The sequence below is a fragment of the Lagopus leucura genome, unplaced genomic scaffold (assembly GCF_019238085.1).
Source record: "Lagopus leucura isolate 7727_CA_CO unplaced genomic scaffold, USGS_WTPT01 Super-Scaffold_73, whole genome shotgun sequence".
Lineage (NCBI taxonomy): Eukaryota > Metazoa > Chordata > Aves > Galliformes > Phasianidae > Lagopus > Lagopus leucura.
This window is the reverse complement of record NW_024962252.1, coordinates 58,253,795-58,323,678: the sequence shown is the minus strand read 5'-3', so window position 1 is coordinate 58,323,678 and position 69,884 is coordinate 58,253,795. Positions and strand designations below refer to the sequence as shown.

The 69,884-nt window shown below is 42.5% G+C and overlaps 6 protein-coding genes and 1 non-coding gene across 7 annotated transcripts in view; 2 read left to right on the top strand and 5 right to left on the bottom strand.

Moving 5' to 3' along the window:
* The window catches only part of IGF2R (insulin like growth factor 2 receptor), a 59,536-nt gene extending 52,656 nt beyond the window's left edge, over window positions 1-6,880 (bottom strand). The window contains exons 1-2 of the mRNA XM_042874693.1: window positions 6,858-6,880; window positions 2,476-3,159 (exon numbers count right to left, since the gene is read on the bottom strand). Of these exons, the coding sequence (XP_042730627.1) occupies window positions 2,476-3,159; window positions 6,858-6,880 (707 nt within the window). The remainder of the gene's footprint in view (window positions 1-2,475; window positions 3,160-6,857) is intronic.
* A 7,770-nt stretch (window positions 6,881-14,650) lies between these two features.
* Window positions 14,651-15,640, bottom strand: MAS1 (MAS1 proto-oncogene, G protein-coupled receptor). The gene has a single exon (XM_042895295.1). It carries the CDS (start codon window positions 15,638-15,640, stop codon window positions 14,651-14,653), a length of 990 nt encoding a protein of 329 aa, XP_042751229.1.
* Window positions 15,641-36,754: 21,114 nt separating this feature from the next.
* Window positions 36,755-47,516, bottom strand: PNLDC1 (PARN like ribonuclease domain containing exonuclease 1). Its single transcript, XM_042885672.1, has 19 exons — window positions 47,426-47,516; window positions 46,928-46,985; window positions 46,733-46,806; window positions 46,078-46,111; window positions 45,806-45,929; window positions 45,049-45,137; window positions 44,438-44,538; window positions 43,581-43,660; window positions 42,447-42,584; window positions 41,677-41,746; window positions 41,327-41,412; window positions 41,083-41,138; window positions 39,713-39,780; window positions 39,220-39,273; window positions 38,964-39,006; window positions 38,377-38,476; window positions 37,721-37,896; window positions 37,454-37,552; window positions 36,755-36,929 (listed from the first exon to the last, which is right to left on the bottom strand). The coding sequence occupies exons 1-19, from the start codon at window positions 47,499-47,501 to the stop codon at window positions 36,857-36,859; spliced, it is 1,599 nt and encodes a 532-aa protein (XP_042741606.1). The 5' UTR covers window positions 47,502-47,516; the 3' UTR covers window positions 36,755-36,856.
* A 341-nt stretch (window positions 47,517-47,857) lies between these two features.
* MRPL18 (mitochondrial ribosomal protein L18) lies at window positions 47,858-50,465 on the bottom strand. The gene is made up of 4 exons (XM_042886712.1): window positions 50,292-50,465; window positions 49,492-49,672; window positions 48,276-48,510; window positions 47,858-48,059 (listed from the first exon to the last, which is right to left on the bottom strand). Exons 1-4 carry the CDS (start codon window positions 50,353-50,355, stop codon window positions 47,988-47,990), a joined length of 552 nt encoding a protein of 183 aa, XP_042742646.1. The 5' UTR covers window positions 50,356-50,465; the 3' UTR covers window positions 47,858-47,987.
* Window positions 50,466-51,100: 635 nt separating this feature from the next.
* On the top strand, window positions 51,101-58,865 carry TCP1 (t-complex 1). Its single transcript, XM_042883165.1, has 12 exons — window positions 51,101-51,251; window positions 52,201-52,286; window positions 52,983-53,111; window positions 53,595-53,692; window positions 53,993-54,103; window positions 54,732-54,913; window positions 55,547-55,673; window positions 56,008-56,183; window positions 56,805-56,928; window positions 57,711-57,903; window positions 58,184-58,347; window positions 58,568-58,865. The coding sequence occupies exons 1-12, from the start codon at window positions 51,179-51,181 to the stop codon at window positions 58,779-58,781; spliced, it is 1,677 nt and encodes a 558-aa protein (XP_042739099.1). The 5' UTR covers window positions 51,101-51,178; the 3' UTR covers window positions 58,782-58,865.
* On the top strand, window positions 51,739-51,875 carry LOC122174938. Its single transcript, XR_006177281.1, has one exon. It is a non-coding gene; the product is annotated as a small nucleolar RNA SNORA29 (small nucleolar RNA).
* ACAT2 (acetyl-CoA acetyltransferase 2) lies at window positions 58,774-66,978 on the bottom strand. The gene is made up of 9 exons (XM_042883178.1): window positions 66,915-66,978; window positions 66,661-66,795; window positions 65,624-65,805; window positions 64,561-64,678; window positions 63,239-63,382; window positions 62,134-62,256; window positions 61,689-61,843; window positions 59,738-59,848; window positions 58,774-59,207 (listed from the first exon to the last, which is right to left on the bottom strand). Exons 1-9 carry the CDS (start codon window positions 66,961-66,963, stop codon window positions 59,040-59,042), a joined length of 1,185 nt encoding a protein of 394 aa, XP_042739112.1. The 5' UTR covers window positions 66,964-66,978; the 3' UTR covers window positions 58,774-59,039.
* Between the last annotated feature and the right edge of the window lie 2,906 nt (window positions 66,979-69,884).

Genomic DNA, 69,884 nt, shown 5'->3' with positions numbered 1-69,884 from the left:
CATGTTATAGAATGCATAAAAAAGAGATAGTAATTTGAAGCTCAAATATACAAGCGGCATTGAAGCACATGTGCTGAGAAATCATATTTAAGCCACTACAATGGCAGCTTCCCAGGCTTATGAAGCAATCATGTACATACACAATTAGGTCTGGTAATTAATTACTTATGACATCTCCCACTTAAACATGTCAAAGCACTTAAGAGAGCCAAGTAAGTTCAGCTACAGGTCACCTCTGCCCAGCACATGCTCCTGCACTGAGGCTACACCAACACAAAACCCAAAGCTTCTAGTGCTGCACAAGAGCACATACGTGGTTTCATGACAAATACTGAAAGGAGCATACATACAGTTCTGTTCATGTCAACGGCCAAGCGCGTTATTTCAAAATTCAACATTAGGCTTTCAACTTGAAAGATAGCAGTTCTGCCTAATAACAGACTTGTGACTTACAGCTAGTCTGAGTATTCCTTTCACTCAGGAAATCTAAATTGTACAATCTATGCACTGACTCTCATCCTTGCACAGGAGACAAACATTATCTGTCACTAAATAATCTACACTAGAATATACGCAGAACAGCAGAGGAGCTTGTATACTTTTCCTACTACACCACTACATTCAAAACATACCCTTTGTTTTTTTTCTTTTAAAGAGCATAAGAGAACTGTCAAGCTTCATCTTGTTGATATTGAAGCACACTGATTTAAAGAACAGCTGACTAGTAACTTCCTATATCCAACCAAAAGCTTTGTATCCTTTCCCAGATTTTGACATTGCAGCAATTCCAGATGCACCTTAACACAGAAGATAAACACTACCTCTATTTATAAGTCACATAGCATCACAGTCAGCTTTAGGAGAGCACAAGCTGTGACATTCAACAAAGTTTCAGCAAAGGAAAACTTTTTCCTATTTCCACTTCCTTGCGCTTTCTCTAGGCTGTCCACAAATACCCACAGTAAGGCTACAAGAAACAAGCAATATAAGCTACCCAAGGTTTAGGCAGTCTCACACTACAGTTCCAACAGACAAGATTTGTCTCCTTTTTTTCCCCCACTACTAGAACCCAGATTAGGTTCCTCTCTGCTACTACTTAAAACCTTAATGACCTCTATTCTCAACTCCAAGATTTTCCTTCCTCATGCAGCTTTTGACATTCAGGCACTAGAGAGCCTGCTGCAGCTTCACCAGCCTAACCAAAGGCCACACAGAACCCAGGACACAAGACAACAGTTCTTGTAAAACTAGTCAAAATCTTACCTAAGGCAGCACAGGGACAGATTAGACTAGCCCAAGAGCTGACCTGCAGATCCACATCAGATCTTACAGCTTACAGATGAGACCTCAAGAGAACAGTGTATGTGCTCAAGTCACTTAACCACATCATCCCCCTGTGTTGTAGCAGTTTTCCTGCAGAACAGATCTCCACAGCATCTTCAAGAGCTTGCAGTTTGACAGGTTTGGCTTTTCCTGTGTCCCTTCTACATAACTAGCCAGAAGTTTTGAAGCTTTTCTTCAGGAAAAAAAAAAAAAAAGAGAAAGAAAGAAAGAAAAAAGCCAGACGGGACAGCCAGCACAGGTTTTTAGAGGCAAGCATGTCCCTCAATGGCATTCCTAAAAGTTTCTCTAGTCACAAACAGACATGGAACAAAACCAAGGCAGATGCTGACACAACTTAATACCATTCTCAATATGGAAGCAATCAAATCATTTAGGGCAATTAAAGAAGGAAAGAAGAAAAAAAAAAAAAAAAGAAAATACACTTTAAAGCCAGAGGAATTGAGAATTTGAGAAGCACAATAGCTTCTCACTTCTGTCCCAATTTCACAATTAGGGCAGTTACCCCACAGAAGTGTTTTATGCTCACGTGTTAACCTCATAAGAAAAGCTATCTTCTCCCCTCCTCCCTTTCATCACTTTTTTTTTTTAATCGCTGTGGCCACAGATTCTGCCGTTTGCTCACATGACCCAGACCACCTTCGTGCTGTGCTCAGGGGCTACACTGCTGCTCGCCCGGTAACACTGGTGAAGATAAAATACTCCTGTAAGCACCGCAGCATAGCCCAGCTCATTACTGAAGAAAGGAAGACCAGCAAGACATATTTCCCAAGCCAGATTCCCAGCTGAACGCATTACCGGAACAGGCCAAAACACGAAGAACAGTCATTCCCATGCAGCGGCTCTCGTTATTCAAGGCTTTCGCAACTAAATCAATTACTGGTATGCGGCGGAACCCCCGGCAAGAAGCCGGCTGGGAGGCGACACACGGCGCAGCAGACACGGGCACGCTCCCCAAGGGACAGCCGCACGCCGGAGCCCGGCCCCGGCCGCAGCCCCCGCCTGCAGCTCCCTGCGAGGGGCGCTCACAGCGCCACCCATCCAGGCACCCCGCCGAACGCAGCGCTACGCCTGCGGACAAACGCTCGGCAAGGCGGATTCGAGCCCCTCCCAACCCGCGCCCCTGACGCCCACCTGCACAGATCCTGGAAGAAAGGCTCGTCCAGGGTCGCGGGGGCCACAGCGCCGTCCCCCAGCGGCAGGCAGAGGAGAATGAGAAGCAGCGGGGCGAAGGCGGCGGCGGCGTGGGCCATCGCGACGGCGCGAGCCGAGCCGGGCCGAAGCGGCTGCCCCGGGACGTCAAGGAGCGCCGGCCGCCAGCAGCACGTCATGTGATCACAGCCCGCCCACCGCCCGGTCATGTGACCGCCGTCATGTGCAGGCACGGCGATCACGTGACTTATCCCTCCCCCAGGCTGTGGGTGAGGGGGTTTCGCTTCTCCTCCGCCCCGCGGCGCCCGGCACGTGCTTAACGGTCGTAGGGGAGGGCGGCCTGGCTGCGTAAGGTGAAGCCTGCCCTCCGGTGTGAGCTGGGGGTGGGGCGAGGCATCAGGCGGCCCTGTCTGCGAAGCGTGCTGGGTGCAGCGCGTGGCTGAGTGGGACAGACGCCGCCTGGGAACGTTAGAGGGGGTTTTAAGTGTCGTTCTCAGAACGCTGCAGAGAAAGCATAGAATTATACGTCTCCAAGGATGAGGACGGAGCAGGCGGTAGCAGTCTTGTGGTGACGGGAGTATTGCTACACCAGGAGAGCTGTGTGGCGACGAGCCCTGCCGCAGCCCCCCAGAGGAGAGGCTTGCATAAGGCTGAGAAGAAGCAGCTCTGAGAGTGGGGAGAATGAAAAAATAAATAAATAAATTACACTTCTGAAAGAGAAACAGCTGTCTTAGGAGTGTAAATAAGTTCTGTTTGCTGGTACTGCCCAGGAGTCACTGATACAAAGAAATGCAAAAGGCCTGTAACTGAAATGGCTTCTACTTGTCCCATCTGGTGGCATCCACAGGAATAAGGCAGCAGTAGAGCTCTGCTTCTGCAGTAGTTCACTTCCATTCCAGGCTGCCCTCATGTTTTTCTCCTCTTTACCCTGAAGTTACCCTTTCCACTTCCATCCTTATCAGCTGCACTCAGTGTTGTTACAGAGCACCAGCTGGCTTGAGGTGCTTGTCTAGCTGAAAACAGGCATGCCTTTTGAGCTGCTCTCCATTTACTCACAGCTCTGTCACAGCCTAAGTCAGCTTGCTGCAGATCAGTACAAACACCTGCACAGGTTTCTGTGTGTTCAACAATGGCACCTCCCAATACAAGGGCAAATGAGCTAGAGGGGAAGGACCATGTTGGTGTGCCTGTTCATCAGCAGGAGCAATGTTTAGAGTTTATAATGAACACAGCCTAACCTAACAGTAATGTCCTCAAAAAAAGAATATCAAGTCTATTATTTCTGGGGATATTTTCCTTAAACTTTGCTGCTCTCCTGTCTGTACCAACATCACTCACTAGACAGAGCAAACACGTTGCACTTAACTGTAAATTCTGCCAGTTTCCTAAGTTGGGTTAAAGATGTATTAATCAGGAAGCTCACTGCAGACAGCAGCATAAGCAGACACACTGGGTCTTCTGATCAGATTAGCTACCTATGTTTCTGCAAATAGAACTTTATTGCTGAAGTGATCTTCTTCATTCTTCTGTGCTTTGTATGCACAGGCCCTTATGTTTGCACAAGGCTCTGCAACCAGACCAGTGCCATTCCATACTCAGAAAAATGTGTACAAAGGTACTGAGCAGGGAGGAAAGACATTGAAAAGGCAGAAAAAGATCCCAGTTAGGGGGGAAAAAAAAAACCCAAAAAATAATAATAGTACATATGTATTCATCATCCTAACTAGGAAGGAAAAAAAAAAAAAGCAGAATAGAAATACTACTCTGATTTGAAGTGCTAACACATATGCATTCAACCTAGCAATGAATAAAAGTTGCAACATAACAAGGATAGCTATGGAGCTGCATAAATACTGAAATATAAGATGTGAATACAAATATTAAAAAAAAAAAAATTAAAAAGTAAAAGACTGTCTAGAGGTGAGAAATCTTGCATGCAGACTCTAAGCTTCCAAACTTCAACGTTTATAATCTGGGGAGTCCAGTGGTTCTCTCCTGGTCCATGGGATTTCTCCCATGCTTAAAGCTAAATGCATACATAAGCATTTGCAGAATCTATGTCAGTCATTTATATGTCTCAGAGTATGTTCTGCAAATACAGAAAGGCAGGAATACTGCATTCAGGGTATCTTTTATAAATAACAATTTAAATATTCACCACCCGTGTTAATTGATATCAGCTTCTCAGTTCATCTAATACTGTGAGACAGTATTAAAATATTCTGGAATGTAATTTCTTAATCCTACCTTTTCCTTCGAAGATGCTCAGAGTGATAGCTGATAGTTACACTGCACTGTATCCCAAGGATATGCTGAAGCTTCCTGGCTGTGGATGGTTTTCAGTAGGCAAGGTACGAGATGAATAAACAGGTCCTCTGCCTCTCGGATTCTCTTTTGCATCTTTCCTGGTGTCAAATGTTGGAGTCATTGCATGTTCTTTTTGATGCTCTTCATGTGGCCAGCACTGCATGTGAGGTATAGGCTATCTTAGAGGAAGCTTGTCTCTGCTCTTGCTGTCTCCATTCCTTTTAACACTTGTATCTGATCTCTGTCTTTTCAATAAATAGGAACAAAAACTATTTGGGAATCCAAAGTTGTGTTTATATTTGATTTTGGGAAGTTCTCTCTCCAGTGAGATTTGGACAGTTTATTTCCAGCTGTCTGTATAATAAAATAATTATGTCTATACTTTGTGAAAAGTCTTCATAAGGCCCTTCTGTGGAGCAGTGCTGTTCTTCAGAAAGCATAGCAGCACCTGCGTTCTTCTCCATTCCTTTTTTCTTGCTTCCTACATCTAAAGCCCTAATTTCATGCCTGTTGTCATTATTTCTCATTTCTCCTTGTTCCTTTTTTGCTGCTCTCTCCATCTTTCACCATCTCTCTAATTCTTTCTACTCATTCTCTTTCCTTTTCTGCTTCACTTCTACTCTTAACTGTTCTTCTCTAGCACATTTCTAATGCAAGCATTTGATGAGAGTAACCTCCCGAGTTCTTATGACAAGTTTGCCTACTTTATAGTAATTTGAAGTACACTGTTGAGACAAAAACAGTGTTTGATGACCTTGTTTTGCAGACATAGGTTTAGGCTTCCCTATGTAGCTACAAAGATAATGACATTTCCTAATCTAGCTGATATTGTTCAGTGAAGCTGTGAAAGGATATCAGACATAAACATATTGACTTCTTTCGAAATCTCTGTTTTGCTGGGCAAGTTCTTACACTGTGTACTCAGCATGTGCTCTGAAAAGGGCTCTGTTTTGTGTTGTATCCTAGAAGATAGCTCTTGTCAAGGACATTGAGTCACAGCCTGCTCAAGTCCACGCAGCAGCTTCTCTGTATTCCTCCTTCTCTTTTCTCTTCTTTGATCTAGCTTTCAAGGAACATGGTTCTTGACTGTTTGTGCTTGGGCCAGAACTCCATATTTTATTATGATAAAGGATCTGAATTACCACCTACTTTTGCTGGTACTAAGTGAAATTTTACTCTCACAAATCTTTGTATTCAAAGGAATTATGAGACGATTTCTTTGCTAATCCTCTTCCATCTGAAGCGCCTACTAGACATTTAAAGTAAATGATTTAACCTCAAAGTGCCTTATCAAGGCAATAAATGTAGTGTGAAAGACTGTTCCATGTTTTAAACCTTATTACCCTCTTGTGTTTTAGCTTCAGGGCACTTTGACTTCATTGGGTTTCCTCACACTTTGGTCTGTTCTCCTACAGGCTCTTGTCTCTGTGTTCTGACAGTCATTTCTGAGGTAACCAGAAAACATCTTTTTGTTCTGTGAGCTATGCTGGTACTGAACGGGCTTGCAGCACTAACCTGCTCCTGCCGACCTCGTTCTGCTCTCAGAGCACATCATGTCAAATCTAAGTGTGGTGTGGTAGCAAACAGCCTCCATTTGTGAGGTATGCATGGGAATGAAAAATGCCCAAAAATCTGTTTGTTATTTCTGAATTATTATCCTCTATCCCCCTCCTGACTTACATTACAATTCCTGAGGCTATTCTTCTTATCTATTGTTGTTAACCGTGTATTCCAAATATATCACCAACTCTTTTATCATATTTCATATGATAATTTATCATGTCCTGCTCTCCATTTACATGATTTTTCCCTTTTCTGCTTCTGGAGATATAGCGTTGCTCCTTCCTGTGTGTGAGACCTCCTCCCTAATACAGTTATCTCAGAGTAAGCTGCAGCTCTGCACAGAAGGATGTGATAATGGGAAAAAGTAACCTCTTGCACCAACTACTACAGTACCTAGGAATTACTTCTGAACTGCCCAAAACCTGTTGTGGTTCATCTGCTATGAGTGCAAGGTGTCTGTTGTGAAGCTAACGTAAATAAATGATACTTCTTACATCTGGAAGACATACTGCCCCATGGTTTCATACTTCTATCCTGAGATAGCAGCAGAGATAATGAGCAACTTTCATTTTTCTAATTCAGTAATTATGTCGTCTAATTCATTAGGACTATATTACAATAAGTTGTCATGTGTTCCATCTTGGTTGTCATTAAGTAGCTGATAAATTTGTGTTTTGCTTCATTTTTCTTGGCTCCATGTGTTGTGACTTTTTTCACTTGTAATAGGAGACTAAAATGAAAATGCCGTCTCCATCATAACAGCAAAGAATTTACAGACTTTATACACAGCAGAGGAATAACAAAATTGATTTTCTTTAAGCATCAAAATGCAACCTACATTTTGTTTCTTCATGTTTGTCCCAGAGGAAAGAAGCTATGCAAGACATTTCTGGCATAATGTGCTATTTGTAGAGGTCTAAAATATGCTGTATAATTTGTTCAGTTGATTCTTCTATCACCCTGTCTTGCTAGGTTATATTTATATATTAGGTCTATATATACACATTTGTTTTCATAGCCACATTCATAAATATGCCCATGACTATGATAAATGTCTTGTAGATGTGCATTTTATTTTCATTACATTTGTCAGTATTGTAAAATGTCTGAAAGAGAAGAACAACAAATAAGGCTACATCTAAACTCGTTTAAAAGTAAAGTACCAATCCATTTTTTTAATCATCCGTACCACATTTCCCTGTATGTTTTATATGCACAAGTTGCTGAGGTAAACAGAGTAGAAAAAAGTAAATGCCAAGAGCAGTGTATATATGAAGACACAGTTAAGCCATTGTATGATTAATGTCAAATAACAATATTGTATAAATGATTCAATTAAAGATTCACTTTAGGTTATAACAGTAGATTACACATGTAGATTGCAAGACAAGAAGGCCACATCCAAACTGATGCATTAATCTGAATCTGTAATATCTCTACCTAAGTCAGTGGAATTAATCTGGATTTCCCTTATCTTTTTTCTTCAGTCAGAACCTGCTCCAAGAGTAACAGGGCCGGAACACGTGTCAATATTACAGTAAATATGCTGAGAAATATGCATCACCTCCAGATGGAATGGCAACAAGTGTCTGATATTTTTTTTTCCTTTTCTCAGTTACTGTCATGAGAACTAAAGATATGGTTATGGGGAAGAAATCTTAATGGTCACTTCTACTGAACTGAATAAAAAACTGTATGTGGAAAATTTACCAGTGCTAAATGTTGATATTTCCAATAATTTCCTCAGCAGCTGAAATAAAGTAATATTAGGAAATACTGTGTATGTTCTCTTCCAGAATGGCATAGATGGTTTGTGCCACACAAAAGAGAAAATAGTTTTCTCTGTATATTTTCACTGTTTTTCACTCTGTATATTTTCAATGTTTTGATTTGCACTTGAGCTTTACGACATGTGCTATGAAACAAGCTTTCTGCCACTAAAACTACTCAAAGGAATTTTCCACATCTTTTCTTTTTGTTGCTCCACAAACAGTAAAGAATAAGGAAACTGACACTGTGTTTGACAAAGAACAGCAGTATGGAAAGCTTGTTAAATCCTTCTGGAGGTGTTTTGTTATCCTAATGCTACAGGAAAACACAATCCCAAGAGTGTGGCCAAGATGAGGACAGTAACAGCTGCAGTCTGTCTGAGTCAGTGGGGTGGGATGCATCCAACCTCTGCGGAATTGTAGAGTCTTGTACTAAGCATCAAACTGGGGGAAATCTGAGTGGAGTACACAGTAGGAAACTGAGGATGGATAGAAAGCTGAGAGATGCACTGTACATGTTTTGCTGTAACTACCCACAGACTTAAGGGCACAGTGCTTTAGGCTTCCAGTCGTCTGCTGTAGTGATTTAACTAGGGAAAACCTGCAGGGTAGAATGGTCCTTTGAGAAGGAGTGTCACTTTCAGACTGGGAAAAGTAGAGATAGACATTTCTGAACACTGCAGGCTGCTAAGAAACAGAGGCCAGTGTTGTGCTCGTAAAGATATGTGCTAATGGATAAATTAACCAGAGAGCTCATAATAAATAATATAGTTGGCAGGGCTGTGTTTACAGAGGACCTCAGCCATAGCAAAGTTAGCAATAGAAACATTGTTCATTGCTCAGAAGCTGGTCTGACTGGCTTAGCCTGTCCCATGGCTACAGCACAGTTACATTTCCAACCAAGTACAGGGAAAAAAAATATCAGACAAAAGTTGCTGACTGTACATACTTACTTTCACAAAAATCATTTCCCTTTGCTATGGTATGTAATTGAATGTCTTTAATGAGCTTACAGTTTGTGTTCATTTGGCAGTATTCACTTGTAATAGAGAACTTTTTTTTTTTGCTAAAAGCAATGCAACAAGATAAATTACATCTATCAAGCATATTTTGTAGTTTCAGCCCAAAATAAAAATAGAAATAAAATATCCAGATAGACCAAAGGTTGCATGGAACATAAAACATCCTCCTCTGATTAAAAAATAAATAAATAAATAAATAAATAAAATTACTTTTTTTTCTTCTGAGGTAAAACAGTGACTCCAGGGTGTTCAACCCATCTTCTGCATATCATTTTTAAAAGCTTTTCATCTCTTTATAGACACCTTATACATAAAACTACTTGCTCCTATACATATTTTAATGTATTATTTTTCTCAACAATCTATTACCATATATAATGAATATTTATTTGCTGTAATATACAATTGTGAGGGTCCATATTTGGTGTAAATACTTAATGGGGCAAAGAAACACCTAAATTAAAATAATCTCTGCTCTAGAGTAAATCACTTCTCTCTCTTGACCTGCTGCCACTTTGTGGCAATACAGATAGCTGTCTGTTGGGTGAACAGACTGGGTTCTGTGACTCCTCCAGGTGCGGTGATGAAAGCAGTGACCCATTGATTCTGAGAAGAAAGAATTTAATGAAAAAGTAAGAGAAAAAGAGGGTGTGCACATCTTTTAACCAGTGTCAAAGGAGGTTTTATTAAAGGGTACATGCAGGTTGGCAAGCTAAGGTGATGTGATTTATAAGTGATTTCCTTAAGGTCACACAGTAAGTCAGTGACACAAGTGGAAAGTGAATAAAGTTTCTTGAGCTCTAGTGCAGCAATCCAACCTATTGAATCCAACTTCAGGTAGCTGGAGTTCACTTTGTTACTTCATCTATATTTCAACATTCCCTCTGCTGTAGTCTTTCCAGTACCTTGAGGAAGCCAATTCCTTGTGGTAGACATTACAGCAGTGACAAGGCACTGTGCCATGAGGTTATTTCATAGCACATCACTTCTGAAGTCCATGAACCTCCTGGTTTGTTCTTTCCTTCCTCATTCCAGTGAATTCCAGATCATACCTCCTGCTGACATGAGTGAAGGCAGCATCTTCAGCACTGTTTGTTCCCTACTGGGAAGTGGTTTGTGCCAATTCAGTATGGCAGCATTCTTAAAGTTGCAAACTATCACATTCAAAAGTTAGACCATCCTACACTTGGTGCATAATTACAATTTTTTAAAGATAACCTTGCTTCATCCTGCTTTGCTTTGTTTTGCCTTCTGTGCCTGCTTCAGTGCATAAGCATACAGTCACATAAATCAGCACATTTATTTGTTTTCTGCTGTTGCTTAAGGAGAGATTCAACCCTTGTTTATTGCATGCTACTCTTAATCATTTCAAGGTGATCTCTTCATTGCAACTTATCACTGACAACTGATCTGCCCAAGAAGACCTGTGTCCTGCTCAGGAGGAGGGTACTATTAGCACATTTTTATAGAGAGAAAGTTGCCTCAGAGAAATTAAGTAGAGAAATAACTGCACATCAGTTTGGAATGCATGGGATCTCCTCATTAGGATATTTATCATAATGCAGCACTTCATCCATTCAACACACAACTCTTGTTGATAGTAATCCGAACTATGTGCACTCAAACTAAGGATTTCAATCCGTGAATTCAGAACTCATTTTATCTTAATAAATGAAACAAAAGAAATCAAATGAAATAATGAAATAAGATTTGCTGAGGATGATTTCTTGCTTGGTAGTGTTAGAATAGTACCCAAGTAAAAATGTATTTCTCTTAGCCCTGAGGAAACTCCCATAGTACGAATTGTAGAGGAAAGGTAAGTACTCAGTTAGTGGTGGAATAATTACAGCAAATTGAAGAAAGTTTAGGATAAAAACCATTGTAACAAATTAACACATTAGTTTATGTTTCAAGCCCATAGACTAAAATTCCTATTAGAGTAAGAAAGGAACATTTTTCATCTTTTCTCTATCACCTATTGCCCAGCCACAATGCGGAGGGAAATCAGAGGCTGTGAAGGCAGAGCACCAGCTCACAGCACCAGGCTGGGTCTGCATCTCAGCAGAAGGGTCTAACATTCATCTGAGGGTGGAGCCAAGGCAATTTTTCAGACAGTTGGCAACTGTTCCACGAATGAGATAGCTCAGGAACCCTGAAAGAAAAAATGCATCTTTAAATGTCATTGTTTTGACGACTTGACTAAATAGCATATAGGACTTGGTTCAAAATGCCAAAATGTCAAAACACTGCTGTGTAGTAGCTACTTTAGATCCTCACAGATTTAACAAAACTGGGTATAACTGCATGCAATGTTAAATATGGAGCATCATAAAAATGGAGTTTTTTTTAAAAGGAGGGTGGACTGCTTTTGGTAAGCACACATAAATCTGCTAAATCACAAGTAACATAGGAAGGCTGGTTGGAGTAAATTACTCATGGATTTTTCCAGTGCAAGAACTGTGGACATTAAAAGATCTAGGAAGTGGCAGCTCAAAACAACCAGAAGAAGGATATTTTTTCAGAAAGTGTTAAATTAAACTGCAAAACAGAATGCTGGAAATACCAAAAGCTTGTGTGGACTCCATTGACTTCCTGGCAATATGGGAGTCCTCATGGCTGTAAACATTACAAGAGAGAACAAAGAGATGGCTCGTCTTCTGAAATGTTTGCAGTTTAAATATGAAAGCACATATAAAATGTTATAACCCTCATTTTACTGGTAGGAACATGAGAAACAGAAAGATTAGAAGCTAGGAATGCATTAAAACAGAACCCATATATCTTGACTCCATGAGTACAGCTTCACCCCTAGGACATGTTTTCCTATTTCAGATCAGTGCAAAGTGTTTGTTAACAGTGCCTGACCAACATGGGGTTTTTCACCCTCTCACACAGTTGCAAATCATTTTCAAAAAGTGAGGCTGATGGAGAATTATTTCTTGTGCAACAAATGAAATGGCACATTTTCCTTGATGATTATTTAATGGTGGGATAATGTGCTTATCAGTTCCCCTTGTACTGCAGCCTGTCTGCACAGACAAGTCATCAGTCACCATGATAAAGAAGAAAGAACATCCCTAAGATATTTTTATCCGAGGGCTGGGAAATGTTAATCATTTTTCAACTGCTAGCTGTTCATTCTAATTCATACTTCTGGATGTTCTTCTCATGATGATTGTTAATTTTGTCTGCTCTGTAATATGATCTGTGGACAGTTGTTCAAATTCTGAAATGTTTGAGGGCTTGGGCAGGCAGACAAACAGGTGAAATGGAGTAGTAAGATAAACACCCTAAGGCACCACCATGCAACTCATGAGCACACAAATTGCCCTGCTGTGTATTGTCACCTCGTTGTATATTATTGCCCTTTCAGATCTGCTGAACTAGCTGCATGCATAGTGATCCTTCACACAGATCTGGCAAAAAAAATGGCTACGTTTAAGCACAGTGAGTTACGTGTCACCCGAATTACTTTGAGAGAGCTAAGTTGCATGTGAGGTTACTGCAACTTTGCTCCTCTCTCTGGTTCTCTGATTATTGTAAATGTATTGAGGTAAGGAGAGGAAGCAGCTTTAGAGAGAGTCAGAATTTATTCTTAGCTAAGTCTACCCTAGTATTCCAGTTAAATTTATCCACTTTGACAAATCCCCTAGGAGGCCTCAGCCCCCAGCACATGTGCACACACATGCTACATGTACGTGGACATCACACAACTTGTTCCTTTTGCTCCCCAGGGTGTTCACAGGCCTGCTTGCTGTATCCTGCTCTCACCAGCAGTAGGTGCTCTGCTGATTTGTTATTCCAGCAGTTCAGTAGAGACCCAGACAGAGAAGCAGACTGTGCTCATCTGCTGTCTAAATCAATGCAGACAGCAAGCATGGGACTAACGTCTTAAGAAATAAACTTGGCCAAGCAGAATGGCTGTCAAGAGGGAAGGTCTTGGTGGAGTGAGAGAATTGGGAAGATAACAGAGGTAACCTTTTTATTTTCCCAAGTCCTTCTGCAATATTACAGTGCAATGATTTAACGTAAGGAAGGAGGGGAACATGGGTAGAAAAAATATTTATCCTTCTGAGATCTGTTCTCTATGTTAATTCCCATACAATCCTAGGTCTTAACCTACCATTTTCCTTATTCCAAGGCTGGCAATCTTTCAACAAAGTAAGGGTAGGTTGTATTTTTCTTTCCCCAGTCAGCTATTAAGTGAGCCAATGGAAACTTGGCGGGCAGCTGAAGATGCGCCTCTGCCTGTGGCAGGAGCTCCCAGCTCCTGCTGAATTTGGAGCCCCGTGGGGGCTAGAAGCAAATGCATCTTTCAGACATCTCTTTGGAAGTGCCACAGTTCCCTAACTGTCTAGATCCCACTTCTATGTCTGTGTGATAAAAGTGACGTATCCCCATCCTTTCCTTGCTGTCATCTTCCTCTACTTTCTGCAGGTTGGCTATAGATTAGCAGACACCTCTAAGAATTAAATTCCACAGCATACCATGCCTGACACCCACTATACAGAACAATGCAGTCAGGTGAAATGGTGTTGCTGAGGTATAACCTGAGTCATGCATTGCTAGAGGCACTTTTCTGGATGTTATGAAACACAGACCACAGGGGGAACATATATTCTCCAGAGAATAGCTAATTACTGAAGACATGACTGGGACAGCAAGTGTTGAGATGACTTTCTCATAGACTCCTTGACTAAACAAACAAGAACACTGGTGTCTGTGGGCTAAGCCAGCCCCCTCCTTCACAATTAGGGCAAAAACTCTGTGTGAGTTGACAGCATCTGTTGGTTGCCAGCTACTCCCGTATGTCAGGTATGAACTGTCCAAGGAATGCTGATGTCTCTGGAAGTTATGCAATGTATGTTTTGACAACAAATTCTGAAGTAGCCCCTTGACCAAAGAGGAACTTGATCACTCAGTGTATGCCTACACATTCTGCTAGACCAAGGAAAGCTACACTGTATGTTTGTGGGTATATATGGGGACCACACGTAGGTTTCTTCTTCTGCTCTCCCTGGAGAGCAGCTCTTTTGTGAACTTGTACAAGCTGGAAACAGCTGTAATAAATCCCAGTGTGTAATGTGAATCCCGTGTTTAGTGGGTTTGACTTTTAAAAATGCGAATACACGCAGGCCCTGATGACTTCAATAGCATTTATGGGTGCTCAGTGCTTGTATAAATGTCACACTATTTATAACATATTTCTGTGTCCTTTTTTTATATTCTCTGTTGGCCTGTCTCTTTTCCACTGTGGTATCCTTGACTGACATAATCACATCAGGATGTAGCATGTGTTTGAATAATTAAGAAAATAGAAATAAAAGTTATCTTTATTCTAGTCTTTGTTTTTCCATTACTCAACCACCAAAGATAACAGTACCATTTTTCTTCTATTTTTTTACATTCTATGGAAGACAAATACCTTTCGTTTTGCAATAGTTTATTAAATCTTACAAGTCCAATTATTTGCCCCTGAATTTTCCCCTCTAAGCCTTAGAAAATTGTTTCTGCTATATCCAAGCTCATGCCAACTTCTTGGCTTCTCGGCCGCAATCCATCAGCAAGTGCTCTGCTAAGAACCACTTTGAGACTCTCCTTAAACCTCTTCTTCTTGCTGCTTCCTACAAAGAAGTAAACAAGAGGGTTGATGCTGCTGTTGACGGTGGAGAGAACAATGGTGACATGGTTCTGCTGGCTGAGCAAAGATGACCAGTGGTGATAGTTCAGAAGGTACAGCAGCCTCATGGGCATGGCAAAGATGAGGAAGACGACAACGGTGGCCACAATGATAATGTAGAGCTTTGATGAATGAGGTCTCAGAGAGTTACGGTGAATCCTGATGACCAAGATCAGGCTGGACAGAATCATTAGAGGAATGAAGATCAGGAAAGTCAGGATCCACGTGAAGATGAGCATTGCTTGGCAATGGTTGGCATCATCAAATTGTTCCTTTGTTGAATCATCTTTGCATGTTAAGTATTCGGCTATTGTCATCAGAAAAGACAGAGTCCATAGAATTGCGCACACAATTGCTGATTGGTGCTGTGACCGATGGCAGCGGTACCAGATGGGGTAAACAATAGACAGACACCTCTCAATACTGATGGCTGTCAGGAGATAGAGACCAGTATTATATCCGAGAAGAAAGACAATAGACAGTGTGGTGGTTATATAGTAGTAAAAGCCATACGCGAATCCAAAGCCAGCAATGTACTCAATTGACAGAATAAATATACAAAACAGTAAGGAGATGTCAGCAATGGACAGGTGTGTGATGTACGCAGTGAATGGATTTCTTTTGATCTGGAAGCAGAGGCACCAGAGGACAATTCCATTTTCACAAAAACCCAGGAAGGAGATGATCATAATTACCCAAAGTGGGGTCAATATCTCCCAGACTCTTTCCTGTGTAGAAATGTTTCTGTGCATTGAGATGTTCTCTGTGCCTTCACTGGGATGAAACGTTATGTTTGACTCATCCATGGGGAAAGCTCAAGTTTGGATAGCACAGCTCTTCCTTCTGTAAATATGTATAAAAATATACTGTGAATATTGTGTGTTCCTTCCCTCCCCTTGTTCTTTCCATTTTGCGGACCCTGGTTTTCTGGTCAGATCTGAAAGCCCTATCAACGGAAAACTGTCTCTGATGTACTAATGCTTGCTGAAACCCAGCTGAAACTATTCTAAGCAAGTATTAAAGACTGCTAAACCCATCATACTAGCAAAAATCCAGAGTTTACCTCTCTGTGGGGTTCAGCTTATGGATGCTAAACCACAACTACAGAGATGCGCTCAAAGAGCTCCTGAGCATGCAATCTCTCTGTCACATTGCAAAGTTCCATAATGCAGTTCCATAATCACAGATAGGATTGGTGGTTCTTACTAGAGCATGAGATTGTTCCCAGACAGGTCTGTTCAGCTCCCTTTGAAGCTAGTGATGATAATTTGAAGCCATACATATTTCAGGTGAATCTGGTACAACACAAAATGTTGCATCAAAAACTTGATACCAATACCTTTTCCTGAGGATTTTAATTTATTAAGTAAAATTAATATGTAGTTACTCAGCTCAATATTTCCTCAAAGTGTAAAGTTGCAGGAATGGAAAATGACTTAGCTTTGAGGCAGTCTTATATTTGTCCAACTTTAAGTGTCATTTATCAAAGTATACACTCACAGAATCATAGAATATCCTGAGTTGGAATGAACCTGAAAGGATCATCGAGTCCAACTCCAATTTAGCCATGTTTAAAGACAGTGAACCATTTAACAGAACTGCAAATACCCTGCAAACATTACAAACACAACCCACCACAAGAAGCAATTGTTCAGGTTCCCTGCTATTGTTATAATGGTTAGAACAGTTGCTTTGGAACAAGTTCTCCCTTCAAAAGTCTCTTTTTATCCCACAAGAGAGAATAAGTAGCATTGGCTTCCGTTGATTTTCACTGATATGTAGAAATGTGTCATGCTCCCTTCTCTTTTAACTTCCTACCTGTCTCAGTGATAATGTAAATTAGAGCATTTGCTGATTTACTGCTGTTCCAAGGAAAAACTACTGGCAATAAGCTTGCCCATCTGCCTCAGTTCATCTGTATAGGCTGCCCTGGCTGTTAACATGCCGTAATGAGAATTTGCCTACATCCTCAAGCAGTCAAGAACATCAAATGCAATGGAAAGAAGTTTTACTGGGGATAAGTCTTGCAATGATTACTGAAACAGAGCCACTGACTCCAATCATAAATTTTCCCTCACGAGCCCTGGGTTTCCCATGTTCACAACAGCTTCTTCAGACAGGACATCACAGTCTAAAAAAGAGCATTAGTAAACAACCTGGGAAGCCTCAGGGCTTGCCGGCATTTAAACCTGCACAAAAATGGTAATGATGATCTCACCTGTATGTTGACTGTGCCACCGTCTGAGACTCAGTCGGAAGGAACAAACAACATAGCTGGAAATGTGGAAGACAAGTGAGCGTGAATGAAGCAGGTAAGTGCAGTGACTGGAATGAGTGGCAGAATTCCCAAAAGCAGCATTCTGGAAAAGCTATAGAGGGAAGGTAGCTCAAACACTGTGCTACTGGAAGTGCAGTAAAAATTCATAGGAGAAAAGGAGAGGAGAATCTATCTTCTTCATGAGTTAAAAGAAATAGGAAAGAACAATATGTAAAGACTTGATCCCGTGTTTGATTCATATATCAATACACTATTTCTCTCTGGAGAGTGAAGCGAAGAACAAAAAGTTCTGGACTTACTACAGTCATTCCCACATGAAAACATTCAGAGATGAGAATGGAAAGAATCTTCTCCTTCCAGATTCATCCATGGCCTGTTCAGATTTCCATGAAGCTGTTGAGGAATTTCCTTGAAGAAGCTGAAGTTTACCTTTTCCAACCATTTGTCTTTGGTAAGAGGGAGAGCGGATAATCATTCTGACCACGACTCCCTCAAAAATAAGTTGTGCAGTTATCCCATTGCTCAAAATGACTGAGGCACACCAAGGAAAGATCCCTACATCTGAAGCTGTGCTTCAAATGGCATCACTCAGTAGTTGGCAAGACATCTGTCTGAAAGCCTGGGAGTTAACTATTGTGGGAACTGAATGGCAGTATATGGAAAATTGTCCTGAGCTGTCACAATACCAAGAGACATAGTTTAAACAAACAAACACAAAGTGAGCAGGAAATCTATTTGGGGAAGATAAAATCTGAAGGAAAAATCTCAGTTTAGAACTGTGCCACCAAATGCCATCTAAAAAAATACAAGCTGGTGTGGAAATGTGTCTTAAATTACTTTTTAATGTAAGAAAGCAAGAATAGAATGAAAAGAAAGTGAAAAAAGAGAGGGAGAGGGAGAGAGATCAAGGGGAAAGAATGAAATGAAGAGGGAAGGAAGAGAACATGGAATGAAGGAAGGAAGGAGGGAAGGAAAGAAAGAAGGAAGGGAAAACTAAACCACAGAACAAAGAAAATAGACAGGTCTTTCGAGTTAGTCTCATATATACATTTCTATTGGTAAAAATTCTATCCCAAGATTATTCTAAACAAACAAACAAGCAAGTAAACAAACAACAACACCAAAAAACCCAACAGCACAGAAATACAAAGCAGAAGTCGTTCCTTGAGATTTAAACGCTCTCCCCTGAAAAGTTCAAACAAGCTTAGCAGAAGATGGAAGTCCCCCGAGGATGTCCCCTGCTTTTGCCCCAAGTATTAGATTGTTTTTTTATTCAGATATTAGCAGAACAAACATTCTTCGCCAAAAAAGGAGAGAATTTGCTTGGTCTTCTCCTTTAGATGTTTCACTAAAGCTACCAAATCCCCAAATGGGAAAAGCTACTAACTAACATGAGAAATAAGTGACCCCAAAGGGAGGGTCAGAATAAAGTTAGGAAAGTAAAGGAAAGAAGTGAAAACAACTTCTAATTGCCCTTTTGTTCGTTTCAATTCTAATCTATCTCATGTAGAACAGCTATGGTTCTATCAGAAATTTCAAGCTGCTTTGGAAAAGGAAAAAACCTGTTCCTTACCCATAAAATGAGATGTGCATGTGAGTAGTGAGGATGATCATTGTAGGAGTCTGTTAGTATTGCAAATTACTCATTTTTATAGCCTATTGAGTCTGCTGCACAAAGTGTTCCAAAATCAGGGATGTGCTTGCCTCTGTGTCTCTGGGTGGATGGTGGTTTCCGATAACTCAAACACACACAGCATTTCCGTCGTGACTGATCCTTAGGGCATCATCAGTCATCATCATGGCTAAGGCAGCAGCGTGAAACCAGGTCTATGGGGGAACAGATCACAAACCCAGCTCGTACCTGGTAACTTAAGGGGTGAAAGAAGGATTGAATATGGCAGGGTGATCCAGTGCTTGCCAACCGTTGGAGTATTCATATCAGATACTGCCAAGAGACTGAGTGGTTATTTCTGAATCAGTTTAACTATTCAGATGTTGAACAAGGGGACTACAATAGCAAAGCATGGAACCCCAGCGCATCTCAAATTTAGAAATGAATATCGGACGTGAACTCATGAATGCCAATATAGACATTCTATCCATTTCAATCTAAATTGATTGGGTGGGACAGAGGAGCCTAGCAATAGATGTAGGTTGAATGTACACTTTCAAATACCCTGTATGTACAAAGCTGGCAGTGCTGCCTTTTTATCATTTTGCTTTGAGACTTTGAACCATTTCGCATTCTTCTGTCTTCAGTTACTGGAAGCAGAAGACAAGCTAAAAAGAACTCACAGTCCATTCATTCATTAGATAAATATATATGAATTATAAACCAAATTAGAGGGCTTAATGTGTTGGGTACAGGTGTCAATATATAAAGGATTCTCTGGAAGTTGCATGTCCTAATTATATATCTGCGCAAACCATATAAAGAAAACCACAAGGGATGAGTTTTGGCAGCACCTGCAGGTATCATTCAGTCTGTGGACATTGTCAGACAGCCTGGTGCAGCCTTCAAAATGTGACGCTGCTTGTGCAACCCTACAGCCAGAGATGAAATCAGCCATTTTGGATAGAGAAGCTGTATGCGTGCATTTCATGCGATATCACGTGGAGGGATGTATCACATGTGATGTTCTGAATAGGTGCTTGTGCCTCTGCATTCTGACAGAGCATTGGTGAGGAAACAGACAGGAGACAATTGCAGGGAGTTTCCCAAATCAAAGAAGGGTGAGAAATGCAGGAGAGTAGGGGAAACTGAGGGGCTTTTAGCGATGCTGTGAGATTGGAAGAAGCTAATGTCAACGAACATGGTTTCCTATTGTACATCTTTCTGTGCTTTTTGGAGAGAGGGGAAGGAAAAATATAATTTTAAGAATTATAAGGAATAAAAGGAAAACGTACTCTTGGTCAAATAATTGCTTTCTCTACTAAAATCCTCTAGCACCTAACTGTCAAAGAATCTCTGTAATCTATTTCTGAACTATTGGTTTACAGTTCTTTATGAGTGGAAATGTGTTCCTGCTCTTCACCTGTACCCCATCAAGCCACAGAGAGGGGGAGCCTTGTCATCCCTTCTGTTTTTCTCTCCAACCTTATTAAAGTACAAAACAGCTGTCTCCTTTCTTCTCAATCAGGCTTACTTCATTCTGCACTCTGATCTGTTCTTAGTTGCTTTTTGCCTGTCTTTGGTCAACAGCGTTGTGTCCCTGTTTCCCTCTTCACGAGTAATCACCATGAGCCCTTCACAAACCCGTCTCATTCGGATGGCTTCTGTCTTCAGACACACTGAACATGAGGAGTTGTCTCTATCCTTGCAGCAGAGTTGGGTTTCTGAGGCTGCACAGGCCTGTCCGTAGCCTACCTGCTAGTGCTGATGCATGCAGTGGAGTTTGTCCACACCAGAAATCATAGTTTTAGTAAAGTCACACTAAATTTTATTTCCCTCTGGGGACAGTCACTGGTGGGTCAAACAGTAGCACCAAATCCAGCATCATGACACATCAGAGAAGAAAATACACTGCATCTGACAGAAGACAGATCCAACAGCTACCAAGCATTAGGGCCATCTGCTACATTGTGTTAGATATTACAGGAAATACTTTATGATAACCACTGGAGAGAGAATGCTATCAGAATGTAAGTAATAGCACGGCATATATGAGTACCTAGTATAAGTAGTTTAGACTACTTCAGCTTCAGTTGTGCAAAGCAGAAGTTGTAGGGTTAGAAAGTACCTGAGATACATGAAATATGAGTCAGAGCTTTCCATGATAAAAGGTTAGAATAAATATTTTGAGTGCCAAGTAGCCAATAAGCTTCATTTTCATGTTTTTCAGGTTGGGATAAGGTGCTGTGATCATATCCTGTTACCTTACATCTGGACACTTTGTACTACTCGTCAAGACAATGAAAGAAGGGCCTGGTATGCTGGTGTTCCATCCTTCAACCTGCCTTTTTTCTGGAGCTTCCCATCTACAGATGTTCAAAGCATTCTTCAAATAGAGTTGCTGGTTAGACTTCTGAACTGCCTGCCCTAGGGAAAAAAGAGCGCCCTGAAATAATCTTTACTCCTGAATGTACTAACCTGCTTGTCTTCCTTTTTATTTATATCCAGTATCACGTAGTCACCACTTAGAATCATAGAATCATAGAATTGCTCAGGCTGGAAAAGATCTTGAAGATCATCAAGTCTCATCACAACCTAACCATACTACCCTAACTCTAACAACCCTCTGCTAAATCATGTCCCTGAGCACCACATCCAAACAGTTTTTAAACATAGTCAGGGATGGTATTTCCAGCATATCACAGAAATTAGTCGTTGTTCTTTCTTTATTCTCCATGTTGCAGGAATAGGTGGTGAAGTAAAGCCCTTGTTACCTGTTACTATGAAAACCTTAGTCCCTTTGGCTGTGTTCACTGAATACTCAGTTGCATATTTTTGTTTGCATAGTTTTCAGCTGAAGTTTGCATAGTTTCAGCTCAGTTTGCATATTTTTCAGCTGAAGTCTAGTGGTCCACCTGTCTCCTTGTGCTCTGCTCCTACACCCAAGAGAAATAGTTCTTATGCTGAAAAAATGATTAAAAGGGATGGTAACCTCTGTAGGCACCAGTATTTCAAAAAATCAAAGAAGATGAAATAGGAATTGTTGACAGACTTTTAGGAATACTCTTTGTGCTCAGACAAATGTCTTTGGCTCCTCAGGGCAACCCCTTTGCAAGTCATCTAATAACATGCTTGCAAATGCGACTGCTGCGTATGGACATGATTAGATAATAAGCAGTAAACAACGAAAGCTATGTAGTAACTGGAAGAATTATATGCTATATGATCCTACAGTTTAATAAAGCAGTTTCTTTCCCTGGTGAAAGCGGTCTAAAAATCAATGCATTAATTAAAATCACAGTGTTTTAAAATCAAAATTGTGTTGTGAATATCACATTGTGTGTTTGCAGGGAAACTGCAGCCCAGTTTTCTTAAGCCTCATTTCTTCTCTATAGAAAGGAATTCCCTACTGTACACTGTAGAACTGGACTTTGGAATGGAACACAATGACAGAGTTGAACTGGAACACAATGTGTCGTTTCAGAAATAAAATACTTCTACCTCGTTCAGAATTTTTCACCAAATGTAGAACTTTTAAAATGGAGCCACACACTTTCATTTGAGTAAAACATTTCTGTTATTTTTAAATTGTTACTAATACCAATCTCCTTTCAAAGACAAATCACAGACTCGATTAGTATTTTCAAGGTGATCCAGTAAGCTAAATGGATGTTTTATTTCATAAGACTAGAAGGTTACTGAACAAAAACACTGAACTCTCTCACCCTTCTATCAAGGGTATGCACTTGGACTGGATTTAGAATCTTAAAATATTAGGAAAAAAAACATATTTTCTGCAAAATTTTATTTTTACAGCATAGCAATAGAACAAAACAATGGTTATAAGAGTAGAACATCATGGGACTTGCATTTACACTGTATCAGAATTCCTCATCAAAATTTCTCCTATACAAAGTGGAAGTAACATGGGAGCACTGAGGATAACTTCAAATTCGTGAGATGTCTCACTTCACACAGAAATATATATTAAAAAAATACAAGGAATTCACCTACTACTTCAACCTCGCTAGTGCAATGAAGAACCAAGTTTGATTCCATTACAGTAATATCAAGTGGGCTTGGTTTTTTTCCCCCACATTTTCTGACTTTTTCCTTCAACAGAAATTGAACAAAACATAGCTCTGTTAACTCATCACAAATCCAAAGAAATCAGTGTCGGTAGCCAAGCCTGTATACATGAACCAAGACTGCTCTTTTGAAGATTCTAGGCTCAGGATTTTTAGTTCCCACAATGACATGGTGGTGCATCTTGTCAAAACTTCAGCATGAGCAACAATTGGCTGTGTCATCAGCTTGCTTCCAGAAACAGTACTGACTTGTCCTCTTCTACTCATAGATTGTTTTGGTAACAGAATTTGCACTTCAGGGTTGTGATAATACAAAATACGTTAGATAAGGAACAACAACAAACTGAAGTTAGGGATAAAGAAACTGAAGCTCTGTGTTCTTTAGGAACTTCTCTCCTTCCTGTATCAGAACCTCAAGTTCTTTGTTGGAGAGGTTAGAGAGGCCACAACAGTCTTGCCTCCTGTAACAGTGAGTTTGGACTCATTTGAGCTATTTTAAATTGGAGTCTTGTATTAATAAAAAATATTTTCCTCAGAAGTCTATTCTCTATAGTAGTGGTGTTGCCTCTATTTCCTGCTGCACACATTTCCTAGGACTACATTTTTATTCTTTGGCATGACTTCCCTTTATCTTTCTGTGCCAAGGACATACAATTTTCTTGCCCTGCGGGCAGCGCCATGAAATGCACGCCATCAGCTGCAGTGGGGCTAACCACAGAAAGCACTTCAGGGCATTTCCCAAGTGGGCAGCAATGTCTCTTGAGCAGCCCACAATGGCACAGAGCTGACCATGCAGTTAGAAACCAGAGTAGTACAGAAATACTGTTTGTCACCAGCTCCATCACCAACATTGCTGATGTGAAAATTACAGGGTATAGCCCCAGAAAGGAAGCTGCACGTAGGTTAAAAAGCAATGAGGTTGGCAGCTCTCTGTCACCTGTCCTGTTTATCTTCCTCACTGACCTATATTTCTTTCTTCCAGTTCCTGCCCTAATCTCTTAATACCTTGCTGTGTTTTATGTGCACCCACATTCCCACTGATAGGAATATGCATTATCATTTAGGAGTGGAGGTCACAAGCATGACTCAAGGCACACTTAATACCCATAACAGGTTAGGTTTTCACCACCTACGTTGTCATGCAGACTGTCTGCTGTGGTACGCAGAAATCACCTCTGATCTAGGGTATTTCCTTGGTCCTCCTCCAAATACTGATTGACTGTAGGAGATAAAGAGACATCAGTCACATAGGTAGGCAGGCCTCCTCATCAGGGTGCACGTACCCATACTCCAGAAGTCTGTGTGGTATACTTTAATATTCATATACATATCATGCCAAAAGTAAACTTTCTGCTCTCCTGACTGAAGAAAGGCCTAGTTTCTGATGGTGTTTTGCAGGGAACAGATAGTGGGGAAAGAAGACACAATGGGTGACTAATGCATAGTTGATGGTGTAGACACCATGCTAGCAAGGACCCCAGGAGCCACACAGAGCACAGTGCCAAGCAGTGGGACCCATCTCCTGTGGTGGGCAAGTCACTGCAGCCTGCGTCTGCTGGATCACAACCACCAGTTTGATGTCTGCATTGTGACAGAGGAGGTGATAGGGAAGAATACAGGCCAGGGCCTGTAAACATGCTTTTTTTTTTTTTTCCTGATACCTGTGACAGTCACCTGTGGTTCTGGTGAAGTTAATAAACTGTAGTACAGAATTTGCTAGCCTGACAACACAGAATGAGACCCAGGTTACTTAGTGCTACCCCACCAGCTTGGAGATCCCAGCTAACTCGTTTTACTGGGGGCTCTTGTATCTTCCATGCTACTTAAGAAGCTGCTAAGTGTCCCTGAGTGTGGGATCTTGATGGAGCCTCTGGTACAAACTGCTAACAATTCTGAAAGGCAAGCTCAGTTCAGCATGGCTTAAATCACATCATCTGTGTTGATACACGTGTTCAGGCCCTTTGTTCGATCAAAGCTTTAATGTTTCAGTCTTCACATTTTCATTAGCTGGAAAGAAACAGTTGAAAGGATGGCACTGTCATGTGCCTGCAAATGCAAATCTTCCTTGATATTAAATTTCAGGTGCAGGTTTCCTGAGGGTGTGTTGTGCCAGGCAAATAATGCCAGGCTTTTCAAGCATTCAGCCCATTGTGTCAGTGGTGAAACAGACTTCCCGGGTGGAAACATGTCATTAAGTGTAATTACACCTCCTAGCTTCAAAGAACAGGCCTTCATTTTTTAATGCAACAGGAGGCACATGCTCTACTCTAACTCACAGCCAAAAGCACTCTCAGCTACAGTAACCCGCTCAATCTTTGAGTGACAGTACTCATATTTTTGCTTGTTCCACACATATCTCAAACACATTCCTGTATGACAAGTAGATCAGCCATTTGTATCAGTCTCAGACATTCTTGTTGTGGTACCACCAGGCAAGTTACGTGCTTGTGCTTTGAAAAGCCTTTCTTTCCGTAGAGAATGTTGCATAAAAGTGCTCCTGGAATAGGCACAGGTGGCCCCTCCCTTCTAGGGTCATTTCTTTCTCATATGCCAAAGCCAAGCTGTTTGTCTCAGATGAGGAATTGGAAACACTTCTGGGGAAAAGGAGGGAAACCATTTCCTTTTTGAGCCTCTGCCCTAGACTGTTCTACTCTTGGGTAACTTCCCAAACTGATGGATGTAGAAGCCAGAGATGCCCTCTTGGGGCTATGCAAAGGCCTGGATTGCCAAGTCTTCTCTTTGACAGCTGATCTGAAAACAAACAGAAACTTAAAATAGTATTTCTACCATTGCATTGGCTTCAAGTTTTCAGCCCTGAGTTGAACTGGACCAGGAAAAAGGGGCAGAATGAGCAGTACTAAAATGAGAGTTGTGCCTTCTTTGTCCTCCATTTTACTCCTTTGTCCACAGTTTCTATTTATTATTTCCTCTCATCTTCCTTTTGCCCCTTTCTTGACTTTTTTGCTCTGCCCTTCCTCTCACTGCATACTTGGGCTGGAGTTCTCTCAAGATGATGTTAACTTCCTTCTTGTGACCACTCGAATTGCCAGACAAGGATTGAGAGACTGGGAAAATAAAATGGGAAGAATAATGAAAAGGACCAAAAATGGTGTGCAAAATCAATACAGAGAGCATGCATTTTCAGAATCTCTCTGTGATCTCCCATCACTGCACTTCTACCAGCAGGTTTCTGCACGCAGTCATACCTTTCTCCTTAACACCACCAGCAATAAAAGCTCTTCTCTTCCCACACGCTCCAAATATTCCACACATGCCAAATATCACCCACCAACTCCAAGGCTGTCCTTACATTCTCTTCCACAGTGCTCTTTCTGCCACAACCATAAAAGCACACTCTCACTATGAGCATGGTGGCTGCTATCGAACATGTAATTCTTTACATATGCAGTTACTGTTTTCTTAAAAAAAAAAAAAAAAAGAGAGAGAGAGAGAAAGAAAAGAAAAAGATAAGAAAAGAAAAATGCTGGCATTATTCAAGATAAAAGAACCTATTTTCAAGTGAGCCTGAGAAAAGAGCAGTCAGGCCCAGCTTGTTTTCCATGTGTAGCAGGAAGACTTAATGAATGTTTTCTGACGGGGGCATTGGGTAGACTCCAGTGAGGAATAGTTTCTGAGGTGATTGTGAGAGGATTTTCTTCAGTACTTACCAAAATCTAGTTCTCACCTAGCAGTGGTCAAGGGGACCGCTTGGGATCCATGTCCTCACATATGCATGAACGGTTGTCTTTCTCTCTTCACAAGGCAACCTCAAACAAAATTGTGAGAAGACAGCTTGTCTGGCCCTACCTGCATTGAAGCCTCCAGCAAAGCACCAGTCAGCTTGACTGGAAACGGGACCAGCCTGAAACTTGATTACGTCTTGACTTACATTTTTGTTCTGGATTATGAAGGACACTTCTTCCAGTTAGGAAATGATGTGTCACATCAGGCAGAATTTAAAGTGTCAGAGCATATTGCCCTAGATGACAAGATTGTATCACCTCTGATATAATCCTGAGCCTAGGCTGCAAACTGAGCTGACTGTCAGAGGAGCATTGTTTGGGGCAAGCTGAATGGGAAGAAAATCCTGACCACTTTTAGTATGATGGGCTTGGATATAGGATTTTTTAATGTAATCATAAGTTGGACTTTTGAAAGGAAGAGCTCTCTCCTGGTCCCATGTTCCCAGTTAGTGATCTCACTCCAGTTTTAGTGAAAAAAAAAAAAAAAAAGTAAGAAAGAAATGAGTGTATTTTCATTTTTGTCTGTTTCGGAGAGAACAGTTTCTGCTCTTGGGAATTCCAGATTTGAATGCTGTGTCTGTAGCACTGTTATTAATAAAGTCTGCTTATTTAATCTGTTCACGGGTATGTCTGGGACTTTCCATTCCTCTAAGATCGGTGAAGCGTTCCGTTTTCTATTTGTTTGATTTAATGCATCTTGTAAGGATTGTCTGAGGAAGAAAAGGGCCATCTCCTGGAGATTCCTGGAGACTGGAGCTGCCTTAAATATTTACAAAAGCAACAGTATGCCTTTGTGCCTGCAGCTCCTCTTCGTGGGAGCTGAAAGAGCACACAAGGCTTCTCAGAGCCCTGCATCCCACCTCTGCAGGGACAGCAGGTGTGGGCACTGCCAGCACAAGATGGGAACTGCAGCAAATACCTCCTGTCTGACTTTGCTTACAAAAAGAAAATGATGTTGGTGATGTTGGTTTGCTTATTGCTTTCAAATAATGCAATCAAGCACTCAGCTCTCTCTGAGTCTTTTTAATTAATTGAGAGTACAATTGAATGTATATAAGCAACCTAAAAGGGTTTTGCTGTTTCTTTCAAAATTCAGAGATCAAATGCACCAAAATGAAATTCAAGATCTTTTTTTTCTTTTTTTTTTTTCCCCCCAATTCTCATTTTTAGAGACTGATGGTAAGATTATATTTATATACTTTAAAAACTCCCATTGGCTTTTCACAGAATTGTAGGGGTTGGAAGGGACCTCCAGAGATCATCGAGTCCAACCCCCCAAAGGGTTTCCTGAGGGCTGCATGAATGCAGGTGATAAGGCCATGCTTTGCCCTTACTGACAGGAGATTGCCCAGGAGGTGCTGGGAAAGGCAGTGCACGTACCCAGCATTTCCTCACAGCAGGCATGTTGAGCCCCACTGGCTGCTCTCAGGGGCAGTATGTGTTGTACAGGATATGACTGGCCGCACTTTTTGGCATGGCACCTCCTCACGTCTGGGCAGGAAGAAGGGCTTTCTTGCTTCCTGCTTCACGGGTCGGTGCTGAGCATTTCTCCTGTCTTTTCCATGCTGGAGACATGGAACATCCTCTCAGTCACTCCAACTTTGCAGAGCCTTTCTTCCTGGGGCCCAGGGGGGACTGTACCTTTCACTTGAGTGAATGAATTCATTTTTTCCCTCCACAGCCACAGCATGTCATGCTGGCACCGTACTTCAAGCACACTACGCTTCCTTCTTTCTGCTGGCTTAGCCTTGTCTGTTATGAGACAGATCCCCCAGTCCAAACAACCACCAGCAGAGCACCCAGCACGGTGACACAGCCCTCAGGACTATGGATTCCTCCCAGCCAACTCCCATGCTCCTGAACACACACACTACCATCATTTACTTTCTCAGAAGCTGATGTAAGGACATGGCTGCGCCTCTTGGACAGGCACTGGCAGCAGGCCAAGACAGCTCCAAAGCACCATCTTCATTTCCCTCACAGCTTTTGTCCTGTGAAGCTACCATTGCCTTCCTGTTGCTGTAGCTATGTCTGACTGAAGTGTGTGCTCTCCAGGTCAAGTAAGCTGATCCTTCAGGAGAAAACAATAGGAGCAAGGGGCAAAGCCCAGGCTGGTCCCATGCAGGCGCTCTGCTGATGGAGGAAACATGAGCTTTCCCTGCACTTCTTTCTCTCTATCATCTCCAGAGAGGTCTGGGTGAAAGAGTCTCTTTACTTTGGAGCCTACCTAAAGAGCGAGTGTAAGTGAGATGTGCTAAGCCTGACTTACTGAAGAGCAAATAATGGAAAGGTTTCCTTCTGAAAGGGAAGATGTGGAAGGATCACACAGTGCACAGCCTCATGTGTGTAAAGCAAAGTCCAACAAGGCAAACAGAAGAGAAGTGGCTGGAGGGAGGACGGTGCCTTTGTCGATTCCCCAGTGGCTCTTGATGCTGTGTTAGTGCACAAGGTAGGCTTTTCAACAGGACGGCTCTGGCACTGAAAGGCATTTGCAAAGCAAAGCAGAGCCATCAACAGAAATTGTATTCATTCTCCATCAAGACTCAGTTCTGCTGACTTTTGTGAATATTTTCAGTTGGTACCATTAGCACCAAAGCGCACCAGAAATTTCCTTCTTTCAAGTAAATCTTTTTCTCTTTTCCTAAAGAAAAGAATTTTAGAGAGCACAAGCCAGTAACACAGTTGAGCTTACACAGATCTGCGAACTTCCCTCTCCCATCTTCTGTTGGATATTGAGAATAACTGAAATCAGCATACCATAACTGAAGGATTCTGTGCTGCACACCCAGCTTGATCCTGGAGACAAATTACAGCAAAGATCAAAACTTACATGGAAAATGTAGGTCCTCGTCCTGCAAAGTGCTGAATGGTATTGGCTGTTCTTACCATGAAAGCAATAAAGAGACGCTTAGTGCTTTGTAGAATGTTGGTTTTTTGTTTTTTCAAAGCCTGTGTAAATATGAGCAAACTACACTAGACAGCAAAGAATGCAAAATCAGATGAGACTGTTACTTATTTATCCCTGGGTATATGTATATATTAAAATAATGCATTAATTGTCATTTTAACACTGGTGACAAATCATTTTGCTTTATGACTGTGTGTGCTCCATAAAACGACAAACTTTTGGATTACATAAACATGGCTATAGAAAACTGTTGTGACTTTTCCTTTGATGGCAGTTATAGTATTATCAGACTGGTTTTCATTAATAGTACATGGTAGCTGACTAAATGTGTGGCAATATAGATAATTTGCTAACACTTTCACATTCGCTGGGTTCTTATCACAAAAGAAGTATTCTTTATTGTCTCAGGGCTGTGGGTTATTAATGCCTATCCGCAGAAGTAAGATCAGTAGGTTCACATCATACTTTTTTTTAGTAGTTATTTGTTTGCAAGCACTGCTATTTAAATGGGAATATCTGCTGTGCGAATCAGCTCAGTACTGTCAGCCTGGGCATTTATGCAATTTGCAGAATTTTATTTCTAACCTTTGCAGCAGCCCTCTCTAATGAGTAGATTTTTCTCTGCAAGGAACTATTTTTACTTTCCCCCTTTCATGCTTGAGATGAGATCTTTGTAACCCAGCTGCAACAAGGAACTGGGAATCACTCAGTACAATATTTGTAACAGAATATGCAGAAGAGAATGCATATCAGCTTTAGCTCTGACGTGTTCAATAAACCTGTCTCTCCTTTGGTGAAGTGATTTAATTTACATAATATTCACAGACTGTATCTGTTCTCTTCCTAATGCATGGGACTCATAAGAAATTAATTTATTTACAGTCACTCTAAATTATAATACCTAGGAACCTAAAAATTATCTGGCATGTTTCCACTAGCTGCAGTAATGCAAACTGATGGCAGAATATTAATTCCCCTCCTGCTCACAGAAAAGAGCTCATGTTTCAGAGAACATCACAACAGAGTCACTTAATCACATTGTACCTCGTTAGCAGATGATCAGCAAAGCCTAACAAGATCAAATCCAATGCCTGGAAGACGGCACATTGTTTCTGAAGGCATATTTGCCATTTAGTGCTTTCCCATGGCATGTTGGGATTAGGTGGTAGTGTTATCATTCTCTGATTTCTTTGTTTCAAGATGAAGAGGAGGAGACCTACTGCTTTTCATTAAATCATAGAATCATAGAATGGTCTGGGTTGAAAAGGACCACAGTGATCCTCTAGCTGCAACCCCCTGCAATGTGCAGAGTTGCCAACCACCAGACCAGGCTGCCCAGAGCCACATCCAGCCTGGCCTTGAATGCCTCCAGGGATGGGGCATCCACAAAACCTCCTTGGGCAACCTGTTCCAGTGCATCACCACCCTCTATGTGAAGAACTTCTCCTAATATCTAACCGGAACCTCCCCTGTCTCAGTTTAAAACCATTCCCCCTTGTCCTATCACTATCCACCCTCGTAAACAGCCGGTCCCCCTCCTGTTTATAAACTCCCTTCAAGTAGTGGAAGGCTTTTGTCCTAAAACTGTCCACCGAGTTTGTCATTCTTTCCAGCTGTCTTGTGCTATACAGGCTGACTCCAGAGGACCTGCAGTCACCTGTTCAGAAGAATTTCTCAGCTATCGCTACTCATTGCTGGGCATAGTTTTCTTTCCACTGGGGACAACACCGGACTTTCTTCTGACAGTTTTCAACACAGAGCAATGTCTGCACACACTGCTCCCACATGGAGCTTCTCAGCCTGTGGGTGTGCTGCTTTCCTGATCACCAGTGGGATAGAGCACTTCACCAACTGAAGGTCTACCAAGCTCTGCTCTCTGAGGGCTCTGGGATAAGCAGTGCAATAGCTACCTCCTATTTTTACCCCCTCCTCATGGTTCTCTCCAGTCGGATCTTGTTCACTGCAGCCCAAAAGAACCTGCCGCAACAGAGGCCCCAGATAAGATTTGACATCACACATCATTGTCACCATCATGGCATTCCTCATCTTTGCCATGCCCATAAGACTCAAAAGCCTTTTGAAATTTGGGACGTCTAAATCAGTGTTGTTCAGACTGGTTTACACTTCTGCCTTGTCCAACCCTATCAGCAGCATTGCAAATACTTTGGTCTGCCTCTGTGTGAGGGATGGAGTAGGTTGAGGTCTGGGAGCCAGTTCTGACAGCAGTACGGAGAGTCCTGAGAGATGAAGCAGAGACGGCCATTTGAGAACAACAGCAGAGTCAGGACTGAGTGGGAAACCCAGGTCTTCAGGCACGAGGTGGGTGTGCATTTCTAACTTCTCAGGACTATAAAGACAGTGAGTCACTATGCAAGATTGTCTGGGAAAACTTCTGGAGCACAAAGCAAAGCGAGGGCCTCGCTCCAGGGGCTGGGCAGTGCAGTGGGAGCACCCACCAGCTGCATCTCCCAGGAAGGAGGCAAGGAGCAGCAGGAGGAGGACAGATCTCCAGCTGGGCTTGGGGAGGCCAAAGTGCAAAGCCCATCTTGGGCTGCAAAGTCTCTGAGAGTAACCATGGAAAAAAACACCTATGTGCTCTAACCAGAAAGACCTGTCCAAAAGCTGGACCACAGAAACTAAGCATGGTGCTAAAGGGTGGGAAGGACAGAGAGCAGCAGGAAAGAAGCCCTGCCCCTGGCTGCAGGCTGCCCACTCCTCTTGGGTGCTGTGCCAGCCCTCGGGCCTGTCTGCTCAAAGGGGCCTTGTGCTGGTGTGGCACCTTTTGTCTGGTGCAGATCAGAGCTAAAAGGTGCCTATGGGACTAGGGAAGAGCTCCAGCTGCCTTTCTGTCCCCCATCAGCATGCTTTTCAGCTGTACTAATCATAGAATCATAGAATGACTTGGGTTGGAGGGGTCCCCAAGTATCATAAAGTTCCAACCTCTCTGCCACTGGCAGGGTTGCTAACTGCTAGATCAAGTACTTGATCAGATTGCCCAGGGCCCCATCCAACCTGGCCTCAAACATGTCCAGGGATGAGGCATCCACAGCCTCTCTGGGCAACCTGTTCCAGCACCCTAGTATTCTCTCAGTAAAAAGCTTCCCGCTGACATCTAGCCTAAATCTCTCTTCCTTAGTTTAAAACCATTCCCCTTTGTCCTATCACTATCTACCCCTGTAAAAAGTTGATTTCCCTCATGTTTATTAACATCCTTTAAATACTGGAAGGCCACAATGAGGTCCCACAGAATCATGGAATATCAGGGATTGGAAGGGACCTCAACAGATCACCCAGTCCAATTCCCCTCTGGAACAGGAACACCTACATCAGGTCACACAGAAACACGTCCAGGCAGGTTTTGAATGTCTCCAGAGAAAGAAACCCCACAACCTCTTCCTGTAGCCTTCTCTTTTCCAGGCTGATCAAGCCCAGTTCCTTCAGCCTATCTTCACAGGTGAGATGTTCCAGCCCTTGAATTATCTTTGTGGCCCTGCTCTGGACCCTCTCCAAAAGTTTCACATATTTCCTGTGTGGGGGGATGTAACACTTGGATGCAGTACTCCAGCTGGGGCCTCGCGAGGGGCAGAGTAGAGAGGGATAATCACCTCCCTCACCCTGCTGGCCATCCCTCTTCTGATGGAGACCAGGATACCATTAGCCTTCTGGCCATGATACAGCCAGGATATTCATCAAACTATGAAGCATAGGCATCCCCACTCCATTGTGATGCCCCCAGATGCAGACACCCCTCACTGAGCCCTACACATATCCTGTGGCATCAATTCCCATGACCCAGCAGCCCTATTGGAGCAATGACATCAAGCAGCTCCATCCCACATCCCAAGGGACGGGTAAGTCTCAAGTGTTGTAGGCAGCTGTGGGAGCTTGTGAGTTTGCAAATCCTTTTCTCTATGTGGGAACAACTACCTCTGCTGAAGGTGTTTCAGGCACAGAACGAATCAGTTCTGTCAGGTAAGCAAATGTTGCATGTCCAGTTATGCTGGCTGTGAGTAGTTTTTTAAACAATGGGAAATTATAGCCAGCATGACCTTTGGTAATCAAAAGCTGGAGGCAAAGCAGAAATTTCTAGCAGTGTCTTTTACAGCAAATCTAGAACAAGCCACAGCTGCACCCGATCACTAGTGCCAAGTCTTCTGAAACAAATAAAATATTCTGCATTAGTTCCAAGTACAGAATGAAGGGTTACTGATGATTCTTCCACTGATTTCAATGCTTAGAAATTCAGATGAACCTCAGGTGTGTCAGTGGCATTACTAGTTGGAATTGCCACTGAAACCACGAGCCACAAGTTTGCTTCTTCCATTTATGGCACAATAGATTGTTTTCTTTTTTGCATAATTGAAGACTATTTGGGAGTTGGGCTCTTTTTTTCGTAAGCCCTGCTATCAGTACAAGCAGGGGGATCCAAGTATGGAGCACAGCCCTGCTGAAAAGGAACCAGGAGTACTGGTGGATGGTCATGAGCCAGCAATGTGCTCTCACAGCCCAGAAAGCCAACCATAGCCTGGGCTGTATCAAAAGAAGCATGGCCAGCAGGTTGAGGGAGGTGATTCTGCCCACTGCTCTGCATTGGTGAGACCTCATCTGGAGTACTGCATCCAGATATGGAGCTCTCAGTACAGGAGAGGTGTGGACCTGTAGGAGAACATCAAGAGGAGGGCCACAAAAATGATCCAAGGAATGGAACTTCTCCTCTCCTCTACATCTCTTCTGGAGCTCTTCAGCCTCCAAAGAGAAGGCTCTGGGGAGACCTGATGGTATTTCTTTTAATGTGAGAATGCTGAACTCCTCTGCTGCCAGACTTCCACTCTGGGAGTTTGGCAGCAGGAAATGCCCTGAGAGGATACCCAGTGGAACAGAGACATTAACTCAGAAAATAAAAGGTACCTAATCATGAACATTTGACAAAAAGGAAGCGTATCAAAAATCAAGTTGTTCTTAGAAACAGATAAATTGTGACCTGAAATGCTCCATTTGCAGGGTTAGATATTTATCAGAGATCTTTACAATTGTTTCACTGACTGTTGAAATTCTTCTTTCCAGACTTACAAGCTAAAGTAAAACCTTCTAATGGTGCTGAGGTTCACAATAACTTCTATTAGGGACTTCGCTGTGGTTTCAGCACTGACTTCAGGAGGCAGCAGGTTTGATTTCTGAGCTGACAGCCCTTAGAGCAACTTGAGGTGCACCTCTTGAGTGCTGGAATGACAAAGCAGGATGCATCACCTCAAATTAGTTTCATAAGGATAAGTGCCCGCACTCCCTGTAGAAGGCATACAGGAATGTGCACCACAAGAACTACTTCCAGTACTTCTAACTTTGGTTAGTAACAATTTCCTGGCCTGGAGAAAAAACGACAGCTGAGGTCAGAATGGCCATGTTGGCATGCTCAGGGAGATTGATCTAGAGCTACTCAGAAAAAATTGAATATCATTTCCCACAGCTAAAATTTGCTGCTCTGATTTGTCAGTCTGGCCCCCAGCTAAACCGTTTCATGGGAATTGACTGCTAGTACATCTAACTGATGTCTTCAAAAGGCTCTGAGTGAGTGACCCTGGGTTATTACAGTCTGGCAACTTGTTTCTGAAAGTCCTCCCCCAAGGGAGATCAGAATATATTCAACCTGTCCACATTTCTTATGTATAAAAGCTGAACACAAATTTAGCTGATACGTAGTAGGAGTATCTAGTGGATCTACAGTGTTTTATGTTCTCCCAACTCTAATGCAGGAAAGCCAAGCCTTGATTTGCTACAATATTTTACTTCAGGAGGCATGTCTGTGCCTTGGAGGAGGGGAAAGCATTGTTGGACCTAAGGGCTCTTTCTCAAAAAGAGGTGAGAGAATCTCTGTTTTACTTAGAATTGAAGCTTGTTTCTGTAGAGGATGAACTGAGAGAGAAATCAGTAGTGCTAGGAGCTGATTTGCTGTTTGTGTGTCATTTGGAAAAGGAAACAGGAGAAAGGAAGCCAAATTTAAAACAGCACAATCGATTTTTCGTTACTTAAAGTGCATGCTCTCTTAAAAACTGCAGTGCTTCTCAGAGGTAATGGCTTCTATAACATCACACTCCCTAGACTGTAAAGATGAAAAGCAAGAGGCTTTATCTCCCCCACATTTAAGTAGCTAGCTGAAAGTGAGAACTTTCCCAAACCACACAGTTCAGAGCCTGTGCTTTCCTTAATACAAGGGGATCTCTAGTGATGCTAAAAGACAAGAAGAATGACAGAATAAACAGGGAGATACTTGTGCTGTTATTTAAAGGAACGCTGTGACAGAAAACCCCACTACTGCAGGGGTTAAAAAAAAAAGTCAGATCCGTTACTTGCCTGGCTGGGAGCTATCTTATGAAATGACAGCTGCAAACCACACGTTCTGCTGAGATCAGGAACCACAGCTGAAGATACAGTGCTCTTTTCTCCAGCACATCAGCAGAGCAGCTAACCATTAGTAGCAGAGTGCCAAGCACACCGCAATACTGTCGTTGCTGTAAGGTCCTCCACAGCAATAAGCATTTCAGAGTAAGCTAAATGCAGATTCTATATATTATCTGACTACAGACACCGTTAAATTAGGTGCTGAGCAATGAAATCTAAAGACCGTTATTTGGACATCGCGGATCAGCAGGTTGTTTTTAAGAAGGAAAATTGTTTTAAAAAAAAAAGTTCTTAAGCTTGCAGTCCCTGGGCTGACAAACACAGCAGCTGTATCAGAGAAACTGATCAACAGTGCACCCTGTGGTATCTTTGGATAAAGGAAGGCTCACATGCTGAGCACTAGAAGCAAATGCAAATCGATGCCAACTCACCTGACCTGTGTATATTCTACAAATTGGAAGTCAATAAATTCCCTTTAGCTGTGATTAGCTTCAGCTCTATCGCTGAAATACACGACACTCACAGCACTGCAAGTCATTTTATATTCTCCATAATACTTCATGAGCCTCCAGAGTGGTTTCTGCCCATTTCCAATTGGTAAACAGTGACATTTCCCCTGCTTTACAACTGCCGTTAAAAATAGTCTCGTTCATTTCATAACTTCCAGAACTTCAGCACAAAAGTGTTCTATGCAGCAGAGCAAGCACTGAGAACAAACTGGCTTATGAATAACTGCAAAGCACCACTAGAAAAATCAAAGTAAATCAGTCATAAAAGCACAATCTGCACCTGTGTGCTTTGAACAGATTACAAAGGAACACAAGCTGGACCCAATACATCCTCTTCAAAAACACTTTTCCACAAAGGCAATTACAAACACTATTCTTTTTGCTCGTACTTTATTGAATGTAATGAAAATGAAACAAAACAAACATTTAAAAAAAAAAAAAAAGAAAAGAAAAAAGGATCTGTTCCTCAGAGCTCATCTGAGAGTCATTTATGGTGAACAGGAAGGAGATCCTCCAAGCACAAAGGCCAACAGAGACCAAAGTGCCACAATACCAGAGACTCTAAAGGGGAAGAATGATAAAATACTGTTAATTTTGCTCTTGTTCAAAACTGACTCTTTTCCAGACTGTGTCAGGCCATAAATGCACCACTGACAAGCACTGCTGTCACTGCCTCTCCAGAGAGACATACTTTGAATCTAGAATTCTCTCCTACTACTGAGTTTTCAACTCTTCTGTAGAAAGAAACACAGCCATCCCACACCTGGAGACTCTGCCTCCTCCTCCCAGGCCCGGAGCTGGCACTGCAGCTTATCAAGGTCATCCTCTGTCTGTTACCATGGCACATAGTTTTGTGCTATCCATGGGGAAACGTTCCTTAGTTAATGAAGATCAAGATCACTCCTGCTGCCCGGGAGTGAAAGCTCACAAGCACCAACGCACAGTCAGCACAGGAGCCTGCTTCTGAATCCCCTGTTCTCTGGGACATGGCCAGAGAACAGCACACTGCTCCTGTGACAGGGCAGAGGCACTGAAAGAAATGCCTTTCTTCCCTCGTCCCCATTCATGTGATTTCCGTAACTCACTTTAACAGGCAGTTCACATGAGGAGAGTGCCTCCAGTGGCGATAGACAGAGATCTGCAGCTTAGGGTGATTTTTGTAATCACGCAGAACACGAATGACACTGTAAGGAGAAGAGATGTCATTAACCATGACTCCCAGGCTGCTTATGAAATCTCACACATCAGAGCAGGAATCTCTCTGTCTAAATAGAGTGATACAGGAGAGAGTGGGAGAGAACTTGGATGAGAGGATTAAGGTAACAGAAAGTAAGGGTTTTCTGGTTACTTACTGCTTAAATCTATTGGAGAGCAAAATGAATTGATTCTCTGAAAGCCGTCTAATATCAAAGCGACAAAGAGGCTGCAACTCCTGGTAGATCTGCCTTTCATCCAGCCGTGGCCAACCTCGAACACAGACAACCAAGGGAGGGGGGTATTGGCAGGAAGCATCTTCCCCAGAAAAGTTCTGGAAAATGTGCAATACTGAGACATATCTGCACCCAGCAACACCGCAGAAATACCACTAACAGAAAACATGCAAAATGCAACACAAAAATAAGACAGTCCTCTGTACATTACAGCTGATGGTGTGAAGTTATGTTTCTTCTGCCCAAGGATTTTTTCTAAATGTGAGTCATAAAAGCAAACTCACAATTATCATGTAGAAAAATAAAACAGAGAAACAGCAAGCTCTCTGCCAGGGCACAGCAAGTCAGCGCAGCATGAAGGGACTAATGCCATCTTACAGGATAACAACAGTAACAAACTCCATAAGGCAGAACTTGAACTCAGTGACGTTTTGAAAGGTCATTTGTATCACCCGCACGGAGACAGCTTCTGCCAAGGTGGGCCCAGGCAAGGTGAATTGTTCTCTAATGAATGCATCAGCTGAGCTACGGACCTACATATCCCACCACCTGGTTACAGACCTGCAATTCATACGCACAATGCTTGAGACGCCACCTCGGATGACATTCACCTTGTTCAAATACTCGGCTAACATGGTGAGATACTGAGAGAAAGAAGAATTGGCCTTCGCTGCATCGCTACATCAGAAAACAAAATGGAAGAAAGTTTTGTGAGAAAATGGGTTTTTTGAACCTTAGCATCATCTACAGAAGCCAAAAAGCTGCAAGCACAGGGAAAGGATTTTTGAACAGTGGCTTAACTGAAGTCACCGAATCACAGAGATTTCAGAAGTGGAAACTAATGGAAAATGAATTGACCCTTAACCAAGTGAACTGACCCCGAGAGAGCTGATCCAAGGATAAAGGATTCACTGTGCCATTTCCCAACCTCTGAGCAATTTCATGGCCCCCAATTTCATTTTTCTAAATGTCAGCTTTGACATAAAGCTACTACTTTCAGATTTATAAGATAACAATCTAATTAGAACAGTGACATTTTCAATAACGCTCTTTTACCCAAAAGGAAGGCCTGAATACAAAACATCAGCCAGAACCAACTCATGACTTGTATTCCGTAAAATCCATCTATGTAACAATTCTTAATAAACCCTTAAGCTCCACTCACTCTGTCAAGCTGCACAACAGCAAATGAGCTGACTTCAGAAGAACTAGAAAGAGGAACAACGAGGTGCCATTAGAACAAAAACTGTAGAAACACAACTAATGGAAATTACTTTAAGCACAAAACTCACTGAAGTGCTAAGTTACTAACAGCAACATTATATTAAACAAATGCTTCTTATCACTAAATAAACAACAGAGCCACAGAGCAGGGAAGGCATTGTCACATTCGAACAAAAAGTGTTGAAGAAGCATTTTACCTGAACCACAGAGAAATGCATCATACGCTGCCTCATGAGGAGCCGCCTTCTCAGCTGAAGCGTCCAACAAAATCAAAAAGAAACAAACACCTCTAGCACACTGTGGAAAATGCTTGGCCACAGAACCTTAATGTCTGTAAGATCCATTCTGCTGTTTATTCCTCCACTGCTCAGCTGTTCCCTCCCTCCCCTTAAAGCCTTTACAACCTATGGCACATCTATGATTCTACCAGGCATTTTAAAATGACCCCAACAAAAAGGCAGCACTTATACCAATGTCTGAAGAGTTTAGTGAGATGCACATAAGAACAAAATTAACTTTCATGAAGACCTGAACCAAATTGTGTTTAACGCTACCGATGGCATGGGAACTGTGTACCAGCAGCTCGATGTAAAGTCAGCAGTCCTACTCACACTCACTGATGCTGTGCCTGTGGACATCCACAGAGTAAAACAAAACTCCCAACTTGGAAGGTGTGCTTAAAAACTGTACCGTATCGCACAGAGTCGCTTGCAAGAGCAATCACTGGACACGATGGATCCATGGGATTTAAGTCACTGCTGAAGACAAATGGACATGTAAGATTTTTGTCCTTCCTCGGTATGTTAGAGACAAAGTTACATGCCTGTTCTCTAGTAACCTGTGGCTTCATTTTAGAAAAAGCTGCTGAACATGTTAGAAGCAACTTTTAAACTACTGCATGAGAAGGGTGAGGTACTTTGCTGAACGCAATCTTCCAGTTTTTCTGAAAACTTAACTCCTAAATACTACTTCAGTCTTCTTCCATTCAAACCTGCAAAGGAGCATATTTGTTCTAACTGCACGCAAAAATGTGAATTAAACTGAAAATCAACGGACCAGATTAAACTGAAACCCATGGAATGGCTGAAACAAAAGAACAAAAAACACAGGACCTCTGAGAACCTACAGTCTGAAACAGCTAAAAACAATAACAACACCCACCACAGAATAATGCTGTTTTTATAAGCTCTAATTTTGTATCTGATTTTTGGGAGTGAGGGTGAGGGGAAATTTTGATTTTCCTACCAAGTATTTACAACACATACAAGCAATTTATCCACAGAACAAGTGTAGAAAAGGTTAAGTGTTCTAACACACCACGGCTAAGCTGATGAAATACAGGATCTACTGATGCTCCATTAGGTTATCGTACTTAGTTCCTGCTTTCAGCTAAGAGAAGCTTTTTCCTGAGAGCGGGTATTTCAAATCAGTGTTTTCACTGAGAATTTAAATTCACTCATTTCATCACATGCCACAAGCTGTGCAGCTGTGTATTAGGCTACTTGCAAGCAAACCTCGAGACCAATGAAATAAAGGTGGAAAGCTATTACAAAGCTATGAAGTCCTGTTGGTATTTTGGAATACAGGCATCTCTATAACCACATAACTAGAAGCATAGAATAGTTCAAGTTAGCAGGAGCCCACAAGGAACATCGAGTCCAGCCCCCGGCTCCACATAGAGCCATACAGAATTCAAACCCTCTGTCTGAGAGCTGTGTCCAAACGCACCTTGAACTCCAGCACTTGAGGCTATGCCCCCTGCCCTGGACAGCCTGAACCATGCCCACCGCCCTGATACTCTGCAGTTACACAGTAGAAACTACAGTACATCTCAACATCTCATGGACTGTAGTCCCATTGTGCTAGATGAAAATTGACTTAAAAAAAAATAAAATTTCACAATTACTTTATAACAAATATGAGCAAAGCTTTTGCTCTTAAATTTAGGGAGACAAGAAACAAGCTTGAAAACGTTTGGGAGGAGGAAAATTATGAACAAACAAAATATTTTTCCCATGAAAACAAAATGGACTACAGAAGTTTTATAGCCCACCACTGACCTGCACAAAACCTCATACACCTCCAGAAGATTAGATACTCGAGGAAACTGATAGTTCTGTAAAACAAATCGAGGTTAGAAAACCACGTGAGTTCATTCACTGATCCTGCTGCCTCATTAAATGGGATCTGAAATCAGACCGTTTCAAGGCAACACTTAGAACTGATCACAGCTCTGTGACCATCACACGTTCTTTACTGGATGAAAGAGATGTAAGTCCGCATAGAAAGATCTTTCCATCTCACCTTCCAGATGGATTTTGTTACAGTCTTGGTGTCTATGAGGACAGGAAACAGGTGGTGAATATTCTTTTTAAACTCCTCATAGCTTTCTGAAAGCAAAGCACACAAAGACATTACAAAAATGAGGAGAAGCCAATGGTATTTCAAACAATTAAGAACAGGAAGTGTACTCAGAGGAATGATGCCCTGTTCCAGCAGGGCACAGAAGAGATAGGTGATCAGCACTGTTGCTTGCTCAGCTTTGTGGGTGGCTGGGGTGGTGAAGGGCCACCAGCTCTCACCCTCTCGCCCCTGCTGCAAGGACAGCTGCTGGGGGCACAGATCCTGGGGACAGCAGATATGCACAGCATTACCTGGCAGGGGGTTGTAGAACTTGTCATGGAGATGACAGAGGTCCATCAGCATGTTGTGTCCCACCAGAGGCTATTGGAAGAACAAACATAACAACAGCCTGTTGAAGCACAGTTTTGCAGAAGGACTCAGATGTAACCAACCTCAGGCCTGCTCAACAGCTGTAATCCTTTCCTCCCAAAAGTAATTCAGGTTGCATGAGTTATATCAAGACTAGTATTTTTAGGAAATCAGACTTATGGGCTCTCTGAAGAGGGTATTTTTCTGTAGAACTCTATTTTGAGTGGATTGAAGGAACTATGGGGCAGATTCCCGTTCAGCTGAGCAGTGGTAGTATCTTCCAGTGATCAGATTTACAGTCCTACTCAGAAGGGGAAGGACATCACCTCCTTATCACCCATAAAGCCCTCTGAAGCTGAAATTCGTTCAGTAATCTGGATACAGAACACAAGAATTGTCATCTATAATCACAACAAAGGTGTGCATGATCCAAGAAACAGGTCTGCCACATGCTAGAAATCTTAACTTGTTCAAAACAAAAATTTGCTCAGCTTTCTTAGATGGTGATTCATGCTGTAACAAGGATTCAGCATTGCAGACTCTTGCGTTTACTCAAGTAGACAACTGACAACTGAACAGGATGATCACACTGAACGAGCTGAGTCATTTAACACAAGCTACTTTATCTCTTATCACGCTTTTACATCCAGAACAGCAAGTTAAATAAAAGATTAAAAAATAAATAAATGAGAATAGCGATGGGTCATTTTACCTTTTTAGCTTTAACAATTATCTGGAAAAGGTTGGTAAAGCCCCGGGCAGATGTGAGAATGAGCTCCTTCTGGCAGGAGTCATGAGAAGAGCTTTCCAGAAGGCGACGATGCTGCGGACTCACTTTTTTCACCATTACCTGAAAAAAAACAGTGGGTATCAGCCTTCCACATTACCTGTGTGTACTGAATGCTGAGGATTCAAGATCCACTTCTAGTATGAAAAATGAAGAAAAAAAGATGAGAGAATGTGCATCTCTGAGACCTCAGAACAGCCAGGCTCACTTTCCTTCCCTTTTGAGGTCAGTGCTCCACTAATACGAGACCTCTTCTGATGGTGCCTTATTAATGCTTTTCTTTTTAAGAGGATGGCTCCTATCACAGATAGTTTGGACCACAAATAAACATAATTAACTTTATGCCAATACTATAAGTTTATGGAACCGAAAAACAAACAAACAAAAACATTGCACAGATTGAATCCCCAAAGGCTGTGCTTCAGGTGAGCAGGCTCGGTAAGCCTGTCACTCTGCTGATAATGGCTATCAAGCCAAAACAGAACTAAAGCAAGGAAAAAAAAATAAGAACAAAAAAACCCCCTCCATAATCCATTTCTAAGCAACTGACTGTTACCACTACTGTGCCATGTTCTAAAATGTCTGCAGCCATTGGTTTAATTCAGAAAATACTGCATCAAATGGAAAATACCAACGTAAACAAAGGCATATCCCACTAAAGCAAGACATACAAAAGTGAAAAAAAAAAAGCAACTGTATGGCAAAAGACAGCAAAGAAAAAACACAAAAGGCTGAAAACTGCTATTTGTTGCAAAGGTATTAAAGGAGAGATTTTTCAAAGGCAGTGGGAGAGTTTCTGCAGAACTGCCCCAAGGACGAGTGTTTCTCACTCAAGGTATTTTGTGGTCACAGGGGAAACAGTTCCACTTGGGAACTGTTCCAATAACCAAAGTTATTCAATTTTGTGAGATCCCAAGTAAAGGGATTCAGAATTGACACTCTTTGTGTCTCTTTGTCACTGCTTTCTCCTCTTGGACTCATTATTAAAAGGCAACACTTCAGAATCACTGTGGGAATGTCAGTCCTACCTACCAAGGTGGAAACTCTTTTACAGCTCACCTCGTTGTCTCCGAGAGGCTCTGTCCAAACGTTTGGGAGAGCTTGTCGCAGAACCAGTTGAACATCAAGCATCTGAGAATCTAAGACAGAAATGAAGTAGTAAAAACTTTAGAGGTGCAAATAATTCTGTTTAGCAAAACACTTTTTTCTAGACAGAGGGACTAACCAGATGGTTCTACTCCAGGGTACAAAAAACAGTCCTGAATGATACGATCTTAATACATTCCTGCACATGTGGTGACAGCAAAAAAAAAGTCACATGGAGAATTTCAGTCAAATAAGCTTTTGGGAGGACACAAAGTAAAGGAAAATACCAACTGAAAATGAGTGGAGAGAGAAAGACATTCCTGAGAGCTATGGAGGGGAAAAAAAAAAGAAAAAAAAAAAAAGGCTGCATTTACAGAAGAGCAACATGGGTTGCAAATGATCTTCTATGCCTACTAGCATGAGGTGCCCTGTGGCTTGGTGGGTCTTTCCTGTTGCTGCACAAGGGTGGTAATATACTGTGGATGAAGTCCCATCTTCTTCTAAATCCCCCTGTACTGAAAACAAGCCCACTGCAGACAAATCCAAAGCTTTCCTGTTTCAGAGCAACTATGAATTTTCCAGCTGCTACTCTGAAGCACACAATGGAAACCAGTGAAAGCAAAAGAGCAAGCTCTTCTGGTCCAAGCACCCAGACATCCATCTCTGCCACGGGAAAACCCAACACCACAACAACACAGAAAAGCAGAGCTCAGAGAGAAATTCCTGACAAGAACAGAGACATAGATAGAAGGAGGAAACAACAAGCAGCCCCAGATGTTGACAAGTGACAAAGCCACTCAGAGCCCACAGGAAGGCACCCTGCTTCATACCACTCAGATCCTGCAGAACCATTGAGTCCTCTTCCTTGGCTGCTGCTATCCAACAGGTCACTTCATCAATAGTCTTCTTCACAACATTCATGTTCAGAGCACTGAAGCAGGATCAGGGATGAAGAAGGAATGGGGGAAATTGTTTTGTCTATTTCCATAGAGGGAGACTCACACCCCGCTCTGGGAATGCAGAATTTCCCAATTATCCAGCCAAATCTAGATTGTATTGTATGATTTTTTCCACCAAAGTATCAGGAAGCACTTCTTGATTGTGCAAGTGAAGAAGCACTGGAATAGGCTGCCCAGAGAGACTGTGTAAGGCTTTTCAATCTCTCCCTCCCTCTTCGGAGATCTTTAAAAGCTGCCTGGACATGTCCTGAGCAAGTAGCTCTTGGTGTCCCTGCTTGAGCAGGGGTTGGAGCAGATTACTTCCAGAGATCCCTGCTAGCCTCAGCAATTCTGTGATCTCAGTACTACTCAGGACAAACCACAGTATGTGCAAAAAGTTGGCAGCAAGGCATTCAGATCAACAGGTTTTATAAAACATGATTTGAGAAAAGATAGCTGTCAGCAGTGACATTACAGGAGCCATCTCTCTAAGTAACACTCACCTGCAAACTTTCCAGCTACCCTCTAAGAGACGCTGGCTAAGCATCTTCTCCTGTAACTCATTCATGTACGGGATTCCATCTTTCAGGAACTGAGGAGGAAAAAATGCCAGATTGATTATTTGCCCCTGGACTTTCTTGCATCAGATAAGAGAACAGCATGGCCAGATTCAAACCTGGCATGTATTAAGGTGATAAGGGTGTGTCTCATTTTAAAAACAGCCTCTTGGAAAACACCAACTGATGGTAATTCAAGATACATATTTACATAAAGGAGGACACAAGTTTTTGCTGTGCTTTCACCTTTCCTTTAAGGAAATAAGATAATTCATGTGTCAAGATAAAAAAATCACACCATGTTACCTGCTTAGAATTGCTAAACAGTGCTCTTACGTAACAACATAGCCTCAGTTTTATTGGAAATCTGGCAATAGAAAAGATGCAGGTAAACTGAGAGCTTCCCACCTTTATGGCTAACAAAGACACCCTCTGGAGTCTCTACTGACTTGTATGTTCACTAGAGATGCCTCTTGTTCTTCAGAGATGGGGAAATGTGCTGCAGGCTGACAAAGACGTGCTGACTGACTTTAAGGCACTTCAGAAAATCACTGTTTCTTCTCCCCGTTGATAATAAACCACACTATGTATTCATACATTAGCAAACAGCTTTTTACCCCCAGTGTGTGGACATTAATACTAAGTTCTCCTGTAATTGTACAGATTTCCTCTGTTCTAGATTCCTAGCACACAGACTACCTACCTTATTATAGTCAAAGCCATAGTGAGACAGGAATTGAATGCTAGATGCAGAAAGGGTGAATTCAGCATCCATAACTCCCAAAGTTGATGGAAAGAGAAAGAAATTGTATGAATGCACCACATACCTACAACGAAAAGGAAAACTCCACTAGAAGATAATGACAAGATATTGCATAACCCTTCCCAAGAGATTTCTGCATAGCAGTACAACCACACTGCCTTCATTTTGAAAGGTAATTGCAAGGCCATGTGGAAAAGACGCTTTTTACCTACTTGTTTGAATTTTCTTCTGAGAATATTGCTAGCCCTGCAAGAGAGAGAAACGTTAATTGAAATGATGATGTTGGACTGATATCTACAGATGCTGTGACAATTAATAATGTGATGCAATGACCCTGAGGGAGTGCACCTTTCTCATTCACTAACAACTTTAGACCAGTGAGAAGTATACGGCCCACAAGACTTCAAGTTATTTACAATGTTAGAAAACTGATTCTATTAAACTTCAGAGAATATCATGCAACCAACCAAAGCAAATCAACGGCCCAGTTCACAAAACACAAACACAGCAATCTGCAGGGCTCAGCAGGGGGCTGGAAATCATAGAATGGCCTGGGTTGAAAAGGACTACAATAATCATCTAGTTTCAACCCTCCTGCTATGTGCAACCACCAGACCAGGCTGCCCAGAGCCTGGCCTTGAATGCCTCCAGGGATGGTGCATCCACAACCTCCTTGGGCAACCTGTTGTTCCAATACCATATAAATTGGTGATCACATTCTGGGAAGCTATTCTGAATTCTACTGTGTATGCTTGACAGACCACACAACTAGTCCTCATATTCTATAAAGATCAGTACCTATGGCTTGGCTCAGAGGAAGAAAACACCAATCCCCTGAAGGCTGCTTTCTGCCAGCATGGCACTCACCCAGCTGTGTGATGGTGAAGCGCTGCACACTCTGCCTGACCTTCCGGTACCGCTCAGCTGGGGAGTCAAACAAGCTGATAGATAACAAGGAGGGTGGGGAAGGTGATGTGGGTAAGAAGAGCTGCAATGCTCAGGTTCACTTCCACAACATCTGAGCAGCAGCTTTCCCCTGCATGTGAAGCCCAACAGCCTTACCTGGGCTGGTAATTTTGTAGGAAAACTGAATGTAGGCCAGTAAACTCCATGTCCAGGCCTGTTAAAGAGAAGGAATTCCAAAACAACAAATAAAAACACCGGATAATGGAAGCATGCATTTCACCAGCATCTGGGCAAGGACCTCTCCTCAAACCCACGAAGAGCAAGCTTCAAAGAAAAGGGACCGACTGCCATAAAAGCGTGGCTGTATGAGGGCAGCTGCCGCACGGGGAGCTGGCAGCAGAGCACGGTGCTGCTGCGAGCTAGAACTGATATGGTTCACAATATACGAGAGCAGCATCCTTTGCCCTCCTGTCTGCCATGGCGTCTTTATGGACAACAAGCTGCTGAAGCGCCTCTCGGTGCATTCCCTCATTTACACACAGCTTTACAAGACTGAAGTTTCAGAGGCGCAGCACTCCGACCAGGAGCACGCCCGAAGGCGGCGTGGCCGGCAGCGGCCACACAGCAGAGCCCACGCGAGCGCGCAGCGCTCACCCAGGAAAGCGGCGCGGCCGACGCGGTCCCGCAGGCTGGGCAGGCAGCGCGCGAAGTCCGCCGCCCCCACGTCCATGGCTGCCGTCGGGCAGCAACCTTCGCGCAGGTAAGGCAGGGCAGCGCCGCGCCGCGCCACGCCCGCTATGCCCGCGGGGCTGCCGGGGCGGGGCAGGCGCACGCAGGCCGGATGGCCGCGCAGCTGTGCTCCTTGGGCTGCGCAGAGCCGCAACGGGATGCAAGACTACAAGGCGCGGTTGGGGGAACGTAAATTTTTCGGTTTTCTTTTTCACGAAGTACTACACAAAACTAAATTACTGTTCTAAATTTTTTGCTAAGTCAGACGCGCAGGGACCGAAGTGATAAAGATGAATGTTTCATTCCAGTATAAAGAAAAGTGTTGGAAATTTCATAATCAGGAATTCAACGCTTCTATTTATTTATAAATATTTTATTATTAGATGCCATGTTCCAACTCCTTCCATTTCCAGTCCCTCGTTGTGGCTGGACCCACACCTAAGGAAGTGAGTGATGTTCCTTGGAAGTTGTCCCAGTGGTCTCCATTTTATTGGTAGATTCTCCGCGGCTCCCGCAGAACAACACCACCCTCCGTCATTGCTTTTTCAAATTCCTGGACCTTGTTGGAAAGACAGAGATGTGAATAGAGAGAAAGCAGTCAGCACCCAAACATCACTGTGGACACAGAGTGTGTAGCCTGTCAAGGTTACCCTTTGGACTGTTGCAAATAGAAACAGTCAAACCAGATAAGGAAACTACTGCTGCAAAAACATAAATCAATGTTTAGAAAGGGGGGAAAAAAAAAAAAAAGGCAAATCAAGTTTTAGGTACTTGCCGAATCACAACGACGTTCCCAAGGAATAACAGCTTTAAAGTTCACAAAGTTGATTCCCGCTTCCAAACAGCGCTGTGCCATAACACGGCCAAGGTTTCTGCAGGCTGTAACGCCCTTAGGACTGTACAGGTGCCTCTTTATAGCCCACTCTCGAGTAGAGGCAGATAACACAACATTGCCATTACTGCGTTCCACAAAGGCTTCTACGTAATGCTGTGTCCGCTCCAGCCGTAACCTGGGGAAGGGAAAAATGCAACATGGAGTATGATGCCTTTCCCAGATCTAAAGAGAGAACACACTGATATACGGTCAGTAACTGAAGTTATTTGCTTTATGAGACAACATTGAGTGCACTGGAACTATTAATATAATGATTTCTTCTTAATATTGCTTTTATTAATTTGGCAGACTTTATTTCTTACTTTATTTGGACATAAAATAGGACTCCTTTTACCAGTTAAAGAGACTGAAGTTCCAAGAGTGACTTTTCAGCAATCACGTGCCTGGCCCTATAGTGCCTATATATGCACTCACCCCAAAAACAAGCACTGTGCATCTGTACAATGATGTACTGCTGTCTGTGTGAGGGAACTGCTCTGACTGAAAAGCAACTCTGGGGTTGTCATACAGCCTCTTAAAGTCTTTTTCTCTACAGCTGAGAGCAACTGGTCAGGTTTGGCAAGTGGCCAAAGAGCATTGCTAAGACCTTATCAACTACAGTCTGTTAACAGCACAGTATTTCCTATTGCACTATCAGGAAGAAAAAAAAAATCAGATTTCCAGATTTGAATGAACTGTACATAGTTCTTCTCTCAAGAAGAAAATAATGATATTGATTCCCCAGCTTAAGATGTACTTGTTTTCCACAAGGCAAGCAATCAACGTTTTCTTACAAAATAAAAAAACCAATCAAGTACCTCAAGTAAGACAATATTGCATGGTCAGCACAAGACTATCAAAATCCTAAGTTAAACTGCAGTTGTTTAATCAATATTACTATCTTAAAGACAGAAAGATCTTAAACATACGCTACCTTTCATGCAATGACAATCTATTACTCTCTGAACATAAAAGGTATCTGCCAATTAAGAATAGCTGAAGGATTAACTGATTCAATAACCCAAAAAGTACATCTTATGGAAATTCCATACAGTATATATTTCTTAATTCTTATTTATTTTGGATTTTCACCTCCCCTAGTGGTCTTCTGACTCACCTGTGCCAGAATTCACGCTTTGGCCATGTTGTCTTCCAGCCACGCTCCTTCCTAGCAAGTGCCAACTGCTCAAGGTTCCGAGGGTTCCTGTTAGTGAACTCTGGGGAAACAACCTCATTCTCCCTTGTGTCTATTTCACTCTCAGATTTCAGGCTAGCTGTAGTTGAAGCATAACAGAAACCTTAAAGGAAAGCAGGAAAAAAAAAAAAAAAAAAAAAAAAAAAGAAGGGAAAACAAAATTAAAAAAAAGTTAGGAATTATATATAACACAAGCAGTAGATCAAATACAAAATAGTGGGTTATCAAACCTCAGCCTCTTTCTTCAACTTATGAGATAGAGCATAAGATATAAACTGAAGGTATGTGTAACTTCAACTACGTTTTAAGATGTGTGCATATAACACAAATTGGAGAATAATTACAAGATTTCTATAATCAGGGCTCTAGGAAATACTGACACTGAACTGCACAAGGAACCAAGAACTGCAGTACCAAATTAGTTAAAACCCATCTATCTATCCCACCTACCTGATCACCAATCACGCTATCACACTTGCAAACTCACTCCGCTACGCTCTTTTTTACTTCCGGAACAGCAGCGGAAACCACTCCACCTGGCTAAGGCTCAAGGCCCCGCTTGCCAGCCCCCAGCCCATCCCACAGCAGCCGTTACCGGCGGCAGCACGGGCCCGCGCAGCACGGAGCAGCCGCACCGAGACACCCGATCTGGCAGCACAGGGGGCGCGACGCCTCCTACTGGACAAAGCTGGTTTGGAGAGTGACAGAGCAGTCGATCTTACCCGCTCGACGCACCCGGAGCCGGCCAGCCACCAGCAACATGCAGCCGCGACTGCTCAGCGCCATGGAGAACCGGCGCCAGCCACGACTTCAGGCGACAGTCACCTCCCGGGCGCTCAGAGACCCCTGGGCGCCGCCATCTTGGGTGAGGCCGGCACCTCCCTCCTGAAGCTGGGGGGGCCACTTCCGCCCAGGTGGTTGTGTCACGTGGGAGCAGTGGGCGGGCTGCTGCGCGCGCAGAGGTCGTATTTTACGGATGGGCCGCGTGGAGGCTGCGCGGTAATGGAGGTTGTCCAGGGAGGCGGAGTGGCTTTGTGTACTGGCCTTTCTCTGTGGCCAGAAAAGAAAGTAGGGCCTGAGACAATACAAATCTTGGTTTTACGACTAGGAGGAGAATTAATTCCCTTAAAAAGTGGAGTAACACGTTGTGATATAATAAGCAAAAGTGTAGAAATGCCACACCACAAAACTGGCGTTAGATTTAGGCTCTTTTCCAGCCACCGTCCATGGAATAGCACCACAATGCAGATACAGACATCCCCAGCTCCTACAAGCTCCACCCTGGCTAGTGACCGCCCGCCAACTCCCAACAGGCAGTCAGCACGCATGCTCAAAGCAGCCGCGCGCCGCCCCAGTTTCTAGAACCTCCTAGAAGCGCTGCCGCCTCTCATTCGGTTCAGTGGCTTTGTTCAACGCCAAGGACCAATCACGGTTCGAGACCGGGCTGCACCGCGCCCCCGGATTGGGCGGGCGGCCGTGGACCCGCCCCTTCACCGCCCCGCCTGCCCGCGCCCGTCTCAGGCGGAGTTCCCGGCATTCCATAGCGGGCTGTTGGCCATTCTGTGGCTCGGCTGTGTGTCTGCCTCTCGCGCCACGGCCCGGCGGGAAGATGGCGGCGATGGAGGGGCCCCTGGCTGTGTTCGGCGAGCGGACCAGCGGCGACACCATCCGCACGCAGAACGGTAACGGCCGCGTGCTGCCGGCGGAGCCCGCTAAACGGGGAGGGAGCGCGGAGGGGGTAACATGGCGTAGCCATGTGCTTCCCCGCCCCGGGCCAGCCGCCGCCTCGGCTCGATCATGTGGGCAGGCGGCTGCCGGCCACGGTGGCTGGGGACCGCCCCCAACTCGTAGGGCCTGCAGGGTGCCGGGTGGGGAGGTGGCTGCTGGGGAAAGCGGCCCCGTCCGAATTACGTTTCTCACAAACGGCACGTGGGGAAGGCTGCGCATCCCGGGAGTATCTGCATTTCTGAGAAGGTGAACGAGAAAAGAAGAAGCTGAGGAGTCGCCTTCTGGTGATTGTGAGGGTTGTACACTTCTGATGTACGCTTAAGATTCAGATTGCCTTAATTTGGCTGAGGTGTTCGGTAATGGCAGTTTCTTTCAAAAAGCTGCTCTAAGGGGCAGTAGTTACACCGTTGGAAACTCAGAGTGACGGCCTGCGTTGCAGTTCTTCCCATTATACTACCACTTTTTCAATCTCCAGAGGAAGTGGCTATGCTTGTGGGATAGAGGAAAAACTTGCCACGGTCTGAAGGAAAAGGTTGATTGTATCTTTTTCCTACATGAAGTTGGCAGAACATCACATGGACAAGCTGCTACGTTAGATGCTCCATTATCATTTAAGTGCCTGGAGGCCCTTCACTTTGGATTTTCATGACTTTAAATATTTTGTGTTAGTCATAGACCTAATTGAGGCAAAAAGATATGGTATCAATTGTTACACATCCTGTGTTACGTGGTTGTACCATGGGTCTGTATCCACCTTGGTACATGCTGCTTGTATTTTGTACTGCTTAATACCTACAAACCAGACTGAAATGTCATCCTGAGTTAGTTTATCTAAAGTTTCTGAAGCACAGGTTTCTCGTGCTTTTTGGTTTTTAAAATCTTTCTTTGTTTTTGTTTATGTAGTTACTGCTGCATCCGCTATTGCCAACATCGTGAAAAGTTCCCTGGGGCCAGTTGGGCTGGATAAGATGTTGGTGGATGATATTGGGGTAAGTAAGCTTTATCTAAGTGGAAAATGCTAGGAAGTTTTTTATCGTTGTAGAAGTGCTTCCACCTAGTGTGCTTCCTAGGTCTCATGTTCATGTACCTGATTTTGTGTTGTGTGGAGAGAGAGTGGGAGGAGGAGCATTTCAGTGAAACAGTATGTTCAGGTGGTTCATGCTGTATCATTTGCATCAATAGTTTCTGTATTACAGTTGATCTTTTTCTCTGTGTAAAAGTCATTACTTGAAAAAATTACTTAAATGAGTATACAGTGCTAAAATCAGACTGATGTTGACTTGTGTACTCTGATCTCTTCCCTGTAAGATACAATGTGAAAGTGATTTCAAATAACTCTTAACAATTTTAAGATCTGTATTTTGTATTTAAAATTATTTGAAGTTTTCCTGGTATAAAACCATAATAAAATATTGTATTGGGAGTGATTCACTGCTGTGTTGTTAGTGTGATATGTGCAAAACATTTTGTACCTAACAGGTGTTTCTGATGAAAATGAGGTACCAGCTGTCCCGGATAACTATGGGTCACTTAGTTAGAAAGAAGCAATAAGCATTTGGTATAAATAGCCGTTTCATGAAAATTTGCAAAGAAAAATTAATGTTCTGCTTCATGAACATTGCGGAACGTGACAGGAAAAACAATAGACATGTATTTTGTACTGATATTCAATTTCTAAAAACTAGGATGTGACCATTACTAATGATGGTGCAACCATTCTGAAACTGCTGGAAGTTGAACATCCTGCTGCAAAAGTTCTTTGTGAGCTGGCGGACCTACAAGACAAAGAAGTTGGTGATGGAACAACCTCAGTGGTATGCAAAAAGTTTTATAGGCAGATGCAACAAATGTCAATGTTTCATGGTCTCAGTTTTTTTTTTAAAGTGGGCTGCAGAAGAACGAAATCAGATTTGTGTGTTTATGTTTCATAGATGCTTGTTTCTATATGCAGTTGGTATGCTGGAATGGAATTCACTCACTGCTGTTTGTTCGCTATTTTTTCCTTTGTTGAAGTCAAGGATAGTTTCTGAATTGACATTCTTTCTAACCACTGGGGAAGTAAAATGCTAAGGCTAATTGGTAAGAATGGTCGGTGTTGTAAAAAGTTTCAGGGGATTGAAAACTTCCTTGCTGTTTAAAATTGGATGGCTTTTTCTCCAAGGTCAGAAAATATGGTTTAAAGTGTTGTTTCTGCTGGGCAGATAATGAACCATTGGGGATTCTATTTCTCTGCTGAATGGTAGGAAGAAGTTGTGGTTATATGAAATGGGTATATTTAGTGTTTGTATTTCAAACAGGTAATCATTGCTGCAGAACTTCTAAAAAATGCTGATGAGCTTGTCAAACAGAAAATCCATCCTACCTCCATTATTGGTGGATACCGACTTGCTTGCAAGTAAGAAACTGATACAGTTGAAGTGTATTGCATTTTCCAGGTACAATAAGTGCATGCTTTTTGTTTATTTCTGGTTTTATAGCTGCATTAATGAAGATTTCCTTGTGCAAAATGGATACGCTGGTTTCATTGTAATTTTAATTCTGTATTTGTATATTGTCACATAAAAAATGTCGTTTTACTGTCTGAGAAGAATAATTGATTTAATTTCTGTGTAACATTTAGCAAGGCTGAAGGCACAAGGTTTTTGTCTTTTGTAAGGGTGGCATTCTTCATTGGTATTTTGTCTTTATTCTACAGGGAAGCAGTTCGCTACATCAATGAAAACCTTATTATTAACACAGACGAGTTAGGCAGGGAATGCCTGATTAATGCTGCTAAAACATCCATGTCCTCGAAAATTATAGGAATGTATCCTTTAACTTGTTCCAGTTATTTACATGTTCGGAGAGCTTGATCAGTTAAGCTGGTTTCCTTTACAGCAGTAGTGAAATGAAGTATTCTCCCATTCGTGACAAAGGTACAGAAAACATTTCAGTGGTATCGTTATCTGCCATGGGAAAGCATGTTCAGACCTTTCCCAAGTATTTGAACCTGGATAAGGACACCATAATAGATAGAACTGTATTAATTTTTTTTCTTACGGTGTGTGTCTATGCGAAAGAACTGCATGAATGGAAAAAATGGAAGTTGGGTATCTAGGGGAGTGAAATAGCAGAAAAGAAAGCTGTGTTTTACTTGATAGTCACAGAAAAGCCTGTATTCTTGATCTTTGTGCTAATAGGAGGATGCATGCTGTGATCATAGGATAGATATTTTGTTCTGTTAAAGAACAAAAAGGAGGGTCAAAACAAGCTTTGCATTAGCCTGTCCTAATTTGCTTCTTACTATACCAGCTTTTTCTATTTCTCTAAAAAAAATATATATTAAAAAATATTTTATACAAGAAACTTTCCCTTTTTTTTTTTTTTTTTTTTTTCTCCATTCCTTAAGGATAACAGTAGTTTTCATTTCAGTTTTAACCTTAACAGCATTTTAGTGACGGTGATTTCTTTGCAAATATGGTGGTGGATGCTGCAATGGCAGTTAAATATACAGACCAGAAGGGGCAGGCCCGGTATCCAATCAACTCTGTTAATGTTTTGAAGGCACATGGCCGCAGCCAAAAAGAGAGCATTCTTGTGAATGGTTACGCTCTGAACTGCGTGGTGGGCTCACAGGGTAAGAAAACACTGTGTTTTATAGAGCTTTTGTGTGAATTTGCTACTCTCATTCTTTCTGCATGGATCTTCCTACTGATTGCACTAGTTGCGGAACTTCTGGTTTTTCAGTTCTAGAATGATTAAATAAGAAAAAAAGCAAAAAAACTTAGCACTTCATCCTTGTTTCTAGACTAGGGTTTGAGAGGCCTACTAGAGTACTCAAATATTTGTAACTGCTTATTTTGCTGGGTATTGACATGGTAACACTGCAGTCTTTGAGAATACAAGTACCTCCCTTTCTGAGAGCCAGTGTCAGCTTTTACAGAGATGTTAAGTTTAATAGAGTTGTCTTGTGATTAAGTAACTTAAAAGTATGTGAGAGTGATGGGTTGGTTCTTCTGGATGTTCACATATTCAGAATAGGGATCTGTTGAAAGGAAACAGAAGTTATACTAGGGACTTAAAAATGTATTTCTGTCACTGAAGTTTCTGTTAGTATTTTTCTGTTAGTGTCTTGGGCAGGACTGGAGGTTGAAAAAACAAATTGAATAGATACCTGAAATGTAAAAGCAGCATTATTTTCTAATGTAAACTTGAGGATTTGTTAAGTCAGTTTGACAGCAGCCTTTTTTCTTCCCTTCTCTATCCTCAGGTATGACAAAGAGAATAGTTAATGCAAAGATTGCGTGCCTTGACTTCAGCCTGCAGAAAGCCAAAATGAAGCTTGGTGTTCAGGTTGTTATCACAGACCCAGAGAAGCTGGACCAGATAAGGCAAAGGTGTGTGGAAGGTTGACTAACAGCCAGTGGGGTTGCAGTGGATGATTTGATCTCTTCAATTCTGGTGGGCTTGATGTAATTTTGGCTGAATACAAGAGACAGAAGTGTTTAGAAAGCTGATGTCTCCCAACAAACAACAAATATTAATTGGGAAAAAAAAAAAAGTTTTTATTTCCAAAGGTGGAACTTAGTAGTAAGTCCACTTCAAAGAAATCCACGTACACTTGTGCAGTGGTTCCTTCTTGCAGAGCTCTGCATGATTTCAAGACATTGGTTAACGGAACTTAATTGCAAACTTCTAAATTTGTCTGTAATTTTTTTATTGTCCTTGCAGAGAATCAGATATTACAAAAGAAAGGATCCAGAAGATTTTGGCCACAGGTGCCAATGTTATTCTAACCACTGGAGGTATTGATGACATGTGTCTGAAATACTTCGTTGATGCTGGTGCCATGGCAGTACGAAGAGTTGTAAAGAAGGATCTTAAGCGGATTGCTAAGGCATCGGGAGGTACGTGTGTATGAAGGTGCTTTTTCAAGTAGAAACTGGTGTAACTAATCTTTGGAGTGTGGCTTCTTAGCATGTAGGCCATGCAAGGAGAGAGCATGAAGAAAGCTGAACCACTCTTGTTATATTTCAATTTCACTGTTCTTTTTAAGCGAGCATTCTGTCCGAATAGATGGTTTGAAGGGATTGCCCAAGAAAGGTTTACAGTGTGAAAAAATAAATGCTGCTTTATGCTGGGGAAAAGTATTCTGTATAGATAGTTCAAGACAAATGAAGAATTGCTGCAGCGTTTAATGAATACTTAAACAACAACTACAAAAAAATTCTGGCCCTGTCAGTTCATAAATGTTTAAGAAAGTATTTTCATTATGGTAAAGCGGGGGAACTTCTGGTTCTAAGAAAAATAAGTGCTGTAAAAATGGAGCAAAACCAACTGATGACAAACTGCAGAAAATCTCATTGCTGTGTGAAAATTAACTTTGCTCCTTTAGTGCTGTTAATTTAATTTTGCTCATTCTGCTTGTATTTATGTTTCTGATGTTCTTTCCATGTGCTGCTTCGGGAAGTTGGCAAAGGATGTATTGGAACTGAATGCTAATTTCACATCTTGTTTGTTTTTTAAAGCAACCATATGTTCAACCCTTGCAAACCTTGAAGGTGAGGAGAGCTTTGAGGCATTAATGCTGGGACAGGCAGAAGAGGTGATTCAAGAGAGAATCTGTGATGATGAACTGATCTTAATCAAGAAGTAAGGACCCGCTTTAGAGTGTTCTTTTTTGTGCATGGTTTTCTGTTGGATTTGAGATAAAATCCCATTTATTTGCTTCCATGCTGTCTCAGTGGCATGAGTAGTTATACGCATGGGAAAGAGTATACAAGTCCGCTGCAAATGAGAGGTGAAAGTAACAGTATTTCATCTTGTCTGTTGGGGCGGGACAACTCGTATATCAAACGTGGTGTATCAATCAGATTGCTAGATAGGCTGTACTTAAAAATGTGGTTTGTCATAGTTCCTTTAACAAGAACATACTTGACTATTCACTTCTGATCTCAATATCAAACTTTTGTCTCTTTTTGTAGCTGTTTCTGAGGGAATTGAATATTCTGTGACTGTGGCACTTAAGCAATTGTGTGACTGCATTTATTGTACTGCTGGCAGTCATGATCTCACTTAATGGCTATGTAGAGGAGAGCTCTGCTTATTCCTGTATTCTCCCTCCAATTCCACAACTGTCCTGACACCAAAAGCACTACATTGGTTGAAGTGTCTGTTTTTTGTGTATCTTTCTCTGAAAGACTGCATCTCAATATAGGTTTCTTACCTACTGGAACTTAAACTAAATACCAACTTGCTATGTCACGATATACATACCCTGCAGGGAAGCATAACAGTAGTAAGATAGAACTTCTAAATCTGAAAAAAATGTGGCTCCACTGAGCTTGTTTCTTTAAGAAAAATGTTTAGCAAGAGGAGTTGTAATTTGCATTTCTTTTTCAATTAAGCTGTCTTCTGCTTCCTTTATTCCACAGCACAAAGGCTCGTACTTCAGCATCCATCATTTTACGAGGAGCTAATGACTTCATGTGTGATGAAATGGAACGATCTATACATGATGCTCTCTGTGTTGTTAAAAGAGTATTGGAATCCAAGTCTGTTGTTCCAGGTGGTGGTGCTGTAGAGGCAGCACTTTCAATATATCTTGAAAATTATGCAACAAGTATGGTGAGTCTTACACAGATAAGTAACAGTGCATGTGTGCTTTGTTAGGACAGTATGAGTTTTCTTTGTTCTACCAGAAGTCAGCTCTGTGGTTCTTGAAAGCATAGTCACTTTACACCATCATAAGATGCTTCTTCCAAACTGGAAACATGACTTACTTTTCCTGATAATTAGAGTAAATGTGAAAGATGTTCTGTGTGGTTTGACCTGTTGTCTTAATTCTGGCTGTGCTTTTTTCCAGTTCCACCAACAACAGTAAGTTTTAAAACTGTTCTCTTTTTAGGGATCCCGTGAACAACTTGCAATAGCAGAATTTGCAAGATCTCTCTTAATAATTCCAAATACATTGGCAGTAAATGCTGCTCAAGATGCTACAGATCTTGTTGCGAAGTTAAGAGCATTCCATAATGAGGCTCAAGTTAACCCTGATCGCAAAAATCTGAAATGGCAAGTATCCCCAGGGGCTGGGCGAGGCGGATGGGAAATTGCTCTGGCAGTTTAGGGAGCCAAAATTTGCCTGCAAAAAGGTGCAGGTTATTACACAGAACTGAAGGTCAGAGGGAGAATTTCAGTATGTGTCACCAGGACCTTGTATTAATGAAATGATGTACTCCCAGTTATTTCTACTTTTCCTGCCTCTCCATCTGATGATAGTTGTTCTTTTCAGGATCGGTCTTGACTTGGTCAACGGAAAGCCTCGTGATAATAAGCAAGCTGGTGTCTTTGAACCAACCATGGTCAAAACGAAGAGCCTGAAGTTTGCCACAGAAGCTGCAATTACTATTCTTCGAATTGATGATCTTATCAAACTGCACCCTGAACCTAAAGAGGACAGAGGGTGCTATGAAGATGCAGTTCACTCTGGAGCACTTGAAGAATAATTAGGCTTTATTTATGTTTATCTAACATACACTTCCCACTCTTGTAACCGAAATGTTAATAAAACAAGTGGTTGAATGCTGCTATTTCTTTGTGGAAAAATTTATTTTCAGAAGCAAAAATTATTGTGTAACTATTAATCTTAATTGACAAGGCAATGACAAAGGAGCACAAAGAGCATTGTAGTAAGCCTCTGTAACGGTAGGGGAAACAAAAACATGCATGATTTGAAGGTTGCTATTAAACTCTAAGGCAGTTATTCATCTCTCAATGCACATAGCTATTCCCATTCCTCCTCCTATGCAGAGAGCAGCAAGACCACGTTTTCCACCTGTTCGTTCCAGTGCGTGCAGCAGAGTCACAAGGATGCGGCAACCAGAGGCACCCAGAGGGTGGCCAAGAGCAATAGCTCCACCTTGGGTGTTGATCTGAGGGGGAGGAAAGAACACAAGGTCAGGTTCAGAAGTCATGTGGCTTGCTGGAGTTCTGACATCAATGACATCACTGGGTATAGTCTCCAAAAGTGACTAAGCTAATGTGCTACATACACTACAGGGAAAACTAGATCCCGTGTGTAGAAGCTGTTACAAATTAGCATTTCTTCCCCAAGGAGCCCATCTAATCATTTTTATTTGCTACAGCTGTTAATGATGGTGTAGCTAGGGATGAATTTGAGGAGAGAGCAATAACTGAAATTCTCACCACTCCGGGAAGAAAACTGACATATATTTCAGGCTTAGCTACTTAGCTACACAACGTAGAGTTGTGTACACATCTACCAGAAGAAAGCTGTAGCCTGGTCTAGTAGGAAACAATTTGCTAGCAAAGCAGGCCTACAGCTGAGTAGCTGAAGGAAATGCCTAATGTGGTATTGCCTATACCATATAGGGCTGCTTCACTTCAACTCTGAATACAATCCAAATAGAATCAAGGAAACGAGACTTGATACATTCATTACCTTTTCTGGATTTACTTTCAATTCTCTTGCTATCGCAATTGATAGTGATGCAAAGGCTTCATTAATTTCAAACAAGTCAACTTGGTCCAGAGTCCAGCTGGCTTTCTCAATCTGAGAGAACAAAACAGAAACTTAATAGAAGCTTTTTTATGTTTTCCTCAGCACCTGAGGAAGCCGTTAATGAGACTCGTACCAGTGATATGAATTCACGGCTATTAAAAAGCTGAAGGAAAAAAAAGTTTTTTTCATAGCTGTGGTTCTCTTGAGGACAACTGACATCATATCATGGTGCCAACAAAAAAAAGTCTCAACATGCTCACTGCTGGTATAACATCCAGGTTAATGTTTCACAGCTATTGGTGCAGTTAACAATTGCAGGGAGTCAAACTGCACATGGTGCCCATAGCAGAATAACTTACATAACATTTTCAAATGTAGGTTTTAGCTGATTAAAAGTAAGTTTTTACTAACAAGCCTGATTTCATTAGAGATTTTGAATGCTTAATACAGTTTTTGAGTACAGGTGTTTCATTCCCAAAATGACCACTAGTGATGGGTGTCAGCAGTAACTGCTCCACTCTCCTGCCTTTATTGAGAAGCTGCTACTCAAAGCTTCCACAGTGCCACTGTAGAAGACAGTTTGATTAATGGTTTCACACAAGAAACTTGTGGTGTAATTATCTGCCTAGGTATAGGCACAGGCATGTTCTCTGTATTTAAATATTTACTTCCACTGGCTGTTTCTAACAGCAATGCTTTATCAGCAGAATCATTTGCAGCAATGATGTTTTGCAACCAGACTGACACATCTCTCCTGAGTCAAGGATGAGTGCCCCTTTGTACTAGATATACAGTGGGTAAGAGCCAACCTCCTGAGAAAGTGGTATCTGTAAGAATTACTACATTGCAGCACTAAAAAGCATGGCTTAGTCACTCTACAGAGAAACTGGTACTAAGAAGTTCTGAAGCAAACACATGGGGAGGGCGTGAAGTATTTGGTAACAAAGTTCATATTAAGAAGTGCCCTTTTTCAGAGTACCTATAGGATTTTAGGTAGAGCTAAATACTTGTCTGTGGTTGTCTATCCTACAGTTTAAACTGTGTATCATGTGTACAATAGAAACAGCATTTATGGCACTGATTTAGAAGGATGGGTCAGATTAAAAAATGCTTCAGCTTTATGACCATAACTTTCCCATTAAAAGCCACAGAGGCTATGTGACCAGACTAGGCTTCTGCGTTACCAGGACATTTCAAAGACTAACAAAATAAGGTCTGCACAGCATAAATAAAACTAGGAAAGAATACTAAAGCAGAGATATCCTTATCAGCTGTAGGAGAGCTCTCCTCATGCTTGACTTCAATAGCAGTTGGAGCAAATAATCAGCTGGGGTTGCCATGGGCTACATCTGTATTAGCAAGCAGCACGGTGCCGCAGGAGGTTCTCATAATAGGAGCACTCAGAGGACTGGGCACAGGGTGCCTCAGTGGCGGCAATACTGGCTCAAGCACATCAGATGTGGTTCTGGAAAGCACCTTCTTGATTAGTTTCATCTGAAAGGAAATTGAGCTTTCACAGAGTAACACTTCGGCAGGGCAAACCAAAGCACAGAGGGCATAATCATATTCGTGAAAGCAGATGCACTCACTGCTCATCCTTCAGCACGCAGTACTGCAAACACAACTAGGCAATGGTATGAACATTAACCTGGCCAGACAAAGAATCAGAACTATGCTGTGGCAGAACCAATTCACTTCTGAATTAGGTCAGTGTACGCTTCCATTAAATTTGATCTTAACGCTCCCAGGTGATCAAGGAGGCCTATAAACTTGACTACATTATGTTCCAAATGCTATACTTACATCTATGAATTATTTTTCAGTGAGTAGGCATCTCTAGAAAATGAAAAGAGATTACAAGATATGGATAGACAGATAAGCAATTACTTACAGCTTTCCTTATTGCTGAAATGGGCCCTACTCCCATTATAGATGGATCTATACCTGTCTGAGCCCAAGATACGATCCGGGCCATAGGCATAAGACCTCTCCTAGCAGCTTCAGATTTCTTCATTAGAATCACAGCTGCAGCTCCATCATTTAAACCTGTGGAATGACAAACAGCTGCTGTATGTTTGCTGGCTAACTGCAATCAAGCATTGCTATCATTGTCCAAATACTTATGTTACTTCACAGAAAACAAGCAAACAAAAGATATCTCAGGAAAGAAGTCCTTCTCCACAGTTACATTTGAGTTCTACGTATATTGTCAAACACTGCCACTTCCTTTAAAGCATATCTAATAGTGACCACACTGTAGCCACACCTCTTCCATGCCCTTCCTTGGGCTACACACAGCTATTACAGTTTTCCATTTCAGTTTTAGCCTGACTGACCTGAAGCATTAGCTGCTGTTACCGTCCCGGTTCCATCTGTCAGAAAACAGGGTTTTAACTTTGCCATTGCTTCCAAGTTGCTCCCATGTCGAGGGTATTCATCTGTTTTAACTTCTATAGGACCTGCAAAGCAGAGTGTTAGGCTCATAGGAGACCCTGGTCACACATACACATACCTTAAACACAGAGCTGACAGAACCAACAGGGTGATTGGGAATTTATGCCATATTCCTCTTTACCAACAAATCAGTGCACTATAAAGCTCCCTCCAGCTGCTTCTGGCAGGACAGGCAGCTGGGTTTCATGAAATGAATGCTAACAAGCAAAATACTGTCTAGCTGTATAAAAGCATACATTGTTCTGGCTCTTCCTAATAGAGCCACTTCTCTTCCAAGGCGGCAGCAATTGTAGGAATATCATTGGAAAGGACAGTCAAGTACCATGAAATAATATCTAAACTGGTTTCAAGAAAGTCCTGAAGGCCTAATGTCAGAACTTTTCTCACAGGAGCTACTCAGTTGATTCATCATTTCACCCTGAAAACTTCAGGTTTTGCATCCTCATCACAAAAGGGCTGGGGGAATCATCCTATTAGACCTTTGGCTCGTGTGCCATAAGAGGTCTGCTTAAATCCTAAGCAAACCTAAAGAGAAACACACCTCATATCCATAACTGCACCTAGTTAATTAACTAGTAATTCTAACTACTGTTTACTGTGTATTTTACTAGATTGTCAAGACTTGCCATATCAACATGTCTGATTTAAGTTTTGTATAATAATATGAAAATACTGATTTTAATACAGCATCTAAAGTCGAGAACCTGTGTTAAGCATGACGTGGCCCTGGATTGTAATTCCTTCTCCAATAAAATAGATAGCAATATTTGCATAGAGCTACATTTGGGTATTCCACATTTGCATTGTTTTTCTCTTATTTCAAAAAAGAAGGGCTGGAAACTGGAAAAGAGAGCAACAGGTTACAGACTTGTGGAACCACTTGCATAACAGGCTGCATAACAGACTGGAAAACAATTGATTAGAAGAGACAGAGTAGAACATGTTTTTTTCTTTAAAATTAACTGTAGTTATCCGTTTAACACCTACCTTTTTTGGAAGGTACAAGAACAGGAACAATTTCTTTTACAAAATAGCCAGCTTTCTGTGCTGCCTCTGTCCTGTTTTGTGACTGTAAAGCAAGTTGGTCTTGTTCCCCTCTGCTAACTTGCCACTGATTGGCCACATTTTCAGCTGAAATTAGAATAAAATGCAAATTACTGACAGTACCTCCCATAGCTGTAAGCTTTACAGTTGAAAGCACACAGGTAGTCATTAATATTTGCTGTAGCGAGCAGCTAAACTCATTGAACCTTTTCACTCTGATTTCTTGTTTTGGTTGCTCATGATTCTCTGCTATGTTTCATTCTGTGGGTGTACATTTCTGTGCAGGATCTCCTCCCAGGTTGTAAATCTAACTAAATACCAACGCCAACAAGCTTTGCTAATTGCTTATCTGGATCAGATCAGATCTCTCAACAAGCAGTTAGCTAACTATGCCATCTAGGATGCAATAACCTAAGGTTGCAAAACTACATGCATCCACCGTACATTTCACCTAATTCCTCCCCACCGCAAATCTGTGCAGCTGAATACTTCAGTTAGGAAGTATTTGGACACTTATCCTGAAGTTAATTTAAATTGCTCAGAAGCAAAAGAGGTGCAGTGAAATGTGGTACCCACAGGCGTAAGCCAGGGCGTCTGAATATATACTCTTCCAGGCCAACATTTTATTAGCTCCAATATAAAAAAAAGGCTTTTTACTTGCAAAGCAAAAAATGTCTTCAACACTTCTCAGTATTAAGGTTTTTCCCCTTTTCATGACTACAACTTAAGGAAAGCTTGGAATTTCTTAACTAACGTAGATTTTTGAAATTTACTAAGAGTGAATTCTCCTCCCACCTTCCCATTTGAAGATGATCAGGGGACTGGAGCACTTCCTCTATGAAGACAGGCTGAGGGAGCTGGGCTTGTTCAGCCTGGAGAAAAGAAGGCTGCAGGGTGACCTCAATGCAGCCTTTCAATACATAAAGGGAGCCTACAAACAGGAGGGGAGTCAACTCTTTGAAAGGGTTGATAACTGCAGGACAAGGGGAAATGGTTTTGAGGGAGGGGAGATTTAGGTTGGATGTCAGGGGGAAGTTCTTTACAGAGAGAGTGGTGAGGTACTGGAACAGGCTGCCCAGAGAGGTTGTGGATGCCCCATCCCTGGAGGTGTTCAAGGCCAGATTGGATGGGGCCCTGGGCAGCCTGGTCTAGTATTAAATGGGGAGGTTGGTGGCCCTGCATGTGTCAAGGGTTTTGGAGATTCACAATCCTTGAGGTCCCTTCTGTGATTCTACTATTTGATTTTCAGAACTGTCACCACTTACCAGTTATACCCATATGATACTGATAAAAAGCATCTGTAAGGCCATCCCGGATTATAGTATCCTGCAAGGAAGCCTCTCCCATTTTCACCCCAGCTCGCATGTGAATTGCATGAGGAGCCTGCAGGAAGGTATTTCAGAAGGAGTTAGTTCTATCAGTGGTATGCAATGAAGCCAAAATAGCAGGACAGGCAGAGACAGATTCCCACCTCGGGACTACGGGTAGCAATCCCAGCTCACCTTTCCTTCTCACAGTCTCCCTTATACACATACCCCTCCTGCCCCTAAAACCACCCACTTTAAGTCTTTTCCTCACACTGCAGGATAGAATGAAAAATAAGGGGAAAATTAGGGTTTTTGGCCAGTCAAAACATGGGGCTCCCCAGCTGAATGCTCTGTCTCTCCTTCCAAGGTCTGATAGCTGGCATGGTGCTTGACCTGTGCATTTCCCAGGCAGCAGATCACCAACCAGTAAGTGTTTTCTCAGCACAGACAGAATCACACAGTATTGTGGGGCAAGACAGCCCATGTGTTCCTCTAAATGCTTCCCATTGTACTCTGCTACCATGAAGCACCAACATCACCCTCAGCACGAGGCAGCCAGTGGACCTTTGCGCTTTCCAAGCACCAGTCCATGACACAGCCTCGGGCTGAGAACCTTAAAATGAAAGCATTTGCTTCCTTCCCAAGCTCAAATTACTTACCGACTGATTGGTCTGTAAGAGAATAACATTTCCAGTTATTCATTCTTTGAGCCTCTTGCAGCACAGAAACCCTCTCTCATTGCCAGCTATTGCAAGCAAATACATCACTACATCACTACAGTGCTAGATGGCAATTAAAATAGAATTTTAAATGCAGTGTGTGTTTGCATGGCATCTTTTCTGTAACTACAATATTATTAAATAAAAAAAAAGCTACCAAGTCTTTTTTTTTTTGAGTGTCTAACTTCACTTTCAAGTGCAGAAACTGCCTCCAAAGCATTAACCTTGGAACACCTGGTTTCAACATCACTTACTGCTGTCCTCAGTAAGCCAGAAAATGAGAGTGAAATCTCTTGCTTTACCTTGCTCATGCTTTCCATGCCTCCTGCGACCACAATACTGGAGTCTCCTGTCATTATGGACTGTGCCCCCAGACAGACAGCCTTCAGGCCAGACCCACAGATCATCTGACAGCTCCATGCCGGCACTGAGTATGGGATTCCTGCTCCAACACTCGCCTGCCGAGCTGGGTTCTGGCCAGCACCTGTAAGTACAGACAGGAGTTGTCCTCGCACACTCTTTAAATGAAACATGGGTCTTGCCACTTCTTACGATTGTACTCCAATTCCCCCCAAATGCTGAGCTTGCTCCTACTATTAGTTGGTAGATAAAGCTTCTGGCAGCAATCTGCAGTTCAGTTATCTCTCATTTAATTGGCCATTTACTACTGATATTTTATATTTGCAAACCTGCTTCTGACTGTGGGTGAGATGAAGCACCAATTATTCAACATCAAATCAGCACCAACCTGTTGTACATGTATAAGGCATTCACTTTAACTGCTGCTAGCAGAAGGGTTTCTTTCAGACGTCTTCTGCATGTTATGAATAGACAGCTTTTCCTATAAACTCGCTTGAAAACTGAAAGCACATTTATGCAAGGTCAGTCACAAAAGCTTCCATTCTTGCTTGCAACTTTGAGAACAGGAGCACTACATTCATCTACACATCCTCCAGGCCAAAGTGGCTCAGCCCTTTTGTATGCAAAGGACTGGATAAAGAGAGCACCCCTGCAGTGTGCTAATAACACACAGAAATCCAAATCAGCTTTAAACGTGATGTTCAACTACCTATTTCTTTTATTTTCTTCCTCTTGTTTGAAGCACAACCTGCTCGGTGATCCTACCGCTTAAACATCACCCCACGAAGAGGCGACCACACCTAAACGACCAATCTCCTGCCTGCTGCAGTTCCACGAAATCAAGAGACCCATCCACAAGCAAGCGGGGGATGCTGCAGGTGGGTCCCGGGCGGCCTTTGTCCCGCAGCGGCGGAGCCGTTGCCACCCACACCGTCACACCCACGAGAAGCGACGCCCGAGGTGAGAGCGGGAGCCCTACCTGCGGTTAGCACCTGGCCCAGCACCACCTCCGACACCTCCTCGGGGCCCAGCCCGGCCCGCCGCAGCGCCTCGCGGATGACGGCGGCGCCCAACTCGTGCGCGGGCAGCGCGGACAGCGCGCCGTTGAAGGAACCTGGCGAGGAGAGAGGGGAAAGCCGTCACCGCCCGCAGCCCCAGCCACGCCGCGCCCACTGGACACCCGCGCCCTTGGGCACCCGGCCCCGGAGGAGCACCCGTCGCCCGGCCCCTCACCGATGGCGGTCCGGACGGCCGCGACGAACACAACGGGGTCGGCGCTCATGGCGGCGGCAGAGCGGAGACTGCGAGCGCCGGCGAGAGCCTGCACGGAGCCGGGACCGGGGCCGCCCCTCGCGTGTTGCTGGCGCCGCCCCTCGCCTGCTGTCAGGCGGGCCGAGCCGCGAGCGGGAGGCGGTGGGGGCCGGGCTCCGCTGGAGGGAGCCGGGTTAGAATGGAGGGAGGAGCCGACATCGCCGCTCGGTGCAGGCAGCCGAGGTCTAAGAAAAAAAGGGTGGGTGGGCTGAAAACAACGGCCTGTTTCACAGCTGAGCTCTCCAGTCCTTATTCCTTCCCGTGCTGAGTCACGGCCGCTCCTTTGCAGAGCAGTTCCCAGAGCAAGGACACCGATGATAACTTCTGGTACAGGCACAAAAGGAGCTGACGAGGAACGTGTCCTTCTGGATTAGTTGCTTGTAAACAGGGAGGGTCCCGTGGGTGAAGAGGCTGTCGGCAGCCATCATGGCCAAAGGGACCACCATCAAGTAGCCGAGTTGGAAGTCTTCGGTGATAGGAGAAGTCACCAGCGTTTCATGTGGATGTGGGGAGAGCAAGCTTCAGGCTCAGGGAACTGTTTGGCAAGGTGCCCTGGGAAACTGCTTTTGAAGGCTTTGGGATCCATCAGCGCCAGTAAGCTTTCAAGCAACACCTCCTAAGAGCACAGGAACAGGCAGTTCCAAAATGTTAGAGATCATGCAGGTGGGGCAGAAGGTTGGCTTGGTTGAGCAGGGATCTTCCAAGCTTAGGTAGAAAAATAAAATACATGGCCACCTGATGCAAGATGGGGTGACACAGGAGGACAACAGCATGGGAAGACTACAGAGAGCTGCTCACCACTGTGGGGAGCAAATTTGTTTGGACAGGGCTTAGTTGAAGCTGGCCAGTAATGTGGAGGACAACAAAAAGGACTTTTTAAAATACCCCACCTAATTAGAATAATTGAATCATAGAATATCCTGAGTTGGAAGGGACACACAAGATCATCAAGTCCAACTCCTGGCTCCACACAGAACCACCCAAAACTCAAATGCGCTGAGGGTTATCCAAAAGCTCCTCGAACTCTGGCAGCTTGGGGCTGCAACCACTGCCTTGGGCAGTCTGTTCCAGGGCCTGACCACCTCTGGTGCAGAACTTGTTCCTACCACCCACCCCTCCCCTGACACAGCTCCATGCCCTTCCCTTGGAACACTGTCACAGGGAGCGGAGCTCAGCGCTGCCCCTCCGCTCCCTGTGAGGGGCTGCATCTGCCATGAGGGCTCCGCTCAGCCCCTCTGCTCTGAGCTGTGCAAACCAAGGGACCTCGCCACTTCTCATATAGCTTGCCCTCTAGACTCTTCTCCGTCTTCATACCTATAACTAGATGGGTATCTTTATCATAAAAGGAGACTAAGATAATTAAAGTTAGTTGACCATAGGAAGCCAGCTGATGTAATCCTGTAGGATTTCAGCAAAGCTTTTGATACTATTTCTCATGGTATCCTTCTGGACAAAATGTCCAGCTTACAGCCAGGCAAAAACATAATGTGATAGGTAAATAATAGGCATTTAGTAGAGAGTGACTAATACTGGTGTACAAAGGCAGCACTAAGATCTTGTTTATCAGCTGTCCCATATGCCAATAACGTCATCATTCTTCATGCAATATTTGACTGATTACAATTTGAGGTCATCAATGCAAACAAAAAATCAACAATGTAAAATGACCTCAGATTAACATTACATGTCAGCAGGTGTACAAAGTCCAAATACGCTAATACATCTAAAGTGAGCCTTACAGGATTCCTTTGCACTTAAAGCTTTGCAAGCATCAGCATAAATACTGAACAGAACATAAAATATGGATTCAGACCCTTTTCTCCCCACATTTGATCTTTACCTGCTATTAGACAGAAGGAGTTTGAATTTGGAGGCTGAGTGATCTCTTGACAGCTGATTTGCTTCAATTTTGTTCTCGATCACAAACAGCAGAACTGTTTTCCAACTCAGGAGAAGTGGGAGACCAGGCTGTAATAATGGGCCAACTTGAAATCAATAAGTGATATCCTGTCTTTTGTTTGTTTGTTTGTTTTCCTGTTTGTCTTCCACCATCCTATTTATCTCTGCTTGGACATAGTATCCAGGATTGAGATTCAAATGCATTAAAGGAATGCTTAAAGGAAACAAACAAACAAACAGAACAAAAACCCCAACAACACTGCAATTGCACAAATAATACAGACCATAATCTGTATGGTACAGACTAAAGTTATTTAAACAACAATAACAGAAAAGATGACTAACCATTAACAAGCAGCTGTGCTTTGAATTCAGTGTAGTTAATGAGCAGCATAATATCCAATAACAACCTACTGCCCAATATTGGTACATTTTCACATTTCTTGGAAATCTAGGCTCTGTGAAATTCAGTCAGTAAGAATTAGGACATCACCTCAGAACAGTGAATTTACTAGCTATCATTCAAGAAGCAAGGCTATGTTGTGCAAAGTTTATCTTCCTGTGAAAACAATGTAATGGACTTGTGCTTCGTGTGAAACACTGAAAATACTCAAAGTTGGCAGTTCCTTTTGGTTTTGGGTAGTTCAGTCTTATTAGGAATAGGTTAAAAGGTGAAAGATTTCAGTGTTCACTAATTTACTCTGCCAAAAAATGCTCTCTAAATTTAGCCTATGCAGATATAATTGTTACCAAATAACACTTTTTACTATATTTATATAATATCCCCAACTATATTTATGTTGGGGATATGAGTTTGACAAAAACTGAGTTACATTTTCTGTAGGCCAAAAAGGAAAAAGAAAAAAAAAAAAAAAAGTGCAAGCAACTGTGAATTTAAATTTAAAAATTGGGATAGATAATTCTATAAATCTCAAAACAACTCTTCATTTTATAACTTTAACACAAAGATTTCTAGTGCTTAATATATCCTAC

Bases quoted from the DNA above. Each gene is read 5' to 3' on its own strand.
- MAS1 (XM_042895295.1), bottom strand. From the start codon at position 15,640: ATGGATGAGTCAAACATAACGTTTCATCCCAGTGAAGGCACAGAGAAC.
- PNLDC1 (XM_042885672.1), bottom strand. From the start codon at position 47,501: ATGGACGTGGGGGCGGCGGACTTCGCGCGCTGCCTGCCCAGCCTGCGG. The intron at 41,747-42,446 runs GTAAAATGACCC...TTCTTCCAATAG, and splicing joins TAATTGTTAAAGCTAAAAAG to CCTCTGGTGGGACACAACAT. The intron at 41,139-41,326 runs GTGAGATGGAAA...TTTGTTTTACAG, and splicing joins TAACAAAATCCATCTGGAAG to AACTATCAGTTTCCTCGAGT.
- MRPL18 (XM_042886712.1), bottom strand. From the start codon at position 50,355: ATGGCGCTGAGCAGTCGCGGCTGCATGTTGCTGGTGGCTGGCCGGCTC. The intron at 49,673-50,291 runs GTAAGATCGACT...CTTTCCTTTAAG, and splicing joins GCTCCGGGTGCGTCGAGCGG to GTTTCTGTTATGCTTCAACT. The intron at 48,060-48,275 runs GCAAGTACCTAA...CTTTCCAACAAG, and splicing joins GGGAACGTCGTTGTGATTCG to GTCCAGGAATTTGAAAAAGC.
- TCP1 (XM_042883165.1), top strand. From the start codon at position 51,179: ATGGCGGCGATGGAGGGGCCCCTGGCTGTGTTCGGCGAGCGGACCAGC. The intron at 54,914-55,546 runs GTAAGAAAACAC...CTCTATCCTCAG, and splicing joins CTGCGTGGTGGGCTCACAGG to GTATGACAAAGAGAATAGTT. The intron at 56,184-56,804 runs GTACGTGTGTAT...TGTTTTTTAAAG, and splicing joins GATTGCTAAGGCATCGGGAG to CAACCATATGTTCAACCCTT.
- ACAT2 (XM_042883178.1), bottom strand. From the start codon at position 66,963: ATGAGCGCCGACCCCGTTGTGTTCGTCGCGGCCGTCCGGACCGCCATC. The intron at 62,257-63,238 runs GTAGGTGTTAAA...TCTGCTTTGCAG, and splicing joins TCTTGTACCTTCCAAAAAAG to GTCCTATAGAAGTTAAAACA. The intron at 59,208-59,737 runs GTAATGAATGTA...CCTCCCCCTCAG, and splicing joins TGAAAGTAAATCCAGAAAAG to ATCAACACCCAAGGTGGAGC.